At 44.1% G+C, this 60,695-nt stretch overlaps 2 protein-coding genes across 8 annotated transcripts in view; one reads left to right on the plus strand and one right to left on the minus strand.

Annotated features, from left to right (window-relative positions):
- Positions 1-7,629: 7,629 nt before the first annotated feature.
- Positions 7,630-37,756, plus strand: shisa8b (shisa family member 8b). The gene is made up of 4 exons (XM_076298793.1): positions 7,630-8,198; positions 17,059-17,177; positions 35,009-35,128; positions 37,248-37,756. Exons 1-4 carry the CDS (start codon positions 7,630-7,632, stop codon positions 37,754-37,756), a joined length of 1,317 nt encoding a protein of 438 aa, XP_076154908.1.
- A 6,548-nt stretch (positions 37,757-44,304) lies between these two features.
- The window catches only part of mrtfab (myocardin related transcription factor Ab), a 34,826-nt gene continuing 18,435 nt past the window's right edge, over positions 44,305-60,695 (minus strand). For 3 of the 7 annotated variants that reach the window (XM_076298344.1, XM_076298348.1, XM_076298343.1), the window contains 17 exons: positions 58,676-58,741; positions 54,202-54,257; positions 53,542-53,617; positions 52,456-52,491; positions 52,139-52,285; positions 51,199-51,359; positions 50,812-50,925; positions 50,054-50,307; positions 49,509-49,707; positions 49,036-49,410; positions 47,181-48,032; positions 46,825-47,031; positions 46,581-46,697; positions 46,107-46,241; positions 45,802-45,885; positions 45,377-45,437; positions 44,305-45,087 (listed from right to left, as the gene is read on the minus strand). In XM_076298344.1, the coding sequence (XP_076154459.1) occupies positions 44,438-45,087; positions 45,377-45,437; positions 45,802-45,885; positions 46,107-46,241; positions 46,581-46,697; positions 46,825-47,031; positions 47,181-48,032; positions 49,036-49,410; positions 49,509-49,707; positions 50,054-50,307; positions 50,812-50,925; positions 51,199-51,359; positions 52,139-52,285; positions 52,456-52,491; positions 53,542-53,617; positions 54,202-54,257; positions 58,676-58,741 (3,590 nt within the window). In that variant the 3' untranslated portion in view covers positions 44,305-44,437. Of the gene's footprint in view, positions 45,088-45,376; positions 45,438-45,801; positions 45,886-46,106; positions 46,242-46,580; positions 46,698-46,824; positions 47,032-47,180; positions 48,033-49,035; positions 49,411-49,508; positions 49,708-50,053; positions 50,308-50,811; positions 50,926-51,198; positions 51,360-52,138; positions 52,286-52,455; positions 52,492-53,541; positions 53,618-54,201; positions 54,258-58,675; positions 58,927-60,695 lie in introns of all 7 variants that reach the window. The other 4 variants (XM_076298346.1, XM_076298345.1, XM_076298349.1 and 1 more) reach the window with 3 other exon arrangements.

A 60,695-nucleotide genomic window follows, 5' to 3' on the forward strand; every position in this document is an offset into this window, starting at 1 on the left:
CAGAGGCCGTTCATAGACTCCAGCATCTCTTTGACGGCCGAAAGACACGCAACTCGCCTGAGTATTCCTAATTGTCAATGAAGGTATCAAGCCGCTTGAGTTATTTAGACGTCTTGACATTGGACCCCTTTTATTTTTAGCCTTTTATTCTTCTGCACACCTTGCACTCTTTCTTTTGCACGTTTGCCCTAATTATTTCCTTTTGACTGCTTCCTCTTTTCAGCACCACCCTCTCTGAATTCCCTCCATCCATAATAATAAACTCATGTAGTCTTACCTTCGATTTGAACCTCTTTTGCGGTCACTGACCCAGTGTCAGTCTTGGTGAAACGACAAGTTAAATACTCTTTCATCATTTGAAAATATAAAGCATTTTTAAACCGTTTTACAGATTGGCAGTATCACTAAAGAGATTCCGGTGCATCTCACTCATGTCTGTTTGAACATGTAGAGATGTTGCCATGAGCGGAGCCAGCAGCACTGAATTTTTAATTCTGTTTCTCCTCTCTGATCCTTACACACACACACACACACACACACACACACACACACACACACACACACACACAGTGAAAGCTGTAATTGTTCGACTGTGGATGCAAAGCAAATGGCATGCCATTGCCATTAATAGAGACGAATGGAAATAAACAACTGATGTTTTCAAGGACACACACAATGCATGGCCAGGTCACAACATGACAACATTGTCTCATTGTGATGACATAAGATTGTCATTGGATTACCTGACCTGAAAAGAGGAGAAAAAAACTGTTCATTGTTCATTTATTCATTTCTTTTTTTCAGGGAGTTTTCTGCCATACTGGGCTGGTTTGGCCCGGGGGGTGTAGCCGTCTCTTTCCGCTTCTCTCCCCTAATTAGGTGGAGGTTTACATATAGGGTGATCTTTAATGAGATCTCCCTATACCCAGCCTATCTCTCTCTCTCTCTCTCTCTTTCCCTCGCTCACTCACTCCCTCTCTTTTTCTACGCGGCCCTTCACCTCTGTGGTATCAGTCTGTGGTGATCTGTTTTTATGCTGACGACCTGCGTTAGTTGCAGTGGTGTGCAGCGGTGGGTCATGGCTGCGTCAGGACTGGGACGCCGTGAGTCACCGTGGCAGACGCTGTTGTGCATCGACACGCCGGGTGACAGATGTGGCATTTAGTTATAGACACAGAGTTTAATCAGGGTTAAACATTACGAGTGATTGACCACATCAATACTACAATGCATTAGCACTGAGCTCTCAGGCAAGAAGTGACTGGGGAGGGGAGAAAGAGAGAGGGAGCAAGAGCGAAAAGGAGAGGGAGAGAGAGAGAGAGAGAGAGAGACAGAGAGTGCTACTGAATCAACTGCTTTTCTAATGTTGAGGCAAAACATGACTTACAACGAGAATAAATTCAAGGGCTTTAAACAAATCCAATGCAATACAGGATTTTAGACATTAAAGACATCCAAATCCATTAGTATTGTACTGACAATTCCCCTTATAACAGCATTTGGCTGTAAATAGTCTGAATAACCACATGCAGAGATCTAAGTTTTAGAAATTGTAAGCTGAATTTGGTTTAAGGCATTTTCCTTAACAGGCGTAGATGGAATATTCCACAAATATATTTCTTTGATAGAAGTTTTTCTTGAAAAAAGTAAAGGGCAAAAACTGAACCACATCGGAGAGAGGGAGGTAGATGAATATTGACAGACAAGGCATGTGTCAAAATCTACTGTTTTTCCATTCAGGCCAGGTCTCCCTTTTAACCTAATAGTCAGTTTAATGGCTTTGTCTACCAACAGCAGTTCTCTCAGGCACGTGGAGGATGCCACACCAAAGGCTCTCCTATGGCAGCCAATTACCTCAGTAAATTACTTTGCTCATTGGATTTTCTCCCCCATATGATAATTTCCTCTCTTTGTTAACACTGGCATCATGCCATGTTCGCATTTACAACTTCATTAAAATGACAGGAATATCTCACTGAGAATAGGCTGCGCACACAGCGATTAATGCTTTTTACTGTTCATCTGTCAATAGCATGATGCTTTGAATTCATTGGTAACACTTTACTTGACAGTATCGACATAAGAGTGACATGACACTGTCATGAACATATGACACTGTCATGACACATGAACCCTAGCCCTAACCTCTAACTCTAATCCTAACCCTAACCCTAACTCTAACTTGTTATGACAAAAACCCAATGTCACTTAATAACAGAAGCGTTATGTCATAAACGTTTATGACTTGTTTATGACACATTCATGACAGTGTCATGAAACTCTTGTGTCGATACTGTCAAGTGAAGTGTAACCAATTAATTTTACCAGCTTACCAATCATTTTGTTTTCACCCTGAGCAAGGATAGCTCAATCAGAACACTGGGCCACAGGGACTGGTCTGAATTTGACCCTGTGCAAGAGTTAAACATTCCTCTACAGAGTACAGACATATCTTGGGTGCACTTGCATGTGAAAAACTGTCCTATCAGGCATAAACAAATTGTGCAGAAGGATCTACATTCCTTTGCACAAAATTCCCTGATTGAAGATTTTGCCATTTTGGCTTTTGATTTCACTGGGGACAGCAGAGGTATAATTTTCCACACAATCATGTCATTCCATTAACCCTTTCAAGATCTGGTCCTTGTGATGATGGTTAACAGTTGGGGTTGACTTTTTCCATTGTTGTAAGACTTATATTTGGCTGGGTATCTGGGTGTCATTTTTGTGTAGAACCATCAATAATGAGTAGTATTCATGCATGATGGAGCGATCAAATGGAAGACTGCTGAAGAATGTCCACAGAAGACGGGACAGCTAGTTGTCTTATATTCAGCTAATGAGTGTGAGGGTATGAGAGGTGAGAAAGAGACAGGGGTGAAAACCTTAATCACTGATCAGATATGTTGCTCAGTGTTGTCAAACCACAGGTTGCCTGCCTTCAGACACTTATGGTTGTTCAGGACATGAAAGACTGATCCTCTGTCCAGAGGGACCTGACCTCATTATTGACGTTCGTCATCATTTACAGGTCAAGAGTAATCTCCCACCTGACTGGCTCTGACACTGACTGCATGACAACATGCAACAAAGAGATGACCAAGACAGAAGTCTTGGTGATTCAGAATCAGACTGTCACGACATGGTTATGGTGTTGTCCAAAGCATGACATATAATACCTCATGCTAATAAATAAAGTTCATGCTTCCATTTTAGAATTACTGATTTACGAGTTTATATTCTCTCATACCATGTTGACATAATGCAACTTTTGAAAAAAAAGAAGAAAAAAAGTGGTATGTCCTTCAAAACTTCTATGATGTCCACCACATGAACTGTTCCATCCTTATGAGGTAACCATACACTCTGCGCACTGCCCAGATGATGAACTGAGCTGCTTGTGGTCCCTTTGACCCTCTTTCTTTACATAAGATCAAAGGTGAGAGTCCACTAGTTTGGCTTTTATATTTCCCACACCTCCCCTGTGTAGCATCAAAGAGTCCTCTCTTTGCTCATTAACTGATGTGCTCTAATTACACTGTTCCCCCTGATCCGTGACTTAAGGAAAGATTAATGACTGAAGCTACGCACTGCTCACATTGGGAAACGTTACTCAGCAAGGACATCAGCAGACACTCATTTCTTAGAGATCTTTGTTGTTGTTGTTGTTGGACTTGTTGACCTGTTTATTTGCTACTGCATCATTCCAACTAAATGAAAACCATGAGTGATAACTCCAAGAAGATTCTTTTAGACTGAGAAGTGTTTGTATGTTTACTCATAGTGACAGCAGCTCATGCCTTCCAAGTGCAAACAAAATGGCATTAGAACTTGAGGTGTAATGTAGAACTCTTTAAATGCATTCAACAGGATAACATTCTGAGACTGCAACCCAATAGTCATATTCATACTGCCTCATCTCCCAGCTTCCTTAGTGCTGCGGCACACTGCTCTTCCTTCAAATGGCCCCATTTAATCTCCACCCAATCCCTCCATTTAAAGCTAACCTCTACCTCACCTCTCTCTCTCTCCCATCGCATCAGGCCAAAGAGACATTCGGCTGTGTGCTGTGCATCTGCTAATACCCATCTCAATCGGAGAGAGTTGGGGCATATTTCACGCAACAGCAACTTTCTCTGAAAATATCCGAGGCGTTGTAACCGACACCGTGCATTTCCAGTGGCATAAATCAGCAATGGGCTTCTTTTTTGGAGTTAGAATGAGGGAAGGAAGTAACGGTGGAAAGGGGGGGTGGGGGATTTATGGGGCCGCATTCACATGAAAGAAGGAAATAACCCAAAGAGATGCGAACAGATCTGCACTTTCCCATTGAGAAGTTGATGCCGTGGCAATAGCTCGCCCCAGAGTGATAGATGACATAAAGAAATGAGATGGCCAGAGAAAGAAGACTATCAAATGAGAGAGAATGACAGAATGAAATAGAGAAAGAGAGAGAGGATGGACACACACACACACACAGACAATGAGATGCATGGGAGATGAGCATGAGCTTTTGACTTCCAGCCAAATAAGAGAACTCGCCCCTTTGGAAAAAAAGAGGGGTATACTGTAAGCGATCCTTATGTCAACGAATAAGAAAGCGGATTAAAAATTCAGCTGCATCTCCTCCCCATCTTCTGTTGAATACTGATTGGGGGGCACATTAGGCGTGTTCGCCGCCGGGACCTACAGGCACTTCTGCTCAGAATCTAGTTCAAGATGAACATTAATGCAAGAGGCGATTATTCAGACTTCACAACATTGCAATCTTTCAGCAAAAGCTCGTCTTTGCTCTCCTTCTTCTCTTTCTTTGTATTTTGCTCTCCCTCTCTCTGTCTCTCTCTCTCTTTTTATCTTTTGTTCTGTGTGTCTATTCTTGAGGTCCATGTTGTCTGTTCTACTCACCCTGCCTTTGGGCAGGCTGACATCACTTATGGTGTCTGTCCTGGTGTCTATTTTCTTGGCTCGCATTCTCTTACAACCCCCCACCCCACCCCACCCCACCCCCGCCCCCGCCACGCACACTCATGCAAACACACTCACACTTTTTCTGGCCTGTTCCCCATCGTCTCTTCGTCCTCTCTGTACAAAGACACAGAGGTACAAGAGTGAAATCAGACAGAGATGGGGACGACACGCACACACACACACAGACAACACACCCACACACTCGCAGACTACACACACAAACAACCCTGGCATGACTCCTGCCACCAGACTCTCTTTGCCACTTGCAGCTTTGCTACTCATCTCTGAAATCAAAGGAGGTGAGAGACAGGTATGGAGGGAATGATAAAAGCCAAATAAAGAGAGAGAGAGAGAGGGAGAGAGGGGGGAAAGAGGATGACAGAGAGGAAGAGCCAGAGAAGAGAAGAGAAGATGACGTGGTGGAGTCGAACAAAAGAGGAGTTAGAAGGGGGAACAAAGAACACTGAGGAAAGACCGGAGAGCATCAGAGGAAGGTTGGCGAGCCACCCTCCACACACAGAGGGACAGAGGAGGAGGATGTCAGCTAGCACCTGCCCTGGACTGGACTATGCTCATTCCTCATTCTCTGACAGAGAGTGGGACTGAAACCATAGGACAGAAAAAAAGAGGAAACAAAAAGAAAGGTTAATAGAAAAGGTTGTCAGAATACAGAAATGCAAGTTTTCAGCTGTTGCATCAGACAAGTAAAGTCACAGATGACACCAGAGTTGTCTAGATTCTTCCTAGATGACAAAGACCTGCCTAATATGGATCTTTTGTGTTACTAAGTGTTATGACAAGGAGATGCTATTTTGAACATTTTGAAAACAAAATCCCATTAGTATATAACCTTGATGAATGGTGCAGCTACATTTATTAAATTAATATTTTTCAATCACCAGTCTTTCATCTTAATCATATATACTCTAACATGACAACTAAATTGTACAAGGAAATGGACATTTTGTGTGCAACTCCTATAAACCTGAAGTGATAGCTCTCTCCTTGAGGATATGCAGGTAAAGAACATCACTGACTTAAAGCACAAACACTAACATAAACAGTCTTCGCGTGTGACTCCAGTCATTTGTTTACAACCCATGCCGTGCAAAATGATTACCACTGACTGGGCCTCTGACTTATCACTTTGTGCCATGACAGGTTGGAAATTTTAAGAAGCGGATTTTCAGAGCCAAAAACCCTTTGGACTTTAATCATGCCGAAACAGACTCACAAGCTGTATTTCCATACAAATGTATTTATCTTTAGGTAAGGATGGCAGCCTGTGGCAGTTTATGTGAGGGGTGAAAATGGGGAAGGAGTGACATGAAAGAGAAGCAGGACAGTGGGTCAGACACATGGAAGGGACCAGAGGGGGAATTAGAAACAGGTGAGTTAATAGAAAAGTGATGTATAGAGCTGCAATTGTAATCAGAGTACAGAGAAATCCATATGCACACACACACACACTCACAAGGATACATATGTAAACCCAACAAACACACACATGTGCTTGTCCACGCTCAGACAACTCACATACACACACACACAAAGGCTCTGAAGCATCCTTTAATAGTCGAGTAGCAATTTCCCCTCCCCTCTTCTCTCTCTCCCCCCTCTCTCACTCAACCCCCCCCCCCTCTCACTCATCCCTCTCTCTCTCTCTCCCCCTCCCGGGATGATGTGAACAGCAGCTGGATGGGAGCGCTACTACTCTCGCTTGCTCTCTTCCACTCTCTCTCTCTCTTTCTCTTTCTCTCTGTGCGATGCACTAGTGGAGCGCGGAGTGCTCCGTCAAACGAGAGGGGATTTCATTTGGATTCAGAACTGTTGCTTTTTTTTTCTCTCCGGAGCTTAACACCGGCACCCCGAGTAGCAATAACTGGATTTAAGGACCGAAGCACCTGTTTGAACCTTTACCTGACTATGACGTTCCCAGGATAATCTAGAAAAAGGAGAAAATCTAGAACAAAACTGTGGAAGTGAGGATGTTTTTCCTGGGAAAGGGACGGAACTTCAAAATAATCGCAGGAGTCCAGACTGTTGGGGGATGTACGTTCGGGTCGGTGAAGAATTCTGATGTGTACTTTAAAGGTATACAAGACCAATGTGTTTTCAGTGAGCAGTGCTGTTGAGGAGACCACGGTAAGGTAGTGGCGTTGAAGTGACAAGTTTTTCTGGGATGCTCTGACTGATACATTTTGACATGAGATGAGTCGTTCAGAAGATGCTGCCTTTCTGTTGAAACTTGCTGAAGGCTAGTTCCTTATCTCTAATTTTGGATGTTTTTGAGTGGTAAGCATCAAGGAAACTGAATTATATAAGAAACTTTTTTAAATAGTATTTTAGCTTTGCATTAGTCATCTGACATTTTCAACTATGTGAGTAATTTTCCCGCTTGGAAAATCATTCCTGGGCTGATGTCATCGTATAATTAAAACATCATCATCTTCATAAACAGCAAGAACAACAGCACCACCACAAACAGCTGGAATGAGGAAAAGACTGAGCTTCTCTGGGGAATTTTGATTTTTAGGTGAACAAAAACGCTTAAGAAAAAGCTCTCTCGCTGACAATTGTCTTTTAACCCCTTCAGGCTTCTCTTCTCTGTGGAGTGGGTTTGTAATGCGCTGTGTGTGTTTGAGGGTGAAGGGGATCAGAATGATGTCTGACTCTGTTCTGCTGCGAGTTCTCCTCATGTCACTGCTTGGGTGTCGCTCCCTGGCCCAGGAGGACGCCACCACCGACCTGGACATGACCACCGCCAATCAAACGGAGGTGACCTCCTTCACCCCGGTGACCTCTGAGTCGGCGGACGACACCCTCCTCCTGACCCTAACTACCCCGACCATGGAGGAGGAGACGGTCCCGTCGACGGGCATGCGCTGCCAAGGCTACTACGACGTGATGGGCCAGTGGGACCCGCCGTTTAACTGCACGGCGGGCGTCTTCCTCTACTGCTGCGGCACCTGCTTCTACCGCTTCTGCTGCCAGTTCCGCCAGCAGCGGCTGGACCAGACGTCCTGCTCCAATTACGACACGCCGCTCTGGGCCAACACGGGCAAGCCCGTGATCACCGTCACCGACCAGGCCGACGTGGAGCGCGACCGCACGCACATGATCGTCTACATCATCTGCGGTGTGGTGGCCATCATGGTGCTGGTGGGCATCTTCACTAAGCTGGGCCTGGAGAGGAGCCGAGGAGGGCAGAATGACCTGAGCAACAGCAGGTGAGAGGGGAGTTGGTGTGTGCCAAGCTGGGGGTGTGGTGGTGGTGGTTCTGGTGGATGAATGAGAGCAGAGTTGTAGGAAGGAGGGAACCGGTCTAAACGGGTCTGTGGATGAATGGGAGTAGGCAGGCTCTAGATGGAGGTTCTGGTCACTGGGAGTGTGAATAGTGCAGGACGATGTGGGTGGACTTTTGGAATGAGGGCTATTAGGAGAGTGGTTTTGGGGATTGCCACTTCACACATCCCCACGGCAACGAGAATTGATGTCAGCCTGGAAATTAGGCTACAGTTGTCTTTGGCTTGGCCATCTGAACTCTTGATGTTTCTCTCAGGGGAGTTCTGCTGTTTGTGATCTGAGTGTCACTTCACATGGGTCATATCGCCCCCCGGCAATGATCACTGGTGCCAATTTCCTTTGGGTTGGCTTCAACTCTTTTTCACTCTCTCAGGGGACCCCTTATTTAGAATTCAGCTGCACGTTTTTGCATCCCGGGATGACATAATAATTTTGCATCCTAGAAGATAGAGGGGTCAAGAGGGTTTTGCATTCCCTTTGGGCAAAATGTTCAAAAAAGAGCATTTTTTGTGATCATACAAACACAGTGACAATAAAACAAAAACAACCAAAAAAATAATATATGTGGGAAACCTCCTCACATCCTCTCACAGATCAAAACTCTTCTTTGGAAGTATTGCAGTAAAAACAGTGGCTTTAACGGAACTCAGTGTAAATATCTGGCTCAAGGTTACACCACCCCCAGGACATCATTACTAAGAACAAAAATATGGAACAAAGGACTCAGACTCAAACTCCTGCTTTATCCTTCCCTCTCTCCCTCCACCCCCCCTCTCTCCCCCTTACTCCTGGCTGTAGTCATCTCTCTCCCCCTCATGGTCATGGGCTCTCCTTGTTTCCTGCATCCGTCCTTCTTGTCATTTCCCCTCCTTCATCATCTCTCAGAAACTGGAGGACGGTAGGAGGAGGCTTATACGCTGCTGGCCCAGTTACTTTGAATATCAATGGATGTCTCCTCTGATAATGAACTGAGCCATTGCAATCCTTTAATCATTAACAGGTTTTGTTTGCTTTTTTCCACACAAAACTCCTTGCTTTCTCATGCCTTCCTGCATTCCTAATAGACATCCGCCTCCTTTTTCCCTCAGAATAAATATTCTGAATTCATAATTCACAAGATTAACACTTTTTTTCCGGGAGGTTAGCACCTCTCCAAAATAGAGCAGCCCTCTACTGATTAACACGTCCTAAAAGATTAACTCTTTTTTTTACAAGATTAACAGTTTTCTTCAGATTAGCGCTCAGCAAGGAGATTTCAACAAAATTTGAGATTAAGAGTCTCCCGCTAGAGCTCCACTGTTGAATGACCTCAGACCTGTCTGGTGCTGCAGTTTAACAGGCTAATCCATGAGCAGCCACAGGTTCTTCAGAGATGAGGAAGTGTTGATTTTCCATGTATGCTGGGGTCTACAGAGAAATATGTCTATTGGGTTACTAATATGTGTACAATAGGCTACAGTGACATTAAATAATTTGTGTTTTGTTAGCCACAGGCAAAACTCAATAGGTTTAACTCACTTCCTTAACGTTAGACCTTTATTTATCTAGATCAAACAGATTCATATTTGATAGTCTAATTAATGCAATGAACTGCATCCACAAATATGCCTTGAACATGTGCCAGAAAGTTGGTTTTCAGAGCCAGTGTCTACATGTGAGAGAAAGCTAAAATGTCCAAAGCAAATCATTTCAATGTTCTTTGGGGACCGTTTCATTAATTATGGACTCAATTTCCCTTTTAGCCCCTCTGCAGGCAAGACAATTTGTTTTACATTAACATAAACGTGTGTGTTTTTCTCCCCTGTCATTATAACAGTGAATCGTAATACAAAGGTTGGATGAAAATGAGAAAAAAAAACAGATACAGTAAATATGCATATAACAAAGAGCACATGTTGTCTATGGAGTCTCTGTTAATAAACAGACAATCTCTCTATCTGAAATCAAAAATGGCACCATGACCTTCACCAAATGCGCTCTGGAGTATTGGTCACATACAGTACACCCTGAAGAAATGGGCAAGCGAAGTCATGGCGGTGACATTTAGCGCCAGGGAGTGCGGCTGACATCACCACAACATCAATACGGCCTCGCGGGATGGCCATGAGGCAGCACATCGGCCTCCGCGCTCTTCTACACCTAGAGAAAGGCAGAGCGTAGCAATCTGAGCCAGGGAATGTGTAGCATGCGCCTCCCCCACGCCGTGTGTGAGCAAGCGCTGAGTGTATGGGTGGTATTCCCCGGGGACATGAGGCCTTTGAGATATCACGTTATATAACGTGGAACGCAGTTACTGAAAGGGTCTGACCCCGTGGAATCACCATGGCCTGTGAAGGAACAGATCCGTAACCATGTTATAAGGACGAGCTCGGAGCATAATATGCGGCTGGGAAGACTCTTCCCTGACACCTCACTCGTTCACTGTGTTCTGTCCATCTTTCTTTCTTCACTTCTTTCTTTTCTTCCCTGCCTCTATTTCTTTGATGAGCAACGCCTCTTAAATATTCTATCCATTGATGCTCAGGCCTCAATGTGACTTTTTCCTTTTACTTTCTGTTTTTTGAATACATCAAAAGCACATGAGTCACAGTAAACCTGCTGTATCAAGAAGAAGAAAAAAAACAACCTTAAGTGAAATTACAAGAAGTTGTCAGTGTTTCCCATTCAGTACTTTAACCACTGACAACTACTGTATCCACACCCGACCCTAGTCCCCTTATACCCTCCATGTTCCCCTTCTCTTCCTTACCCCCACTGCCCCCCCCCCTCCAAACACACACACCTTCTCCACTGGCTCCTCAGCAGTCTAACTCAACCTGACACCGAAGGCAAGTGTCTCATCTTCGCAGGGGGTCTTTTTTGTCTCTCTGATTTGGGTGACTGTCCTCTCCTGTAATCGGCTCACCCACTGCCGCGGGGTCGCGATGGGCGTCCGTTGGCCTTTCTTGCCTCCCGGCTCCCCATCTTGACCCTCTGCTCTCTGCCTCCAGGGCCCTGTTGCGCCCTGTCACGCTGATGTGAGATTTGGGAGCAATCTGTAAACAAACTGGGCATGCTGTTGCCTTCCCCCTTCATGAATGTAGGTTACATTTGCCAAAGTCCTGCGCTTCACCTTGAGCTAATATGTGCCCAGGCTGTCCAAACAGCAGAGAAAGTTGAACTAAAGTGTGTTCTGCTGGTTGCTCTGACTGTGATAGATTGAGACAGGATCATTTTAGGTGTTTTGGGGAAGGAAAGGAGAGGGATTTAAAGAGAAAAAAGCTCTGCAGTTCACTCTGTAGCAACATTTGCATTTGTATCATGGAGATAATCAGGCGTTGTGTTCCGATTAGCATATCGCTCCTGAGGTTGCACAGATAATATTAGCAGTTGTTTCAAAAAGACGGCTTGAGGATATGCCGGTTTACCTCGCCAAGGCATTTTGACGTCATCATTTTGAAAATCAAGGTCAAGGAAATTAAACAGGATTTTTAGATGAAATAAGAGTATATCTTCATGATGAATTTCTGATGGAGCATAGTGTAAGCCCAGGATAAGTGTCAAACCAAGGCTGTGAGACTAGATCCCCCCTACACAATACCAAAGTTTGATTGCCATTGGAAATTCCTGATATGACAAGAAGGACTTAAATGATCAAATGAATGATACTAGTTTCTTTTTTTTTTGCTTCCATATCTCAGATTCCCATGAATTAAAAAGCTGTCCTTTAATCCATGTCTGTGACAAAGCACCATTAATATGTGACAAAAAGATGACCAGAGTGAATGAAAGATGAAGTGATGGATGATAATTGGCACCGATTGTTCCGTTTTTACCATTTTTATATATAAGCAGAGTGGTCATTAATGTGTCAGCGGAGAAAGATGAGGGGAAGGTGAGTTGTCATCTCCTGGTGTAATTAATGCCAGCGAGTGGCGGGGAGGGGAGGGCCAGGAGCGAGCGCTTCATTGTCATGAGCCGTGCTCCACCGGCCTAATCCTACCTGACAGATGAAGCTGAGCGAAGTGAAACCGGTTCGCGCTGAAGTGGAGAGGAACGAAGTAAAAATACAGAGAGGAGCTGTGATTGAACGACCGATTGACTGATAGGAACAGAGAGAGAAAGAGAGAGGGAGAGAGGGCAAATATGAGAGAACATAAGGGGAAACACAGCAAAAGGTTAATCACAATATTAGTGAAGGGCAAAGAGGATGTCCACATTAGCCCAAGGCTAACTCTGGTGCAATGAATCAAATGGTTACATTTATGTTTTAATTGCACACTGTCCCTTTCAAATAAAATTGAAATTTGTCAGTGCATGTTGCACGTTAGAGAGTATACTTAGCTGCTCTGCTCTCATTTACTCTATCTGTGCCTTTTGCGATATCATTACTCTTTATTAGGAAGCCAGTAGAGCTCATTTAAACCCTACCCAGTGGAAAAGAGATAGTGACACTGATCCTATTCCAGAAACATTAGTATTGACAGAGAAAGCACACCAAGGGTGGTGAGCGATAAATGTCTGCTCTAGTTTCGTTTTAAATATTTTTTTTAGTTCAGTCCAGTGTGTTAATGCACACGTCAGGTTAATTGGATATGCAAAGTGATTATGAAGCGGACTTATCGGGCTCTCGGAGTTCCTTGATGAGGACAAGGGGCGAGTGTGTTTAATTAGATATCAGAGATCTGGACATGGGAGAGGGGATAATTTATTGCTATGGAGCATTAAGCGATCTGCAGCTTGCCTTTCCATAATGTGATAAGATACCGCATTCGACAAAAGGATGATAAGATCGCATTGGCCCAGAACCAGAGATGGTTGTGTTTTACATAATGCCAGAGGATGTGGGAATGGCAAGGAAAGGCCTTTGTTGGAATGTACTAGAAACTTGTCAAGGAAAGTACTGAGATGTCATATGGAATGTTTTTTGGTCACACTTTCTATGAACTAAGTATTTATAAAAAAGGCTTATAAAGCATTCATAAAGCCATAATGGTTGACATAAGCCTGCACTGCCTTAAGTAAATCATTATGAGGCATTATAAATAATACTATACTATAATACTGAATGCGGAGTTCTCTCATATTTTCTATTAAAGGTGCTCTAAGCTAACCTGACTCTCGCCAGATGAATTTCGTTCCACCTAGCTCCACTCATCCATCTGGGACCAATCCATTGGAGTGTTGCTTCAGAAGGCTGGGCCTAATCAAAAAATGCTTGCATATGATTGAATAAGCCACTTGTCCATCATCTATTGACGTGCTACTTCAACCACTCACATCGAAGCCAACCCGTGACGCTGATAACAGTCTCACAGTCGCTTCTACGCTATGTCACATATGAAACATCTAAGCGCTTAGAGCACCTTTAACATTTTTAACTGGAGATGATAACAGAGCACTCAGTAACTTCTCCTTTTGTCTAGACATTTTTAAGTATAGGGTAGCCTACTTTACTTTCAATACAGCAGACTCCTTTAAGACAACACAAGATAATATGTGGGCTACCGCTGTCCAAATAAACTTACACCCTTCCACCAATTAAAGGATACATTTGATATTCTGAAAACATAAAAAGGACTTTCTTGCACAGTTGGATCTGGTATTTCTGATGTAACTGAAGTGTCAGAATCAGCAAAATATTTAGCAACGTGAAAAGGGTGGAGAGCCTCAGGCTTGGTCTGTGTGTGTGTGTGTGTGTGTGTGAGAGAGAGAGAGAGAGAGAGAGAGAGAGAAAGAGCAAAAGAGATCAAGCTAGCATGACAGAGAAAATATGAGTTAAAGAATTACAAAGAGACAGGATAAGTGGGAGGCTGAGACAGAGCTGCACTCTGAGGGGGAGAGAGAGCGAGAGGTGGAGAATAATCAATCCTCTGAGCTGCCTTAACATTCAGTGCTAAGTCCTCGGCCAGCAGTACTCAGCAGAGAAGTTCTCACTCACTGAAGGAATCAGTCTATCGGTGTTAAACAGAACCGTTTGGCCCTCTCACTCCCAACTGGCATGGTAGCACTGCAGCCTTTGCCTCCAGGATATTATTACACAAATTTGAGGTTGTCATGAGGGACCCAGTTCTGGCATAGCCAGAGGGCTGATTTTCTGACATGCACTACACCCCATAATATTTGGGCTTTGCCCTCTCAGCGACCCACAGTTTGGCAGCTCGACATCAAATTCTGCACAGTAAGCAAAGCTAATAAGTATTTCATACATTAAAGATGATAACAATTGGTTAATTGCAGCTCAAATGCAGGTTAGATGTCTTAGAAATGACCAGCATGTTATCAACAAGGAAGACCAGTTTATCACACAACAGCGATAATTATCGTGAAAAGAGCCAATGAAATAACCATTCCTGACCACTCACGCCCATTTAACATTTTCTTGAATGACAGGCTCTGGGGTTGAGTCACACCTGCTCGCTCTCGCTCCACATCTGGAATCCCATAATCAGATTAGCTACCCACCTGGGAGCCTATCCACAGGGGATCCTGCATGGGTCTCGTTGCTCGGGCTTTACTGTAGGTCCCTATGGCAGGCGGACTCAATGAGTGAGAATTTCCTGTCCCACGGGTGAAATGGGGGGGCGGTATGACAGCATTGCCTTGGCATGGCTGCCGTGAAGAACGGGAGTATATTGTAGGCCCCTTGAGGGAGATCTAATGACACAGTAGTCTCACTTGGAATTGGCATTCCTAATGACAATTCTGCTCATTGACAGAGACAATAATAATCACATTACCCGTAGCATCAATTCAAGGCACAAAGGAAGCAATTATCAGGAAAAGAAAATACTTTTCCCCAAACAATACTCATTTAAGTGGTGTTGGTGATAAACACTCACTTCCTGTAGACTTGACTAAGCCTGCAGATGCAGAATCACACCAGCCGTAGAGATATGGGTCAAACTAGATTTTTGTGTCTTTCATTTCCCCTCTCACATGTCTCCCCTCACGTATCAACAAGGCCACCAATGTGGCTCCCAGCAAGATGATTGTGTTGCTGTATAAAAAATATCTTTCTCCACTTTCCCTGTGAAAGAAGTTCTGTTGTATTCTACACTCTTTTATCCTCAATGTAGCTGCATTGGTAGGCTCTTTGAACTGTTTTCACTCTGTCACACAAACATGTTTGATACAAGAGCTGGAGAAGATTCACATTTGTAGAGATGCTAGAGGATTCTTCAACAGAGTGATTTTGTTCAGATAAACACATATGAGGGGGATGTAAACATTAATGGAAGCTGTTATGCCCCAGGAGACCTTTCTTATTCTCAGCCTGTCCACTCAATGGTCCAGTGGTAGATACCTCCAGCTGGGCAGACGTTCCAGCTCCCACAACTCTGCCATTGGAACGTGTGATGTTGTGCAGATGTCCTAATTTGATCTAGCTGTCTCCCTTCCTCTTTGCTCGCACTCGCTGGACAAAGCTCCCACGGGTGCAGGCCACAGATAGGGAGTGATCCTTGCATCACACTGGATCTCGTCAACCTGGGTAGCTAGCCACGGCTGTGTGGCTGTGTCTGTTTGCATGTGTGTATCGGAGGTGGGGGATGGGTTTCAGCCCAGTGGGCAGAGGCAGAGGGGTCTGGCACAGGGAGAGGAGAGTGTTTCACACAGCAGTACAGTAACACACCCCGCAGGGAAGGTGAAACACACACACACACACACACACACACTCACACACACACTCACACGCAAAAGAACCCCATATGAGCTTATGATCCTGACCAGGGAAATATTAAACCTGTAGGTTATAGTGCATATTTCATGTCCCTGGCCACCCACTCTGATACTGTTACATAGTTCCAAGGGAGGTTAAAGAGCTGTACTGAATACCATTTAAATGTCTTCTTGCTCCTGTCTGCTTTAGAATATCAGCAATAGCACCAATTGACCAGAGTCACAGGAATGTGCCATTCCTCTAGCCTGGCTAACGTCATACCCTCATCTCAAATGAGACGGGGTCTGGGAACTAGGCATTCATTTTCTCGTATTTGAAACGTGGTTTACGAATGCCCAGAACTGTTTATTGGGCGCTACGAATGTCTATCAAATGCGTCTGTACAGTACGTGGCTGATAACAGCTACGGTGTGTCGTAATCGTCTTACTTCCCTCCCTCTGTTCTGTGATTGGTCCTCTAACTGAGGCGAAAATTTGTTCCATGATATCCAGGCTGCCTAGCAACGTGAATAAAATCTCGCGCGCAAGGCAGCATGGGAAAACCCAGGCTACCATTCCTCACTTAAAATAACTAATTGCATTAACAAGTTGAGTCAGTTATTTTCACACATCCACATTTTACTAATCCTTTTTTGACAAGACGTATGTGGATTTAGAGTGGAATTTACCTGTGGCAAAGTGAAAACAATCATATGAGCTCAGAAATAGAAAGAGTTCTGTTCTTTTTTCTGTTACTGTCCAATTTACACTTTATTAACTAATCCCTATGAGCTCCATTATACGGGCTTCTGCGTCAGCTCTGTCTACTTAAACAACTAAAATAGGACGAACTCCAACCAAACTGTAACATCAACATCTGTGCATAAATTGCTGAAATGCATAAATTGCCAAATCTATAGTATATAAATGGCTTGTCAATAAAATTGTCAATAAAAAGATTTTACCATGTTGTAACAGACTACAAATCCCTTGTTATTAAGCATTTGAAAAAAGTAGCCTACTGTGATGCCGTTATGCACATCCCCAAAACATGCACTGCAACCTGGCTTTGTCACTACTTCAGCAGCCCTCTTGTACTTGACCTGTGTTTAGCTAAGAAAGGTGTGTTATTTTTACTCTCCCAGGACCCTGCAGGAGCTGCTGAAGCAGCCGGGAGTGGAAGTGAATACAGTGGACAGCAACGTGAACAACAACCCCTCCCATGGGGCCAATGGCTCAGCCAGGATGCTGCGCAGCCGGAGTGGTGAGTGATAGCGACAATACATGGTTTATCCACATGCAGGAATAAACACAGGCACACGCACCCACACACACACTTACTCACACAAACACACACACACACACACACACACACACACACACACAATAAAGTTTCTCAGTCTTTTTTTCTCACACTCTCTCTCTCATGTACTGTACAAGAGCACCCATACACACACAGGGACATAGAAACTAAGTTTCTAACTGCACACAATGCGAGCGAGTGTTAGTGATTATTTTCAGTTGGATGTCCAAACTGTACACGATGCAAAGTAGTGCGTTGCAGTGCACTTTTGAGCAAAACTTTTGTCATTATTTGTTTACTATTTAATGTCCCTTCTTTTTGATGCTCACGTTGCTTGTTGAATGAGAAATATGACGCAATAGAAGGGCATTCAATGCTACGCGACAGTCACTCGCTCGGATGCAGTTAGGATACCCTGTCAGACTTAAGTTGCAGCTAATACGAATGACAACATCTTCATCTTTACATGAATAATAATGTGATATTTACACATATGAATGGCCCTCACAGAGAGCTGGTAGATGCTGCGACCAGTGGGACTATGAGTGGACACGTGCGTTTGGGGAGCGATCTTTAACACTGGGCCCGTGTGGCAGAGCCACTCTCTGTGGTAGATACTGTGTGAGAGCAGGAGAGTGTGACAAACTCTCCCTTCAGGGCCTGGATTTCCTCCCACCGCTGCTGCCCTTGTGCAGTGCGCCCACAAAACAATAAAACATTTGGCCACATGTAAGGGGTCATGCCCTTCATGTTGGACTACTTAGAGGCCACAATGCCACGTCTGGCCCCGGCTAAGAGTGTGGACGAGAGCCAGATTGGGGGGGGGGGGGGGGGGGGGAGTGGACGTGGGTTTGATTAGAGGCCATTGAGTGTGCTAAGTGCCTGATTGGATTCCTTTAAAGGGCTTTTTTGACAGTGAAAGTAGTTTCTGGAGAGAGGAGCCCACATGGTCACGCGTACAGGCCTCTTTCATGGACTCGCTGCCTGGCCTTTCACACACAGAATGAAAAGGGTGTTCTATTCAGCCACAATCTGGACACTCTGGGTCTCTGTGTATGGACTCCAATATCCATTTAAAATTACTATGAATTACTATTTCCTTTTATATCTTTTGTGATTATTAGTTAATTGTGTGTGTGTGTGTCAAGTCAAGTCAAGTCAGATTTATTTTTAAAGCGCATTTAACATGCACATAGTGCAACCCAAAGCGCTCCACAAACAAGACACATAACAACAAGACAAAAGATGCCGGATGGAGCGGCGTAGTCGCCAGCGTACCCATGACATCAAGACATACAAGACAGACAACAAAACAAATAAACAAATAAAAAAAAAGAAAATATATTTAAAAAGGGGGAAAAGTGATGTTAAAATTAGTCCAATTTCCAAACCAGCTGAAAATGTCCAAGGGCAATGATGATCCGTGAAAACTGTGCACAGAGCTGTGTCTTCACAACCGATGTAATGCCAACAAAGTTCTTTAGCAACTGACCAACCTGGTGGATTTAATGGCAGTCTGGAGATAACGTTAACGTTAGAAGCTAGGCCTTGTAGACTGCAGTCTGGAGATGACTGGAAGCACAATCCAAAGTACTGGGCGATCGTGTAGATCCGCAATTCGGTGGACTTAACAGCGACCGTTTGTTGCTCCGTGAGATTGCAGCTCTTCACCGTTAACGCTAGTCTGCAGTTGGCAAGGCAGCTCGCAGGTCAACAACAGCTCGGCGGCCACGGCAGATCTTTCGCAGAGTAGCTGTGTGTGTATATGTGTGTTTTGACAGCAACCCCTGATTAGTCTTCATAGAAGCTGCTGTATTAATTAATTAATATGCATTAATCAATTAAGTATTATGCATATAATACCCGCAAAAACACCTATGACATACAGTTCGCCATCTGTCAATAGTTATCAGACATGACAAGTTGAGACATCATCAGGGCGCCATGAATCCGCACAGATGCGCTTGCCTGATTGTGGGTGGGGAGAAACAGAGAGAGAGAGATGGAAGGAAAAAAGAGAAAGAGATGGAGAAGGAGCGAACATTCATGAGGAATGGGAGCATGACGAACAGGTCTTAATTACCATGCTGATTGGTCCCAGTTGCTGACTCACAGGGGGCGCGTGCTCATTCTGCTCATGCAGTCACACCGTGTGAAACACCTTTGTGTGTTTGAGAGGCGGGGAATGCATAGTGTTTCTGCATAACGTATGCACAACATTGCATTTATGTCTTATTTGAGTGTGTGTGTATGTGTGTGTGTGTGAGAGTTGTGCAAGCTACTGTATACAATGCCTGCGCGGGAAAACAGAAGGGATTGCTTTGATCTGAACGCCCCACTCTCATCAAAATAATGCATTACTTTTTTTGATAGCCCCTGGCCTATTGCTCCTCAGTTCAGTTCAAAAACAGTGAATGTGTCTCATTATACCAGCCTCCCCACCGGGCCTAAACCTGATTCCTTCACCTGTGCTTACACCCAGGCCTGCTTAACACATCTCACTCTTAAGCATCTAGGTTAAGAAAATGCTAACACCACCCTTTTTAATGTACCTTCGGCGCAGCCTTAGAGGAGGATTTTTATCATGAAGTGTCCTCACAAAGGAGGACAGTTTTACATTTTCATCAGGGAAAGCTGCAAAAACAGACAGAGACGGAGCACATGACTAAATGTTCAGTGAAAGAGAGGCTTATCCGTACTTTCTTGTGGCACTGAGGTCACTAAGGCCATAGCACTCAGTGATTTCGGAGCGTCCTGGCAAAGAACTTTCTGGAACGGCAGTCGGCGGGGGGATTTGAGCTGATAAGCACAGACTGCAGCGAGCTTACAAATCCCACATTCTTTTTTTCTCTCTTATGAGAGATTTAAGTTAGACTCTGTGAGTACTTTAGGGCTTTAAGCACAAGAAACTGTACATATCTTCATATTCTTTTAAAACAGTCCTGGTGTTAAGAGGAGGGATTGACTCAGTTCTTACGTGAAAGTAGATTGAGATACTCAGCTGGTTGCATGATACTCTTGTGTGCATGTAAGTGTGTGTATATGTGAGTGTGTGTGTGTTTTTGAAGTGTGCCTATACAATAAACATGTGTATTTATGTATTTGTGTATAGTGCATAAGTGCATTTTATGTGTTTGTGTGTTTTATGTCTCGGCACATTCATACACTAACAGAAAGAGTGAGTGTGTACTTGTGTGAGTGTATGTTCAGCAATTTACCTTTACATGCTCATGTATGTGCTCCTGTCCATATGTTTGTGTGTGTCTGTGTTTGTTTGCTTGTACATGTAATGTGTGTGTGTGCGTGTGTGTGTGTGCACATGCACATGTGTTGAGGAGGAGCGTACGGAGGAGCTGGCTTTCTCCAGGTGCCTCGTGTTTCGCCACACTTCAAACAACATGGAATCCACTCAGCCTTTGATCCGCCGGAGAAAGGGAACGCAGGAGGCAAGATGCCGGGAATATTAGTCCGCCATACAGCCGCACCATGGGAGACGCGGATTTACTACGCCTCACAGAGAGGCCTCTGACTGTGTGAAGGGATGTGGTGATGCATGTGTGTGTGTGTGTGTGTGTGTGTATGTATGCGCGGGGCTGTATGAGGAAGACGCAGTCCTCTGTGATCTATCCTGTGGGGGAAATGCTGTGGCTCCCTCCATGCTGATAAGCAGCCAGGATCTGACACCACATTCAGCCAGCCAGCGCTTCCTCTGTGCCTCATGCATATTCAGTTTCCATATGATCCTAGCTTGTAGCAGCTACTTAGCATCTATACGTTCATAAGCTATGATGTCCGTGCGATGTACAGAATTAGTTTATAATCCTCAGATGACTGCATTGTATGCCCTAATAAAGTTGTGGATATACGTAAAAGAGGGAAAACTGTCAGGTTGGGATTTTCTATTAGTCCGGATCCACTGCAATCTGAAGGGCTTCATGGAAGGAGCACTGTGAAGTGTGTGTGTGTGTGTGTGTGTGTGTGTGTGTGTGTGTTGGGGGGTGGGGGCCTTTTGGAACAGGACTGTACCGTATATGCATGATGAGTGGGGGAATGTCAGTGGAAAAGTTCTGAAGCACGGTATCGATTGGAGTTCAGCGTGGCTTAAGATGCAAGCGTGTGAGTTTGCCGGCGAGCAGAGACTCACACATGAGCAAGCATGGCCCATACCGTGCGAGAGAGGAATGAAGAGCTACAGAGAGAAAACAAGAGAGAGAGAGATGGAGAGAGAGGTGCAGAAAGTAAATTGGGTGGAACATTGTTATTCTTCTTAATACTCACAGGTCACCAATAATTCAAATTGTGTTTATCACCGTTTATAGGCATTCATGCCTGTGGATAAACTGTCAGCAAATGTGTCTCTGACGAGACAGGAGTTCAGAGCGGTTGACGTCCCTTTGAGTCACAGCGAGCATGCGACTACGGCTCGCCTCTTTCTCCCCGATGCATTGCCGGCTTTAGAAATGTGTTTGTATTTGGGGATTAGCTCTGGTTCCTCTCCATGCGGTCTTTGTGCTCAGGAGGAGAGATAGTATTATTTATGTGGCTGAGCGAGCGGCCGCTAGATTACTGGAGCGCTGGGGGTGGCGCCGCCGTTGTGTGCGGAGAGACGGAGTTGCTCTGTGGTGGCCTGTATGTGCGTGTGGAGCGATGGAGGGATGGATGGAGAGAAGGATGGAGGGAGGGATGGATGGATGGCAAACCTGAATGCCTTACTGCAGAGGGGGCATTTGTGAATGGAGGGGGAGACTGAGAGGATTGAACCAAAAACTGAAACATCAGATCCTCTCAGCACCAATGAGGAGAACAAAATGATCAAAAAAACCTGATTCCTTTTTTTAGCCCTGAGATTATGCTCTACCTCTCTTCCTGTCACCCTTCTTTCATTTCATTTCAACGTGCCCCCATTTTATCCTAACTCTGTTTCCATTTCCCCCAAGTGTTCCCTCTCTCCATGCCTTCTATCCCAATCTCAGTTCCTTCTTCTTCCAATACTTCCTTTCTTCCCAACCCCATCCTTCTCCCTACAGACATAAACTCTTTGTATGTATTCCCTGTGTGGTACCATAGTATGTTAGATCCTAGAAAAGTCCCCTTCTTGTGCACAATGACTAACTCATGCAGCATGTCCATTAGAGTGTGTTATTTTGGAGAAGCATGCTAAACAGGCTGTCAGGGTGAACTGTGATAGCAGGTTGGGGATTTAAGGGGCGATGGATGGCAGAGGACTAGGGATTTGTTTACAGTGGCAGTCAATGTGTAACTAAGATTATAATGTGATCTTAAGCTGTCTGTGTGTTTCTCAGGTTATGCTTTGAAAAGGAAGGCACTGAGTCTTGGCCACAGAGAGATTCATGGAGAGAGGATAATGTCAAGGCACAGTGTGTGTGTGTGTGTGTGTGTGTGTGTGTGTGTGTGTGTGTAGTCATTCATCCAGCTCAGACTGGGTGGCGTGACAGCCACACAGAAAGCCGTGCTCAGTACACACATAGACACACACAAGTGCTTTCCAACCACAGAGTCTCACTTTGCAGGTTTTTTTTCCCTTATCACTGTCCCTCCGGCTCTTTAAAGCTTGTTTTATGTGACGCTACATTCAATCACTCACTCACGTACTCACATACACACACACACACGCACACACGCAGAGATGTGTATGCACTTATGCTAAAGCTTTGTATAGTGGGACTGTCATTCCTTCCAGGGCTTTTAGCGCACACAAAGAGTCTGTGGTGGTGGGAGCAGGTGGTATTATGGGATGGAATATTTGTGGTGCCGTACAACCGTTACACAGCACATGTCCGACTTGGGTCGAGACATTCTCCACCACGTCCCTATGTCCCAAACAGGGAGCTTATTCAATCTGCTGCCAGCTGTGCTCCATGATAGTTTTAACAGTTGCATCACACTCATACATGTATTTGACATATGTATCAGGATTCCCACTCTAAGTCATGACTTACTATATAATGAATGGTACAATATACCAACCAATAATTTCAGAGCAGCTGCGTAGTGTTTATATATAATAATCTTTTACTTTTTTAGAGTGGGAGATGAATAAATGTCAAGCAAGCAGTAAAGCTAATAACCAGATATACACAAATTCTCAGTGGAAATATTTGTATAAATGTATTTTGGTAAGTACATTTTAAACTGCTACAATAAAATTCCCTGATATTCCATGACTTTGCCCCAAAAATTATAAAATTCCCTGACTTTCCATGTCTGGAATAGACTTTCCAAAATCCATGATATTCCAAAAAATCAATAAATCATGGGAACGCTCCTATGTTAATTTTGCGGTCTTTGTAGGTTACGAAAAAATGTTCACTATTTTGTATTTCTAACATTCTGAATTTGTGTGTCAATCATAACAGTAAGATGAATAGAAGCCTAAACTGGGAACTTGTAGGTATAATGGTTATTTTAAGAGGTTTGGGTTGAATATTCTACTAAGACTAATTGAACACTAATGTGCACTATTTAGAATACTTTAGTATAGCAGTAATATCAATTGGCCACAAGATCATTATGCACCCTATCATCCTTTTAATATACAGCTCTGAAAAAGTTTAAAAGACCACTGCACATTTTTCTGATGTCATCCTACGGTTGCTGAGTGACATTCAAATGAGTTGACGATCATATTCAAAATAAGAAACCACTGCAAATTTGAATATGACCGTCAACACATTTGAATATATTGGTATAGCCAAACTACTTGATAAAGAAGCTTAACCAATCACACACACACACACACACACCCACATTCAAGGAGATATCCCTGTCTGCTCTCACCATTCTCCAGGCCCAGGGCCGGTTCTCCCTATACGCACACCTGCCTGCAACAACAGCGGCTCTCGGGGAGCAGTGAGGGGTTAGGTGCCTTGCTCAAGGGCACTTCAGCCGTGCCTACTGGTCGGTAACCCTCTGGTTACAAGTCCGAAGCGCTAACCAGTAGGCCACCGCTGCCCCCCAAATTGCAGTTCTTATGCAGGAAATGTAGTATTTTGGAAACCAAAAAACTGCATTGTACTCCATAGTACTGTACTTTACTGCAGAAATGCAGTATTTTGGACATGAAATTACTAGACTACTGCACTATAACCTACTGTAGTATAACTGAACAACAGTTTGTAATTTTGCTGTTTTTTGTAATTTTGTTCATAATATGTGTATACTGTAGCAAGCATCGAAAGCAAGCAGCCCAGACCCTAAAACTGGACATTTATAACTGTGAAGGTGATTCACACACAATTATTTTTCTTTCTCCTAGTATTTTATGGGGAAAAACACTATATTCGGTAACTTCCGTAGACATCCCAAATGGGGCAGGCTGATTGTATTTGGAGCACTGGTGTCAGATGTGACTGTAAAAAAAGTGGTTACATTTTGGCCCTCAGAGTTCAGGTAGGAGGGCCCCTTAGCAGGATTTTGCTTAGGGCCCCATGGAGGTCTGAACCGGCACTGTCCAGGCCCAACAAGACTTTGCCATACAGACAGGCAGATTTGCCGCAGGCACAACTAGCTGAGGCCATTGTGTAAGATTGTTTGAGCGTGTGTCTTGGTAGAATATATCATCCAGGTCCTCTTGTTCGGAGCCTTGCACCGTGCAGTGTGTGTTGAAAGGGCCTTTACGTAATGCATCAAAAGCCGTCATTACCCTTTGGACCTCTTTAAGTGGGCTTTGACTTTTTAGATCCATTCAATAATATCTAATGAAGAAATTGATATGGTAAAATTCCCACATAATGTTCCTCTTGTTCTGCCCCTCTCTCTGTATTTTCCTCTCTCCCTCTCTTTCTTCTGCTCCTTTTGTCTGACAAGATCACACACGATTAATTTGACGCACGCGGCATCCTGATTGAACTTAGTGGAGATGAATAAAGACCCGGTCCCAGCGAGAGAGAAAGCGAGGCTGCCCTGCAAGATGCCCTCATTAGTTTCCGCTTTTAAACCTCATTAGCATTTAACGCTGGACTTCTGACGGTGCGGTAGAAGAAAGAGCAGTAAACGATTGTTAGTTCACCAACCCTGAAATGCAGCGATGTCACAGACAACACGCTAGAGGTCCACCCAGTAGGCTAGAACATAGGCTTACATAGGAACAAAACAAGATCCTGAAATTGGTTCAACATCAGACGTTGGGTGATTTTTTAAAAACTGTGCCGTGTTGTAACTTCCAATGTCAATACCGTTTGGGCCACCCAAGGGCTCCCCGCTGTTCAGGAATTTTTGCGGGCGCCCTCCTTATAACAGTAGAGTTTAGAATGGCTGCAGTCCAAGTCAGAAATAGGGCACAATGGTTTGGGCACAAATTTCCTTTTTCCGTTTACCTGAAATTGAGGTATCACCTCTAATTTTTTACAAGGACCTTAATATAAGGCTACTTTTACTGCATGTAGTATTATGACATGGAAGTTGTATTTTTCAGCTTGAAAGAGGATTTTGTAATGTTGTAATGATTTGCTGATAGGCTACGGGCTCTGTAAAGCACTGAAATTGAGTTGGATTGAATTGAATTGACATGCAGAGCTGATAAACGACTGAACAACAGGGTTTAACAGGATCTCACATTCCTGATCCTGATATATAAACTTGAACTGCTTCCTGCTGTTTTAATTCCATTATACACCATATTAGAGTCCCTTAATTGAATAGTAATTGCTCTAATTTTAGACCAAGGGTGTTCTAGTACCTATTTTGTAGGCTAAATCAATAGAAATGTAGCAGTTTTCCCTGGGTTGGTTTCATGTTGACACAGCAACATTTAGAGCGGAACAAAATGGATAGGCTAAACAAAACTCACAAAACTCACACGTCAGATTGTTGCTTTGATTTTGACAGACGTTCCAAACATAATGCACCTCCTCTAGGCGGTCTCAGAGTTTGATTGCTGTATTCACTCATACCCAAACGATCTTTGGGTAACGCTCCACATTCTGATTCAATTGCTCCAAAGCTACTGTAGATGTGAAAGCACTCATATGTTTATTGACTTCAGCTTTTTTTAACCAAAATCATAAAATACCTCTTTGAGAAATGAGCAAGTCCTGAAAAAAACCTTGTCCAAGTGATGTCCCCCTTCCATTGCACCTGACTCAAGCTGACCTCGAGAGGAAAGGCTACCCAGACAGCCCTCCCTCATGGCAGCTTAAGCGGACGTGCTAAATGAGACGTCCCTGATGGTCCTGGGAACCAACACACTAAAAACAAAGCGCCACCTCCTCTAAATGCACCGGCGAGTGCCACTGCCCTCATCATTCTGTCACCCACAGCCATAAAGGAGGAATTAGGACATTTGGGCGGGGGAGGGGCAGCGCCCATGCCCTCTGAGCTGTACTGCCGAATGTAGGGCCGACAAAACCCAGCAGCAAGTAGGCCATTTAGACAACAGAATTCCCAGATTTTAGTCATCCATCAGGTTGTTATTTTCCTTTCCCCTCTGTTTTCTTTGGTACATTAGGCTTGTGCTCCAATAAGTAGGCTGCCAATAACCATTTATGATTTTTACCAGTGCTCACCAGTGCACCACAATTCTATGACTTTCTTTCCACATAGGTTTAAAAATATTGGTATCTTGTGCTGTTGTGTATTGGGAAACAATACATATTTTGCTGCACTCTGCTTCTGTTGTGTAGGTTGCTATTGTGTAGGTTGCTACCTTTAAAGCTGTACAGAGCACTTTGACTAACTGATCACCAACACACCAAGTCTGGCTATGAGATAAAAAGCACACTTGTTCAAAAACCTGGATGTACTGATACAGCACTGTACAACACATCCGTTTGTACATGGGCAGGTCTCTCCCAACTGGTCTGCCAATATATTCAACAACAGGGACTGTGATTTCCGCTCTGGGAGCCCCACTTGTTAATGTGTGTGTGTATGTCTGTGTGTATGTGTGTGTCTGTGTGTGTATCTGTGTGTGCTGGGTCTGTCTGAGTGTGAGAGAGAGAGAGAGAGAGAGAGAGAGAGAGAGAGAGAGAGAGAGAGAAAGAGAGAAAGAGAAAGGGTGTATGTGTTTGTTGCTTTGAGCGTAGGCTTGCCTGGATGCTGGATGTCGTGGCGATATTCAGTGGTTGAGCTTCAAACGACTGCTTCGCTGCTCCTGTTTCATCACACGCGGGAGTGACAGCACCCTGAGACACATCGACCCAACCCCTCAATCCTCCAGCTAGCTCTCACCAGAACGCTAGGAAGACAGAAAGAAGGGGGAACAGACAGAGAGTAAGGACGACAGGAATGAATATAAGGTAGTAAGGATGGAAGCTGGGAGGACGGCTGGTCCAACATATAGAGGAACAAACTCTCAGTTAAGATAGACAAAGTCCCAGAGAAAGTCTGTGATAAAGAAGTCCAAGAGAGAAGGACATGACAAGAAAAGTGACAGGTGAGGAAAAGTAGTGCTTTTTTAGACTGCCTAAGGGAAGTTCTGATGAGGACCAGTGCCATACTGCCATTTAGGAGAGGTGAAGGTATCAGTGAAGCGCCAAGTGAAGCGCCTTCATCCAGACAGATTTAGAGTCCAGCCTCCTCTCAGTCTCCCTTTTAGCAGCCACTCGCTCTCCCCATGCAGCAGGGCTTCTCTAAGCTGATTAGATGAAGAAATGGCTCACATGTTCCTGCAGTGCAAATTTATGCACAGATGAGTGTGTGTGTGTGTGGGTCTAACCATCAGTGTTGGGTGTAACGCGTTACAAAAGTAATGTAATTACTGTAATATATTGCTGTTTGCGGTAACGTGGTAATGTAAGGCATTACAGAAAAAAATTGGGTCATATTTTACTCGGTACAAACTTCAGTAACGCGCGTTACAATGCATTTAACCCGAAATTAAGTGGTGTTTTGTTTTGATACATATTTGCAAACACCACGCGAGAACAACAGAGGAGAAAAAATCCGCACAAAATAGTAGAACGTTATCTCCTGATACTGGTTGAAGATGACTGTGGCTGCAGCAGACTCGCAGGCGGACTCTATTTGCGGGATGGACATAAGCCTACGCTCATTATTTTCAGCTTGTCAGAGACAAGGCTATGAAGAACATAATAGTTAGTGCACTTTGTGTGTGAAACCGAAAGATCTTTCTATGCCTCGCGAAATAGCACAAGTAAATTAATGAAACATCTAAAGTAGTGCCACGCTAATTTTTTTGATTCTTGATAAAACACAATCTATGCTGTTGTGCATCTCAGCTTTGTGCTGTGAACTTGAATTAAAGAGAATAAAGGGATAGAAATGCAGAAAAAGATTGTGTAGCCTGGCAGTGCCACCGCTCCCACCGCACGTGCATCACGCACTTTGCGTTGGGCACCAAAGGACAGAGGGGGCACCCAAATGTAACCAATGAATAGTAGCTTTACTGCAAACTGCGTTTCACTTTTCCTCAATAATGTTTACAATGTCAAAATGCACTAACACGATGTTACATGCAAGTTTGATACCTGGTATGAAGCAACATATTATTGCATACTTCCATTTCCAAAGCAATGAAGGCTGCTTAAAACAACTTAACATTGTGCATATTATTGTTAATATTGTGCTATCAATGTAACTCAAACAAATAAGGCTTGTAAACAAGAGCTGGCAAAAGGGCATTATGACAACGTAAAGATCACTGCTCTTAAAGTGACAGTGCACCATTTATAAGTAAAACAGCATTTCTTCAGAAATTAATGGTCTGTAAATAATAGGCCTTTTATTTTACTTTAGGTGTTTGAGTTATCATTTAAATGTCACTCACTCAAAGCCACTCACTTAGGGCACCGAAATGGCCAGCAGGCCACCATCCTGACATGTCTTTATTAAAGGAACCGTATGTAAAAAATGTATTTCAATTAATCATAAAATTGCCCTGATATGTCACTAGACATTAAGAAATCATGTTCATTTCAAATACTTATATCACTGACAACAGTAGTCTGGCCAGGATATTGTCATTTAAAAAGTGAAGTTGCAGCCCTCAACTGATGATGATGTTGTCTTTTTGTGTTTTGGCCTAATGCGCCACCCCCACCTATTTACTAATCACAAACTCAGTAGTGTTTCGGCATCCGGTTGCCAACACTGCCAGTCAGAGGGGAGGGGAAGGGGATACACCGCTCTACTAGCCTGACGAGCCAGACCCACATTAAAATGTAGGGTCTGGGCACTCACCGTTCGCAGTGCTCAGTCCGAGGTGCGGGATAATCGGTTGTCTTTCAAATTCCCTCTGCAGGCAATAGGACAGTGCTAAAACGAGTCCCATGCGTTTTCCCACCAGCGGAGCTAGTTGGCTAGTTCTAACTTTTGCCAACTTAAAAAAAGCTTAACTCGTGTCAAGCTGTTCACCAACAGCAAGATCCATCTTCTTTGTTTTCAAGTAGCAGGGAATTCAAGCCAAACCGCTGCAACTCTGCCATCAATCATTATGTTAAGCCCGCCTAACGATTTGATTGGCCTGATAGAAGTTTAATTTTTCCAGCTCACAAGCCAACGGAGAGTTGCTAGACTAGCCCTGGCAGCTGCCGCTAGGGTGCGTCTAGATTTCTAGGCTACCAAAGTGATTGTAGTACCAGTTTTAGCCACAATCTTACATACGGTTCCTTTAAGCTTTGATTTACAATATAGTAGGCTCTCTATTGATTTTAATGAGTAGGCCTAGGCCTTAAAGTTACAGTATTTCTATCACAATTGAATCACAAAAATCTGACTATGATTGTTCCTTGTATTGCATCATGAGCACTGCGCCTATTAGTCAGGAGGAAATGTAGTTGAACCCCTTAAAAAAAATTGTATTTGAGGTTTTTGCATTTTTGGCATCCTTAGGGCATGTAGTCAACATTTCTTGATGATAACATCAAATTTAGGCGGTGGCAAATTTTTTATTGGCATATTTCCAAAATGGCCGCCGCTGGAGACGCTGAAAACCAAAAAAATCATATTTCATAGTCTAATAGATCAATTTTGATGGTTTTGATATCAAACTATAGGTTTTCTGGGGTGGTTAGTTCATTTATGAGGTAACTGAAAAGGCCAGAGGTCAAATAAAGGTCATTTCAAGGTCAGAGTTACATTCTTAAGGTCAGCGGCAAGGTCATTTTGAGTAAAAATCCGATAAATTACCATATGTTAGATAATTACCATTTTATTTTAGATGACAGAGGACTATATCTCAACTTAAAAGATTCTTGACTCACTATCACTGGGATGGAGGCAAATTATTGATGGGTAATGGGCTCCTGTTCTGTCAAAACTTCCACCAGCACCAGAGGCTGTTGTGGAGCTTGTGAAGTGCTGTTGTCTTACCAGCCAATGCAGTAGAAGGTGTTCTTGCAAGAGTAACAACTTACCATTCACACAACTTTGCAGGTGTGAAGGCTCTGAGGAGATGTGCACCAATATTAAAAAGATAGTGAGAGTGAGGATAAATACTTGAGTGACAATGACAATGTTTTGTTGAATTCTTCATTCCATTTTTTTCTCCAAATTTCTTGGCAAATGATACAATACATCTTTTGAAAATAGTCTGTATCTCACTTGTCTACCTTATTAGGGTATATTTATCAAAAAAGTTGACCACTTTAAGCCTTTATATTATTTTTCTGCATATTGTCCGCCATCTTGAATTTTGGCACTGAAAATGAAGAAAAAATATGGAAACAGGTTGTTTTGTATTCAGTGGGGTCCTAGCAGGAAAAAAATCACCAGTTGCAAAAATCTATATGAACCGTTCCTAAAATTACACGATTCCCTTCACTAGTAGCACCTGTGACAGTAATACACTTTTTTAGACAGGCAACATGGATCTGTACATACAGTACATAGGCCTGTCCTATTGCCTCAATAAAGGTAATCAGTTTTTTTTTTTTTTATCAAACTCATGGTCTCATTTTTCAGCTTTTCTGTATCAAATGTTGTTTGTTGTAGACGTTGTTATTCTAAGTTAGCTTACAAGTGATTCTTTGCATGAAACTTGCATGAGTGTGCATCAGTACGTATACATGAGTATGCATGGGTGTAAGTGTGCAAACTCATGGATATGTGTGTGTGGTTGTGTGTGTATACCGTACCGGAGAATGTTTGGGGAGATTTATGGAGTTTTTAACTGGTAACAGTGATTTTGATGATTTCCTATGATAATTTGTATTATTATAACTTCATATCTGTAAAATGTTGATTAAACTTTCACAACAGAGTCTAGGTATGGGGATGGTGATGCATTTGCAGTACTTGCAACAACGGATACCAGCTACCCGACAGGGACACCCATTCTTGTGTGCACACTTGCCACACGAGCAGGGATCTGGTAAACCTTCAGGTTTTGATATTACAATCTCAGGGACTAATAAACTCCCTTTTCTTACAAAACCATAAGCATCTGCACTTAAGATCAAGGTGGTGTGTCTGTAAATGGTGTTTGGACCCAAAGCTGCTGTTGAATAGGCTCTTTGTATATGTTTTCTTGCATTAGTTGAGGTGCAAGCGGCCCTCTCAAAGTCCATCTTAAGGGCATTACTATTGAACGCAGCAATGCGCAGGTCGTCAAATGTCTCCATGTCCGTTGATGGTTTGAGACATTTGACCAAGAATGTTTTTTGCCATTTGTGTTGCACTCTGTTAGCTGTGGACAGTTGACATTGAGAACCAGAAAAGAGTTGTCTGGTTTGTGGACAGTGTTCAGAGCTGCAAGTTTGGTTAAAATTTTGCTGATTGTATCACACCCAGTCAGCACATGTGGTGCTGGGAGACAATGTGTGAGCGCTATGCAGATATCATGAAGTGGTAATATTGATCTTTTCACTCCTGAGTTGCAGATGAGCCAGAACAATTGTTATGTGGTATAATAGGCACACAAAGACGTATGTATGGGGATATCTATAAAGGGGGAAAAAAGTCCCATTCACCTGTAGTGTGATAATAGTGTCATCTGTTGTGGTCATTTTCAGGACTTTCGTCCCGGGTAGAGATTTTGGCACACATCCCATGTTGTTCAGTGGGGTCATATTAGTCTATAACAGTTGAGATATTCTCCGCTAAATTAAGTGCATACAAATCTTACCCACCTCTACTATAATGGCTTTTTATTGGATTTTGGACCCAAATTGACCATCACCCTGACAATTAAAATATGAACCTAACCTCTGACCTTTTCAGTTACCTCATAAATTAACTAACCACCCCAGAAAACCTAGTTTGATATCAAAACCATCAAAATTGATCTATTAGACCCTGAAATATCATTTTTTTTGGTTTTTTCAGCGTCTCCAGCGGCGGCCATTTTGGAAATATGCCAATAAAAAATTTGCCACCGCCTAAATTTGATGTTATCATCAAGAAATGTTGACTACATGCCCTAAGGATGCCAAAAATGCAAAAACCTCAAATACTATTTTTTTTAAGGGGTTCAACTAGTTTTTGCAAGTTTTCCCCCTGACTATATTGCATTCTACTGTTGTTAGCCTTAAGCCTAGCTCAGTCATTATGCTATACCACATCTCCCTCCATTGGAAGAACAAGCTGCATTAAGCATAATAAACTGCATTTAGAATGGCAAATCCATATTTCTAGATATTTTGGTGAAAGTAACTTAAAAGTAATGCAATAGTAGTGTAATGCCTTACAATTCAGAGACAGTAATATTATAATGTAACAAATGACTTTGAAATGACAGTACATTACGATTTTGAAGTAACTTGCCCAACACTGCTAACCATGGTGAGAAATAAATTACTCTTACTGCCACACAGATCTGGCATTTCAGGAAATTAGGTGATGAAAGCCTAGAAGTTTGCTTGAGGCAAAATCATTTCAGTGGGTCGGATATTTCTTGATGCTACATGTAGTACAGTTCCCCATTTTGTGATTCACTGAAGAATACTGCAGAAACTGAACTGTAGATAGGCCTATACGCATCACATAATCAAATACAGTGTCGTCAAGGTTGATGTGGTTAATGGGTTCAGTTCAGTAGATAACACTCACCTAAGAAGATAGCTATGCAGTAGGCTACAAGCTGAAGAGGAGATGGGGAGTGTGTGGTGGTGGGTTGGGTTTGCCCACCACTAACCCGTGCAAATATATTAGCCTAACCAGCTTTTTTTTTATCTGTAAAGCTTAGGCTACTTCTTGATTCTTCTTGTTCGCATATTTGACATGTTTCATACTTTCTACCAGTCTCCATTCCAATTGCAACTGTGCATTTCGGTCGTTGCTTTTACCTTTTACCAAAAGCGGTAGGCCTGTGCTGCATGCCAGTCTACATAGGCTACAATCCACCTGCTGTCTGGTAGCCTGTACCTCCAAAAAAAACTTGAGCTGCCGTCAGATTCAGTTCCTTCCGAGGACACGAGTAGCCTTTTGAGTATCAACAACACTCAGTAACAGTTTATGTGATGTGAAATCATCAATCACTATATTTCTTCCCTAACAATTTGATAACAGCTAGTTCTTGTGCATTCAACTAGCGCGTGCTTGTGACTGGAAGCAGGGCAGTGCAGACACGCTCCGCTCCCCGACTTGGGTTTTGGGTTGCCAGGTTTTATGACAAAAGGGTTGAAATAAGTGAGTGATTTATATGTGTACTGTAGGATGTATTTCATACACAATCTGGCAACCTGAGAAATGTCAGACAAATAGACAAAACTAATGGATCGTGATTTTAATAAAGTTTGATGGTCATGCAAATTAGGGGAGTTATCTACCCTGGGAATCCTCACGAGAGCACAATTTGAATTTGCTCAGTGAGTTACTCTGGCAATGAGTATGATGCTCATTAGCTATGCCCATGAAACAGAGCTGCACCAATCCTTGAAGTCCAGAATCAGTCAGTAAACATTGGTCATAGGCTAGTGTTATCCAATTGCGTCGAAGTCCGGAATCAATCAGTAAACATTGGTTGTAGTGTTATCCAATTGCGTGCAGTGATATTTTCAAATGCATGCCTGGTGTCGCCCTTTGAGTTGGGCCATTTTCATTACTTGAGGCCAGACCCTTAAAGGAATATTCCACCAATTGGGGAATTACGCTCATTTTCCACCTCCCCTTGAGTTAAAAAATTAATTTTTTAACCCCTTTAATCTTTCTAGATTACCGGGTCTGGATTTCCAGGAGTTATCCGGGAGAAATAATAAAACGGGAGGGCCTCAGGAGATGACCTTGAAATACGGAAGAAAGCCAGGGAAAATGTTGGCACTTGGCAGATATGATGGGCAGCTCCATCCTGATGTTAGGGTTCGGGGACTGAGTACAGTTTTGTATGGCCACCCATGGCCCTTGTTATGATTTTGGAAGAGATTACTGTGTGGAACTGCATGAGCACAGCTAGACACCAGCTTGCAGGATACTGAAATAACTTTAATCATATCTTAGGAGACTCAAGTGTGAGGTTGATTACAATTTCAAAGTGAATAGGCCTGCAGGACACTAGTGAATATGACTACCGCCCTGACTACCACCACCACAAATCTGAGTATTCTCCGTGTAGTAAAGTGAACCCTCATCTGCCCGCACTGGCACTATTCTGCCATAGTTTGGGTCCAATTTTAAGAATGCCAGTCGATGCCTGTGTAGTTAACCCTGGCTACTGAGAACAGAGGTATTCTATTACAAAAACAGTATTAACCAAATATGCTCTTTCTTGCACAAATTATCAATGTTTCCTTGTTTCCTTTTTCTTTGTTGTTGGTTGTGGTTTTAACAATGTATAACTATTGTAATAAAGAGTTTGTAAAATTCAAGTTCTCTCTCTATCTCCCTTTCTCTCTCTCTCCAATCCCATAACCTCTGTCTTTGGTCCCTGTCTCTCACAGAGCAACACCACCTTAACAGCTCTGCGTATACTCCGTTTGGACACACCATGGGCCTCCCACATCACCAGAGCAACCTCAGCATGCCCGGCCTCAACAAGTACACCTCCCTGAAGGCAGTGGGTAAGACCACCCTCCTGTTTACACACACATACACACACACACGCACACACACACACACACACACACACACACACACGCACACACACACACACACACACACACACACACACACACACACACACGCACACACACACACACACACACACACACACACGCACACGCACTTAAATCATAAATCATCATATTCATAAGATCATCTCAAGGGCATCTTTTTAATGCAATTTTATGCTGTATATATTATGTATTATCAACAATGCTGAAAGAATTAGCAGTAGGATAAGGTGGACATGGTAGATGAATAACTGTGTTGTTTGTCTGTGAAGTCAGCATTGTCTGTGCCATGTCTGGAGCCACTAAGCAGGAGAGGCATATGGTTATACAAATGCCCCAAGCAAGGAAGCACAGAAGACTGTCATCTGCAGCACAGAGCCAAGCCATGGAATTTGCACTGTGCCAGACCTTGCTGACGCTAATTCAGACTGACAATGTAACCTTTCCAGCAAGCTCAAGGTTCCTGAACCTTCATCAAATCCAGTCTCCCCTCGCGGCGTTCAGCGTTTAATGAATGAAAGAGGACTGTCTGATAATACCCGATATAGGAGCTCTGAGGCTTTTATAGAAAGAGACAACAGTAGGACACCAGTTGAATGTGGCCAGGGGCCATCTTGTCCTTGTTTTACAGCATGTGACATACATTGTTGGGGAACCTAAATTAGTTGATTCATTCATTCACCTTCATTTTAACCTATTTGTCTGGAGAATTTTTGGTGGTGAAAGAGTCTCTCCTACAAATTGAGCCTGAAACAGTGATACATAGACCCCCTCTGTGTGTGTGTGTGTGTGTCTCTCTCTCTCTCTCTCTCTCTCGCTCTCTCTCTCTCTCACACACACACACACACACACATAGCCTGTCTGAGTCATCAAGCAAGGCAGGAAGACATCACAATGAGTTACTTAATAACATGAAAATGAGAGAAGCTTTACGTAAAATACAGAACAAAGCAAGGTAACTTTATGTGTGTGTGTGTGTGTGTGTGTGTGTGTGTGTGTGTGTGTGTGTGTGTTAGAGAGAGAGAGAGAGGGGGAGAGAGAGGGGGAGAGGCAGTATAAAATAGAGAGAGAGAGAGAGTGTATGTGTGTGTGTGTGTGTGTGTGTGTGTGTGTGTGTGTGTGTGTGTGTGTGTGTGTATGTGTGTGTGTGTGTGTGTGTGTGTGAAAGCTTCTGGTTAGGCTGAAGGCATTGGTTGTCATTGTGCAAAAAGTCTCTCTTTCCCTCCATTAATCGTAGGGGACTCGGCGGTCTTATGTATAATGCCTTCCTCCACACACTCTGTTCATCCACAGTGGTTCAACAGGGACCCTCCTCAGCCCAGGATAACTGGATGGATCTTTCTCTCTCTCTCTCTCTCTCTCTCTCTCTCTCTCTCTCTCTCCCTTCTTTCCATGAACAAAGCACCTCCAAATTCACTCTTGGCTGTTTTAATATCTCCGCTAAATTTGGACGAGGGGGACCGAGAGTTATGATGTGTCTTACAGCGAAACCAATCAGCCGTGCTTACATTCAGGCTGTCGCTGAAGGAGGAAGAGAAAGAAAAAGCCCAAATAAATGGGCTGTTGGTTTTAAAAGATGAAACTAGTCTTAAGTATGTGATTAAGCTTTAAATGGATGAATTAAGGAAATGAAAAATATTGAAAATTGACTCTTTATTTATGGGGTGGTTTTTCTGCTGACTATTTTGGAGAATTTTAGAACACTTCATGTTGTCTCAGGACCTGCAGGCACATGTAGTCATTTATGTGTCACTTTCATGCAAGCTGACATACGGGCCAAAACAAGCCTAAAAATAGCCAGTTGTGCTCCTTGAAACAGGACATGAACATAAACAAGATACATTCATCATCTCTCTCTCTCTCTCCTTTTATTCACCTCACGTACCAGTCATCTTTGTTCCTTCTCTTCTCTTCTTTAGATGGATAGGTAGATAGATAGAAAGATAGATACTTTATTCATTCTGAGGTAAATGTTGGTATCCAGTAGCTCATGCAACACATACAGAACAAGGGAACACACATTCTGTGTTATCCACTCATCTCTTCTCTTCTCTTCTCTTCTCTGCAGCTGACACTGCCAACCGCAGCTACTACAAAAGCTACCCGCTCATGGACTTCGCGCAGTACCAGACGCAGCCCATAGCCTTCCAGCCCATCCCCATGCACTTCAAGGACAAGTCCTACCTCCACCGTGTGCCCCCGGGCCACCACCACGACTTCCACGCCCCGCTCTCCATTGCCATCCCCCCGCCCCACCTGGAGCGGGCACGCATGCCCAAGACCACCACCCACCCCCTGCTGGCCAGCTCGGCCTTCCGGGCATGGGACTCGTCGGGCCGGGGCCACGTGCACCGGCAGACCTCGCACCCGGGCCACCCGTCATACCCGGCACACTCGGCGCACCCGGCGCAGTCGGCGCGCCGGCAGACCTACGCCAGCAGGAGGCAGTACAGCATAGAGGCCTTGCACGAGCTCTTCCCCCATTCGGTCAGCTACGGGAGCCACCTGTCCCACCACCAGTACCAACCCAAGTACAAGGGCTACACCACCAACAGCAAGACAGAGGTCACCGTCTGAGAAGAGTGGAGGAGAGTGAGCGTGTGGACGGGAGTGGACACTGTGGAGAAGTTGTTGGAGTCAACAGAGTAAGCTCTTCAGTGGAACTCAACGGCAGTTACAAAATGGATGAGCATATAACAAGGGACTTGCTTTTCGCTTGTTTCGCCCTCTTGGCTGTCCTGTCCACTGTGCGTCATTCCCCTTAAGGACATTTCTTTCTTTTCCCTCGAGCTCTCCCTCCATCTCTCTCTCCCTCCATCTCTCGCTCTGCACCAACAGGCACTGCACCCTCCTCCCTCTTCACAGTGGTGAGGTGCGTTTTCAGGTCGTCTGGCACCACGTTAAGCAGTTTCCCCCCGGGGGCCACACTAACTGAATGAGCATGACGCCACCATCACATCAGCTTCAATCAGACCCAACACACTCACATTTGGTGATGGCCTCCCCCCGAAAAAAGAAGATAATTAATTTAAAAATACTCTTGTCTTTTATTCACTGTCTGGAGAAAGAGAGTGAGGTGGCGTTGGTAATCTTCTCAAGACTGTCTGCTCATATCCAAGTGGTCTCTGAGTGAGGCTGCTGCTGGTCTGTGAGCAAGGCATTGAGGACCTGTTTTGTCCCTTTTGGAGCAGTGGTCCTTTGGAACAGAAATGTCTGTGGATCTATGTATTTATTTATTTATTCATTCATTCATTTATATTTATTTATATTTATTTATTTGTTTGTTATTTTGTTTGTTTATTGTGAGGAACTGTCAATGAAAGGGGTGTCAGGAAGGCCACTGAACATCTGAATAGGAGGTGTTTCTTCCAGGAGGACATGTGCACTAACATGACTGGGACAGTGCAGCAGACTCAGTGGGAAATACAACTGAGCAAAAGCAGAGCTCACAAAGAATCATCATTCACCATGAATCATCAGAGACAACTGGACACTACTGACCATCAACCCCTGTTTTTATGTACTGTCTTGGGCATGTCATCAAGAAAGCAACTGTAATGTCTTCCTAGTCAGAGTATTTGGTATGTTTCGTGTAAGCACAGGGCTGTGCACCTGAAAGCATGTGGTGTTTCAATCTCCTGTCTTGCAAACTTTCACATGTTACTGAGGCAGGCAAGCTAGGACTGCAGGCTAAACATCACTACTTACCTAAAAAGTTTAGTAAGCCACAAAGCTAGGAGCTTATAACTTCCTTGTCTGAGTTGGCCATAGACTGTATAAATAAAGTGTTGGCAAATCAGTGTTGGCAATATTGAACTGCAGGATAAAGATAAAAGTAGAGCATAAAGGTGTAGGTTCAATACCTGGCTTCCACTGTTGTGCCCTTGAGCAAGGCACTTAACCCTGAGTTGCTCCGGGGATAATTTCCCTTGTAATATTATATAAGTGACATATGTAAGTTGCTTTGGATAAAAGTGTCTACTAAATGAATGCATGGAGGGGACTCTGGAAGAATGCTGCAAGGATATTGGTTCAGCTCACCCAGCCTGGGAACATGGATATGGGAAATGAGTGACAAAGATAGCAGTCGTGGCTTTTAGTTTTCTTCACAGCACAGCTGACTTGGGTCTGGTCACATTCAGTCATTGCATCCTAAGTGCTGGAGCAGTAGATAGGTGGAACCATCCAAAGCAAGTTTACTGTATACTCTTAACTGTATTTTAATTTGATGAACATGAGAACAGAATGAAAGTGCAAGCTTTTATGAATCTTACTGCAGTTATTGGTATTACCTTTATAAATCTGTTCATCAGTACTCTTAATGGTATTTAAGTCTAATTGTCAGCAACAGAATAAGTTTATGAAGCACCTATCAAGACAAATAGGCATTGTGAAGTCGTCTTGATGGGAAGTGATTAAACTTGTGTAATTGAATTTACATTTTATAATTCACACATTTCTGTCCCTCTCTAAGCTCACTGCCTTCAGACAGGGGCACCGCCTCAGAGAGCCCCCCTAATAATACTATATATTATTGGGGTGGCCCAGAATTATTGTCTGTCATAGGGCCCAAATTAGCAGCGCCCCTGCCTTCAGATATCCACAATGCACTTCCGATGCAGGGTTATAAACTTTAGCACAGACTCTCCAATCTTTAACACTGTTTTAATAATGAGTTGTGATGTGTCACAATACATCTTTGGGTGGATTGCTTTGTTTCATATACACAGATTCTGACCACAACCCATTTCAAGGAGAAAGGGAAATCCTGTTGTGTGGTATAGACATGCATGCTGATCACCATGTCTTTCAACTCCGTTTGATCACCAGCCTGAGGAAAGACTCAAAGGCTCCAGCATCTTATAACCATAACCATGTCTTTTTGGGTATTCCATACTGACTGCATATGCATTAGTTATCCAGCGTGTCTTGCACAGGCCTGTTTTTATAAGACAGACAACGAGATATCATCAATGTGTTTCAAAGACAAAGGCAATACTACCATTTTATTTTGTCAGGGTGATATAGTCTCTCTGTAGATGTTTTCACATCAGCATAGAAACCTACAGAATTAAAGCGGTACATTCAAGACAGCTGAATTGCAGGTTATTGGAGTTAAGTTAAAGCCAACACCTCTGTGTGCAATAATATAGTGTAATGTGAAAGATCATTACAGAAGGCACAGCTTGTACATGTAGCACAGTGTTCAACTGGCGATAAGTTCAGTTTGAGATGCCAAAAGGGTTTGTGATTAGTTGTATGCAGTTCAGTAGTTTAGAGAGAAAAGCACATGTTTGGAGTCGTGGCCTGCTTTCACAGAGTTTAGTTTCTTTACCTGAACTGCTCTGATATATCTGATATATATATTTTGATATGTTGCTCTTTCAAGGGTGTATGTACCTTTTCCAGTGCTTCTTTTTCCTGGAGACTGTGCATATTTCTCACCCAAAGACAACCCACTGTAACTGTTGTGGTTTTCAATGTCTTGACTACTCTCAAAGGACATGTTATATTTATCCTTGTAATGATAATGTGAATTTCAGTGTTCAACTTCCCAACACATTTGTCACAATAGACCACAAGCTAAGAAACCTGGAATGAACCTCAAAATATTTACAGTATGCATATACGGTAGCAGATGAGCTGTTTGTCTACAAATGACAGTCTCTTCCTTATGCGATGATGCTGAATCATGTTCAAAGAAGGGCTTTTGAAACAAATTAATTTTACACTTTTATGTTATTATTATAAACTGCAATCAGCTTGAGGTGAAATGATTGTTTAGGTGACATCATAGCATGTGAAGTGAATGTTCGATCGATACGGGGACAAGGAGTGGATGCTGTCCTTACGTTTCGCTTGCTATGACTAAGTGATTATAGGTGCTGAAGGGGGGTATTTAAAAATAAAAACTGGTTTTATTTGTGTAATTTGGACTCGTGACGGGGCAAAAAAGCAATACGAGCACAAAGACCAGTGTCCAGTTCACTGACTATGAAACAACCATGTTGAGCTTTCTATAAAGATGTTTGTTCCTTTTTATTCAGTCGTCATCCTGGCGCCTGTGGCAGTGTCATGTAAATACAGTATTTGCACAGTTTAATAGAATGCTTGATGATTCCGTAAAATTTGAGAGCATAATTGTGCTTGTCTCTGTATAACCAAAAGCAATCCGTGCGTGAAAAAAATATTTAAATATGTTGAGCAAAAAATAAACTTCCTGTTACTATATACCTTGTTTGTATATTGGACAAAGTTGTTGTAAATCTGTTTCTAGAAACTCTTTTGAGAATTAAAAAATGCATATTTTACGAACCCTTTTCTCTATTGTTGGTCTAAATATTATCCAGTTAATCACTATTTACTCAATTATCAGCTGTCAAGTTAAGAAAGACTAATTGAAGAGCTATTTTCCAAAATGCTACATTTCCATTTTTCGAAAACATTAATAAGTCATGTTATTTAATTGTGTATTTCAGGTAATATCAATAAAAGTGCAGTTTTGGTGTTTTGATTGAGTAAAGATAAATCAAATAACAATAACCCAATTAAATTTCTACTGAAAGTAATTGGAAAACAAAATTAAAAAAATAACATACAAAAATGCATTACAATGCTGGATATAGCATTTTGGAGAAGAGCTCTTCAATTATTGCTGGGTTTCCTCCTGCACAGTTTATGTTCCCTGACAGTGTCAGCAATGTATTCTTTGTATATGTGATGGTCTAGGACAAGGATACAGCAGAGCTGGAGTCAGGATGTGTAAACCAGGAAGATGGAGAGTGAAGGTAGTGTACTTTACAGGAGTATTTTCCAAGACGTCAGCTCCCCCTGGTGGCCAGCCCTGACTGATCATATCATAGGTCAAGACATCACTTGCATATTGTAAATTGTTTACGTGGATTAAAGCCTGGATATTTTTAGCTAGGTCAACCATGTTTTACTCAGTACATCACACTGCTCATGCAAATAATTATGTTGAAGAGTCATGGCTATTTTGCAAGTATGTGAAATGTTAACCTTCACTACCAGTGAAAACATCCCCCACCCCCCAAAAGTACTCCCTGGCTTGTGTTCCCTTTAGGCTACAAACCCACTCTGGTAAACTCAATTAAGTTCCCAGCATTACATTACAAATACATCAGCACTGAAAAGGTAGGCTGGGCATGGCGTTTCCATCAGTGAGAACACACACACACACACACACGGACACGGACACAGACACACACACAGACACACAACTCTTGACCTTGTAGGTCGAGTAAGATCTGTTCAATTATGTATAGCACCAGTAGAACAGAACACAAAGCCACTAAACCAAACTGAAAGAGGCAGCATGGGGCCAGAAATGTGGAAATAAACAGGAAGTGAACTTATTACAGTTAACTGACACTTCATGACTTCAAGACACCATTCTGTATCGGCTCTGTTGTCTTTCTCCGCTTGGATGGAGTAACATGGAGTACAATTTCCCCATTTATAATTTGCAATAAAATTGCACAGAAAACAGATGTCCCTTTGCAATAAATCAAAAAGGTACTGCTGACAGCAACATGAGCCTACACAGCCCTGATTATTTAACTGTAAAACAATTATACATCAAATGCATGAACAAACACATACACACAGTCAAGACACACGCACACACACACACACACAAATCACCGCCCATTTCATATTTGGTCATTTTTTATTTTTTTTTAATTCTTTTTAAAAAATTACAAGGTTCAAATATTTTTGACCTGGAAGCCCAGCTCAAATCTCCACCTGCTAAAACTATACAATCAAGGGGAGAAGAAAGAAAAAGCCCAACTTATAATATATACCCCAAATAATAGCAATGCATAGTGATCTGATGAACATCACCAAACCAAATTCCCAGGAGGCTGTGTGTATTTGAAAGCCCCGTCCCGATACAAGGGTACCAGTTCAGGTAGTCTTAAGTGCAAAGTTGGAAGAACTGATACACTGAGAGATTCCACCAACATTATAGTCAATGACAAAGAGATAGAAAGAGATAGAAATATAGAGGAAGAAGGGAAGGAAGGAAGGAAGAAATAAAGAAAGAAAGAAAGATTGGAAGAAAGAGAAACAGAGAAAGGATAAACTCAGTGCTAATACACAAGAACAAGGGCACAGCAGTACAACAGTGACAGAAGCCCAACTTGGACCCAGCGCATGAGTGACAGGGCAACCTCGGTTACCATGGTGATATTTAAAATATAATTGTAGAATGTACACAACCTCAAAACTGTAAAACACCGGCTGACTGTTTTTATGTCCAGTACTGTGATGCCTTACACTGTAAGGCACATCTGACCTGACCAATTACCAGCAATAAAAAGGGAAAATAGCTGACGGTGATGACCCCTGTCTTTTATGGAGAAGCCATGCAGCGCTGACCATGAGATTTCATTTACTGGGACCAGGCGGACATGTTCTTTATGTCCAACTACACAACTGCAGGCTACCAGGCTCAGTTGCAGTGTTCAGCAATTTAACCAAGAAAGGTAGCTAGATGACAACAACTATTGGTGTGTTGATGTCTGGAAAATCAGCATAGATGGTATAGATTTTGCTATTTTTAAAAAAAACACACACTATGCTCATTGAAAAGTGACACTGCCTTTGGTATTACATTTGTGAAATTTCCTCTCTTCTTTGCCAATTCATCTTAGATCTGCCGCAGCAGCCTAACTCCTACCACAGATATGTTGAAACTACTCACAGGGTTTTCTGCCTGACAGAAAGCCTACGCATGGCTAGAGTGTACTGCTTTCTGAGCACTGCAATGTGAGGAGTAGCTTAGGGTGGAGAGACGAGAGAGGAGGGACCGTGGGACTGTCTTTGGAGTCTTTGGATACAGGTGGTGCAGCAGGTGGGGTGGAGCCGTGGGAGTGGAGGAGAAATACTCAGTGCTTATGCCATCAGTGGAACGGACGCCAGGGAGAAGGAGAGGGTCTCCTCGATTGGGTTTTCTTTCTTTTTTCTTTTTTTTCTTTTTTTTGCATCTGCAGCCGATTTCCAGCAGGGGCTTTCACAGCATATGTGCACAGTTTGTGGATGTGTGTTTAACGTCTGCTTGCTTGCGAGTACACGTCTCAACACTGGCGTCGCGTCGCGTCCCCCCCCCCCCCCCCCCCCTACAGCGATGGGTTTCGTGTCCGCGTCCATGTCCTGGCTGCACTGGCGCCAGCCAGCGGGTGAAGACCACACACACAAGCGCGCTCACGGGCGGGGGAGGGGGGAGGGGGGGGGCTACAAACAGGAGTCCCAGTGCAGCTGCAGGTCTGAGCTGTCCAAAAAGTCTGCCGAGAAGACACTAGGGGGCGTCTGCGAGCCGAGCGGCGCCAAGATGGTGGCGCTCTCACTGCCCCCGCCGACCCCGACGCCACTGCTGCTCCCCGTCCCGTCTCCGCTCCCTCCGATGCTGCCGCTCCCCACGCCGCCCCCTCCCCCACCCATGGATATGTCCAGCCAGTCCATGCCGTCCAGGGTGGGGTCCCCGAAGTCTAGGCCGGCGGGGTGCGGCGCGAAGCCCATGTCGCTGGTGTCCATGGGCGAGGGCGGGTGGTCCAGGATGCTGGGCGTGCTTAGCATCTGGCTGTGCAGCTCGTCGATGAGCGTCAGCGGACCGTCCGCGTCGTCGTCGTCGTCGGCCACGCCCAGCAGCGGCGTGCCCGTGGTGCTCTCCAGGAAGTCCTCCAGCCGCCCGCTCCGCAGGGCATGCTGGGAAGAGGAGGAGAGGGAGGAGGTGGAGGAGAGGGAGGAGGAGATGGAGGACGGCTCTGGAGGAGGTGTTGGGGGGGAGAGGCGGAGGGGGGAGGAGGGAGGGGAGGGGGTGGGCGGGTTGGAGTGCAGCTCAGAGAGGGACGGGTCTGGATTGGCTTTGAAATTGGAGGAGATTTCTGGTTTGGGATCAAAGAGAAGAGAGTACGAGTACCATGATGAGAACATACATACACAGTACAACATTTACATAAAACACTTTACTAAATGTATATTATTACATAAACTACACTAAAAAAGTACAGTATGTATACTGTACTAAACATGTGGTAAGGACTACTTGTAGCCTCTCCATTCACTGATAATTGAAGAACTAATATACTGGTACTTTCTGAACTGTCTTGGTGGATCAGAACTAGATGTCTTTGGCACACATATATATTCTGGGAGAAAAAAAAAAAAACTTACCTCCACTCTTGATGAGGATGTCAAACAAGTCGTCAATATGCTGACTGCTTGAACCATTCTCCTGTGGTCAAATATAAACAAATCATTCCATGAGAACAAACACTCTTGTGTATGCAGATAACAGTGACAATGGTCATACAGTCCATACCGGTGTGGTATCGATTAGAACACACTATCGGTCATCATAAAGGCATAAAACTGCACCATAACATCTGATATATCTGATAAAGACTTCCAAACAAAACACTTGCTCTTCTGACTAATAACTATCAGGAAAAACCTTGACCTGGTTAGAGGCATTGCCATAAGTAAACAGAGAGACAATAGACACAGGAAGAAAGGGATGAGATGAAAAGAGAACAGACAGATAGACAGACAGACAGACAGACACAGAGACAGACAACGGGTCAGATGACGGGTCGTACTTTTTGTGAAGTGGAGTGAGATGTCTGTTTAGGAGAGGGAGGGGTGAACAAGGTGTGTCGGTCAAAGGTCGGACACACCTCCAGCTGTAGGAAGAGGAGGAAGAGAACCGATGAAGTGAGAAAGAATGGAGGAGTTTGAACTACTGAATGTCAATGAAAAGGGGAACACACAGAGTTGAGATACGAGAAGAATATGGATGCAGGAAATGGAAATGGTCTGAATATAGTGAAGTGAATAAGAAGAAGTGTTAAATTCAGACAGGATGACTCATTATATGGGGGTTTTGAGAGTTTCGCCGCCCTACCTTGATTGGTGGAGGCGAGATGGTCTGATCCAATGAGGAGTCCTTGGTGAAGAAGAAAGGCTGGAGATTGGGTGGCGCAGTGACGGGCACGCTGGGCTCCTGCACGCCATTGGTCTGTAGATGGAGGGCGGTCCTCTGAGGAAGAGGAAACAGACAGGCATCATGACCCTTGACCAAAACACACTAAGAGGACCAACTCACAAGACTATACAAGACTAAATCTCATTTAAAGGAGAATTATGGCGATTTTTCACTCTGGGGGCATCAACACGGGGGCTCATGAACATGCCCCCAGAGTGTAGCACTGGAACTGCCTGGTAGCTAGCTGTTGGCTGCAGCAACTCAAACCAGGAAAAACTGATTGTTTTAGCTTTAGTCGTACCAACAGTACTCGGTGACCCCGAGATCTGTGTGAAAAATCGCTGGAATTCTCCTTTAATAGCTTTTCTTAGTGTATGAATGTGAACAACAAACCTTTTTCACAGGCTGTTTAACAGGAGTTTTCTGTTCTGTCGGTTTTGACTGGTTGTTACCGGAGACCATCTGTACAGGTGATTGGCTGGGGAGCTTGACAGGAGTTGACTGTAACCTCTGATTAAAAACAAACACGTTCAGCATTACCCATTCATTAGTCTAGACCATATTACTCAAGTTAACACTGTGAAATCTATCTAGGGCACCGTTTTGGGAAGGTCCGCTGTGAGAAACCGGTCTGTACCTGCAGAGTGATGCGGCCGTTGGTCTTGCTCTGTGGTGAAATGGGCAGCTGGCCGTCTGTGCTGCTGTTGGTCAGTGTGATCAGATAGTGGTTACCATTGCCGTCCGTCACCAACGTAGGGGCGGGATGTGCCTTGAGGAGGTCCAATGAGATTGAGGGTGTTGTGACCGGTGTACTGGGTTGCTGGGTAACAAACACTTGAGGGGCCTATAACAAAAGTGCCAATACAAATTATTACACTAGAATAAGAAAACTACACAGAATAGAGAGTGAATGAATGGCAATAATCAGTGTCATGGGGAGAAGTTGGCAGTATTCAATCTCTATTTAATGAGGTACTGGAGAGTCTGACTGACCTGCTGTGGTTTGGGAGGCTCCTGCTTTTTTTGCTGCCTCTGCTGCTGCTTCTGAGGCCTCAGCTGCTTCCTCTGATGCTGCTGATGCTGTTGTTGTTGTTGTTGTTGTTGCTGTTGTAGTAGTTGTTGTTGTTGTTGTTGCTGTTGTTGTTGCTGTTGCTGCTGCGCCTGTCTCTGCTGTATGATCAGCTGCTGCAGTTTCTGCTGCTGCTGCTGCAGGTCTATCCTCTGCAGCTCCACGTGCTGCTGCTGCTGCTGCTGCTGCTGCTGCTGCTGGGCCTGCAGCCGCTGGATCTGCTGGAGCTTGAGCAGCGTCTGCTGGGAGCACGGCATCTGCACCTTCCTCTGCTCCGCCTGCTGCTGCTGCTGCTGCTGTAGCAGAGTCTGCTGCGTCTCCATCGCCACCACAGGAGCGCTCGCTGTGGTCACCGCTGTGGTCGTCAGCGCCATCTTCTCGTCCTCGGCCTCCTCCTTCACCCTGGCGGCCATGCCGTTGAGCTGGACGGCGTTGAGGAGGAGGTGGGTCTCGGCGGCGGTGGCGGCGAGGACGACGTTGGGGATGTCCGCGGCGGAGGCGCTGCTGCCGTTGCGCTTGCCCTGCTCCAGCTGCGAGCGCAACGTCTCCACCAGCTGCTGCTTCTGGCGCAGCATGCGCGTCAGCTCCTCGATCTGCTTGTCCTTCTCCTGCAGCATCTGGTCCTTGTTCTGACCGGCGGTGGCGACGGCGTTGGGGGGCTGGGGCCGGGAGAGGCAGCTGGAGAGTTGGCCGAGGCCCCGCGGCTCCTCTTTTACCACAGCCTCCAGGGGCTCCGGGGACGGGTGCAAGGTGAGCTGAGTGAGAGGGGAGCTCACCTAGACAGGAGAGAGGGGGGGAGGGAGGGAGAGGGAGAGAGAGAGAGGGGGGGGGAGGGGGTGAGAGAGTTCATGAAAAAAATGCCCTCCAACAAGTTGCCTCTGTGCTCTCTGCCTCATCTCTAATGTGGGGAGCAAATTGCCCCTGTCCCCGACACTGCATTTAGTCATTTGTTAGCTATTTGATAATGTTAACTTGCTTGTCTTGTAAAGCTTAATGTGAAGAAGGGTCCTCTTATTTTTCCAGAATAGCTTTGTAAAACCCTATCCAGGGAATCAGTCAGGATTGGGTTCCCTCTGTTGTCACGTTATTCTGGAACGTCAACTGGCGCACTGCCCATCTAAACCAGAAATACTTAGGCACTACTAATTTAGCTCGTTATGCAAAATTAACCACTGCTTATTTGGCTAGTGATGCGTCTTGTAACACTTGAAAAACGGCTGAAGAAGATTTTTGCCAAAGTAGGTCTTGAAAAAGTGAAATATGCCAGGGAAGTCCGTGGGGTTCTTGCAGAATATGAGGCATGGATGGGGCTGCACTCCGGATAAACATCTTCACGATTTCTTTATTCGTTATGAAGGCCGAATAAACGGGGGCACAAATGTGAGCATACCATTTTGAAATGCTTTGAGACTGCAAATCTGCAGAAAATCAGTCAGCAATGGGTTCCATCGGTTGTCACAGCGGCTTGTTTTCAATCGTCATTCTGGAATGTCAACTGCCGCACTGACATTCTAGACCGGAAATACTTATGCCATGGTGTTTACTGGTTATTTCACTCGTGGCACGTCTTGTAACACATGAAAAATACCTAAAGGAAGTTGCCAAAGTGGGTCTTTCAAAATGAAAATATGCCAGGGAACTCTGTGGGGTTCTTGCAGAATATGAGGCAGAGGCAGAAGGAAATGGTCTAATTCAGGGAGGTGAATGGGAGTGCATGGGACAAATTCTTTAATTCGTTATGAAGACCAACTAACTAAAGTGGTAAAAATGTGAGCATACCATTTCACCAAACACGTCGCCATTACAGCTGGTCTCGTCTGGGCTCATTCCAGCCAATGACCGGTCAGAGGGGGCGGGAGACACAGGAGGGGAGGAGCTTGTGCTGCTGAAGCGCATCACGTGGGGCATGGTGGACATCTGAGTGACATGGCCGTTGACAACTGGGATGGTTCCCATTTTCACTGGGGCTTCCTTGGACTGTGCGACAACAGGCGCGAGGCCATTCGTTTGCCCCTGAGGCTGGGAAGCTTTCTGAGCAGTTGCCATGGCACCACCGTTCTGCTCCTGGTAGTTCTTCAGCCTCTCGATCAGGTCGTTTTTGGTGCCCGAGACAGTCAAACCCCTCAGTTTGAGCTCCTGCTTGAGTTCAGCAACCTGGAGTTACAATCACAATCATAAAACAAAGTTTAACACCAGGACCACTGACTTTAACACTGTATGCGTTTGTACCGTTCTTTCAAACATCAGCTTACTTTGAACTCGTCCAGGTTTGCCGGCAGGGTGCTTGGCTTGGCGTCGCCAGACGGGGGCTGACTGTGTCGGTTGGACCCGGTGTGGCTGGAGGGGGTGGAGGAGGAGGTGGGGGTTGGCACGGCACGGGATGGGGAGGGCCCAGGGTTGGCTGGGGGAGGGGGAGCAGGCGGAGGCTGCTGCTGCTGCTCAGTAGGGGGTCTGGAGAGAGGAAATGGCTGCAGTGAGAACAGACTTCCTCCGAACATAACCGTGCAACCCCAGCACGCTGACAAAGAGCAGGGCCTAGAGCTCCCTCTAGTGCCTTCACTTGGAACTGCAACTGTAGAACTTCTACTCAGTGTCACATCATCTCGCTCTGTCTTTATTTGACTGACTCTCCAATAAAAAAAAAAATCTTCACAACCAATGATAAAACTCGGGCTCATCGCGCTTACACATGTACGTACAGACGCGCACACACGCGCACACATACACACCCACACATACACCCACACCCACACATACACCCCCACACACACATACACCCCCACACACACACACTCACTTGGGCGGCGCGGGCAGGATGGTGTGGTAGTTGTAGTGCTGCTGCTGCTGGCTGATGATCTGCAGCTGCAGGAAGAGCTGCTGTTGCTGGAGCAGCTTGGCGTAGGACGAGTCCATCTGGGGCGGCGGCTCGCGATCCGCCTTCTGGTCCGGCGGGATGTACTGGTGGTACTTGAGCTTCTTCACCTTGGGCTTGCTGTCCTTGGGCTTCTTGGGCCGCTGGGACGGCCGGTCCGAGCTGGACTTAGACGACGACTGTGTGGAGGAAGAACAGAAAGGGAAGGAAGAGGAAGAGAAAGGGAAGGAAGAGGAATGTTACATGAAGAAGAGAAACAAGACACAAGCACTAGGATGCATGAGGTTTCTTCTTCTTCTTTTTTTTTTTTTTAAAAGATGAGAAGAATTCGGTATGTCCATATGTAAGAAAAAAAGACGAGGAGAGGACCGAGAGGATAAAGAACCTGTTCAGAGCCCATCAGACCTCTTGAGCACATACTAGGGTGCTACACATAGAATAATCCATCATGGTACTCAGTACAGCACATGCCTCAACCAAGCTCACTGTATTTATAACAAAACCTCCATCAAGGATGTTATGTCTTCGCACGTGTCTGTTTATTTGGTGGTTTCACTGGCTTGCTTGTTCATTTGTTTGTTTGTAAGCAGAATTACACCACAACTACTGGCCTGATTTTCCTGAAACTTAAACAAAAACCCAGGAGTCATTAAGGTGCAAGTGTTTAGAGGACGAGAGCCCACCTTCATCTGTCCCGTGGCCGGACGCGGTGTGGTGACTGTCAAGGCCCCATTGGTCAGCGGCTGTGGAGGAGGAACGTCCGTGCCGTTCAGCTGCAAGGGGACTTGGGGAAGGAACTGCACAGGAGACAAACGAAAAGGAACGAGGAATATTCAGAAATGAAGAGGAACATTAATCTGTGCACAACACTTTATAGTTCCACTTTTCATTTGGCCAGCACTTCATCTCGATCATTCTACCCGTTTAGTCATCACCACCACTCTGTTTACATTTACCACTCTTTATTTATTATCACACTCTGTTTATCCTAGTGAAGCTAAGTCCCTGATTATGTATGAAGTGGTGTAAAAGGTTAATTAATCAGTTCATTGCAATGGGTACAAGGGTACCTGAGGGGGAGATGGGTTGCCATTCAGATTAAGCACATCAGGCGGCGAGTGCTGCTGACTGGAGCTGAGGGGAGAGTCGTGATTGGCTGGCTGATCAGGCGAGAGCGCATCACTGCTGTCCTCGTCCAATGAGGAGCTGTCGCCCTTTGGTGACTCCGTACCTGAAGGAGTAATTGAAAAGTGAACACTCCCGTCGACTTCATCCAGCCAACAACAGAAGACTTCAACAGAAGACTTCAACAGCCGACTTCAACAGCAGTTGTTTTTCACTTGTTGGGCACCAGACTTCCGCCAGTATTATGTGGTTCTTTAAATAAACATTTCAGTGGAGCAAAACAAACAGATGGTGGCACAATACAAAATTCTAATCAATGAACAACAAAAGGCTCATGGTTGACAACACCCAACCGCTTCTGTCGCAACATGAGCTCACTGCAACATTGACCATAGCATGTGGCAACACCAGGGCTCAAATGGCATCAATCAGTATGTAAACACCCAGGAGGTACACGCGAGTGTTACTGTGAGGTTGGTTTCAACACAACGCCTCGGGCAGCAGTTTTGCACAAGATGTGTTGCCATTGGCACATCAATGGCACATCTTGATCTATGTGGGCATTTGAGTGAAAGACCCAGAGATAGAGAGACTAAACCTGATCGAACTTCCTAAAACTTAGATTTTTAGATTTAATAATCACCATGACACATACACATAGCAGAACATTTCTGAATACATGGGGATACATGTTTCAATCCTTTAGGTCTTTCATCCTAATGCACCATATCCCTGCATTGCATAATGAAAATATTGAACAAGGTTGTTATGTACATACTGTAAATGAAACAGGTGCTAGGGCAACTCCAGCTAATATGTGGTCATGTGGTGTTTGCTTGTGTGTAACAATGGGTGTCAGGGTGTCCACTATAGGTAGAGTTGTACCAATGATTGTGTGCACGGGCAGGATGTTCTTGTGGATGAGCTCAATGGGGCCTGGTCGGTGAGAAAGCTTATCGTTGAGGTCATCAGCCAGACGAGCTCTTTTCAGCTTCATCTGCTTGGCCTGCAGAGAGGGCTCGGCCGATGTCTCTGTACACACAGACACACACACACACCCAAAAACAAACAAACAAACACGAACACAAATAAATGCAATGAGCCAGACACATACAGCACTGGGAAATGAAACAACATTGGTTAAACAAAAAAACAATACAGCTATATGCTTGCTAAGTTGAATGCATCAGTTCTAAATTTACCTTCCTGGTGTAGTTCTTGTCTAGTCTTGGGGAGTACTTAAAACAGAAAACACAGCTATTACCAGTGGCCATTTTGATAAATGCTACAAAAGCAAATTTGGTAGAGGTCACAACAGTCAGTGTGAAACACGCAACACTGCAGTGAAGCAGACATGGTGCACTATGAGAACTGGTCACGTACATGACCAAAGGAAACAAGCAGAAATAGAAATAAACAGAAATAACCAAACACAAATTGAACGTTTTTAGAGATTGTTGGTGTTTAATTAGTGGCCCACTGTAAGTGTTTTGATTAAAGATGTAAACTCATAAGCAAGCGTATGAGATTATGGGCAAGGTTGCAGCAGGTTAACATGATGGTAAATCCCTGGTATAGCTTGTCGTTTTCAAGTACTCCTTTTTTGTTTTTCAAGTATTGGTGCGTCTTGTAATCAGTTGTAAAAAAAAACACTTGCAATGATTGTTGTTTTATAACCTTTAACGTGAATGGAAATCCAATCCAGACCACTTGAATGAAAGCCTTTGTGTGTAATGGTGTGTTCTGGAGTGAAGGATGAAATGTGGTTTCCAAATTAAAGAATAAAAGAGTCACTACAGTACAACAATGGCCTTTATTGTGTGCGTCCTGCCCTAATGTGGTTTGCAAAAGGTGACGGAGGCTGTGGTTAGCAGAGCTGTTTACATGCTTGCTGTCACCAAAAGGGTGAAAGTCATTCTCATCCTGACACTACATGCTTTTTAATGTCTTTATGTTAAACCACAACTGCTCACTGTATGAAAATATTTTGCTGGTGTAACATTTTCACTTTGTAAAACTGTTGGCTTGAAAACTTTACTTCACCTGAACCGTCATGTGATAGATATTCACTGTTCCTTTAGAGGCCAATGGGATGCGAAACAGTCCTAACAATCAAGATGCTAGTGCATCTATCTATTTATCTATACCAACTACATTTAGAGGCATTATTTTTGGTAAAGCTACAAATGTAGTACCGTGCGTTTATTTAGATCACCACAACCATAAAGAGTCGTGCACACGGTCTCGTTTTCAAACACGACGGTGTCAGAGCAGCGCTTCCTACTCACCTTCCAGTATGTGCATTCTCACTAGCTCCGACCTCTCAGGACGGCTCCGGATCTTCCTCTTCAGATAATCCTCCGTCTGAGGGAGACCGAGAAGTCGGTTACATGGAAGACTTGGTAACACAAAAAGACCCAAAGTGCGGGGAATGTGTGTGTGTGTGCTCTATGATTCTGGGGAACTTAGTCTAAGCCGACAACACCCCTTTTGAACTAGTTAAGCTAAAGGAACTGAAAGCTCCTGTAGAGAACATGCTAAACAGAACCATGTGCATTTGCTGATAGACAGCCGTCAAATCAGTATGAAGAGTGTGCAGTCTTTCCAGACGTGATGACAAAAAACAATTACAGAAGGCTGTGAATTACAGAAGGTTGAACCATTGTTTGTAAAGTATATTAAAGAGAAGTAAAAAAAAAAAGGAAAAAGAAGAATACAATAGTCAAGGAAAACAATAATACAATAAAAATAAAATACTGAAGAGAGATTAAGTCATTTCGAAAAAGCCTCAGGTTAAATGTAAGCGCTTTACACAAGGCAAGAAAAAGACAATCAGCTAAGAAGATCAGTCTGTAACAGATTCAACATCAGCTCATACCACTATTGTCTGGGGTACGGGGCTGTACTCAGTAACTTGTTGATCACTGAGTTGGATGGTGCTAACTCACCCGTGCCCGCTCCAGACTTCTCCTCTGCTCGTGGAAAGCGGCCGGGCTCTTCAGTGCTGTGAGGGCAGAGAGAGAGACCAGAGGTGAGGACGGTCGAACGCGCTGTCGCATTGTTGCTTGCTATTTGATGCAACACATTCTCAAAGCAGAACTGGTAATCCTGTGAAAATGTCACTCTGGTTATTATCAAGCAAGCTGTAAAAAAAGCCCTAACATCCCCTATCAGTACACAAGAACATGAGCACATGAGGTGAAGGCCATTCTGTGGCTTGCAACAGTGGTTTCAAAAATGTGTGACAATTTGCACCATTATAGATGAGTATAGTCTGTCTCATAGAGATGTCCTGTCTCATAGAGATGTGTTTCACAGGAACCATGTTCTCAATTCACTGCTCTTTTCTCAGGTAGATGAGGTCAGTGAAGCGCACATTGCCATTTTCTGTCAACTGCCCAGGCACACCAGCGTTGAAATTTTTAACAGCCAGACATAAAAAATGAATTTTATTGAGCAGCTCCGACAAAAATAGAACTGAATCGTAATCTACACGACTGCAGCGAAAGGGTTCATCGGTGGTGTGCAGGGTTGCATTGAAATAAATGGAATCAAAGTAATTGAATATTGAAAATGGGGTGCGTCGCACTCATGCCGGCGCCGAAGTGTGGGGAGTCTTAAAGGAGAAATCCAGTGATTTTCTTGAGGTCACCAAGTACTGTCGAAAAAAACCCCGAAAACAATCGGTTTTACCTAGCTCGAGTTGCTAGTTCCAACAGCTAAAGTAGCCAGGCAGCTACAGCGCTACACTCTGGAGGCATGAACATGGCGGCTCACAGACTCGAGCTAGGTAAAACTGATTTTTTTTTCTCTCGTACCGACAGTACTTGGTGACCCGAGATATGTGTGAAGATCCATATGAAAATAAATAAATAAATAAATAAATAAAAATGATTGATTTCTCCTTTAAGACTCTGCACCATCCCTCTCCACACTTATCGTTTAGAACTAAAACGTTCCTCAGTTGTTCGATGTTCTGCGGCTGCAGATGTGGAGGGGACTGAGGCGGAGAGCATGATGGTTGAACCTGATGTAAGAGCTCCTGATTGAGCAAGAGCGGGTGATGAAACCTCCAGAGCGACAGAGGCTGGGCTGGGCTGGGCAAGGCCAGTGAAGATCAAGACTCTCAGCGTCCAGGGGTCTGTTGCGTGTGCAGGGAATGGCGGAGGGTGGTGCAGGCTATGACGCAACTCAGAGACTCTTGTCATAGCTCTGCCAGTGATCTTTTACAGTCTCTAGACTATGCAGTGTATCAATTTACTTTAAACATCTGGCATAGCTCTGGGGCCTCCATCTCTCTCTGATGAAAACACTGGCAAAAGTCAGCGCTGTCGTGCTGGGGCACCCGTGGGGTTGCTGAAGCCCGAGGTTGGCATACGTGGATCAATGCCCAAATCTCGGGGCACCGTTCCCTAATCTCTTTTAATAGCGCGGTGGGTCAGTAAGGAACATGTGACACCAGAAACGGAGCCTTCACCTGTTCTCACCTCCCGGTCCCCCTGCCAACTCCTCCAATGTCCCTCTGGGGCCGCGTGCAGACCACACAGGCTCTCAGAACTCAGTCACAACAAAACACTTTAAATGTGTGTGTGAATTTAATGGGTGAGCCCGTGCATCGGTTTTCTTTTACAGATTGATGCACTCTACTCATCCATTGAGGGTTATGTTGTGCAGACGCCCAGTCGTCACTTAGGTCCGCTTCTGAGGACCCCAAGCGAAAATGGGACTTTGTTTAAACTTCTGCCTGAGTAGAGAGGTATACAAATGGGATTCAGATCGGATGTTTTAATTAATGAGAAAATCGCCATCCTATGATGGTTGAATCCTGTATTCTCATGAATTATTATATTGCGGAATGAGAAGTAATCTTATTCAGAGGTTAGGCTGATAACCACTGACTGCTGATCTGGGCTTGCATGACCACGCAGTTCCAATGTGTTTCCTGCTGCTGCGGAGCAGCTGGTCATATGTGCTCATATCAGCATCGCGTTTTTGCACAATGTTCTTGCGGCATTAACAGTTTTTGTTGAAACAGCTGGGCCATTGCTTCCTGTGTCAAGGGACACATACCCTAAAATGAGCCCAAAATGCTGAATGGACCGGTCACCGACATGGCTCGGTTTGGCTATGTATTCGCCTCGGGTCTGTCCCAGAATAGGGGTGTAAGAAAATATTGATAAAATCGGATATCGCAATATTTTATTCGGCAATACTTCTACAAATACTATCGATATTCAAAAACATAATATTGATTGTTTTATGAATAGTTTACATGCAAGTACTTTATTTTGCTATTGACATAGGCAGACTGCACTGCACTGTACCGTATACTGAATTGTTTGTCTAAAGCAGACTTTTTGTACTTACATTTTATGTGTGATGTCTTCTTTATAATCAGTTTTTCTAAAATTATTATCACAATATATCACCTTTCGCACAGTATTGAAATATATCGCAATATGGGGCGTGCCACGACGAAATGAGTTCAGTTTGACAAAAAATGGGTTTATTGGATATTCATAATCCACAGACCTTAGGGTTTAAAACAAGGGGTCATTTGTTCAGTTCCGTTTGGTCAACCCTATTATTGGCCAAAGTGTGAAGAAAACAAGTTTTGAGAAAATCAGCTTTAAAGTTTGTGAAGTGTAAATGAGCATATTATGTATATTTCCTCTCAACCAATCACCACAAGACAATGCATCCTGATAAAGTTCCCTTTGCCTTTAGAATTAAAATAGACCCAGTGCTGTCAATCACTGTTGTCCGTTCTCCAAAGAAATCCGTAGCCAAAGATTGAATTGCTTCAGAATCTCTATGGTTTAATCCGAAAAGATCTGAACTACACAGCACAGCTTCTAAATGCTCCATTCACGCAGGTGGTAAAAGTCGTGAGGCATTCGTATAACTTGTGAGGTAGCCTATAATGTTCGATCAACTTCTGAAGACGACAAGGACAAAATGCTAATTTTTTTTAAAATAATGCTTAATGCATAGCCTAATGTTTTTGTTTTTAAATAGGTTGCCAACTCCAAAACAAATTGAATCGGACCAATCAGGTGCAATCTCCGTGAGGAATCTGGTCAGCAACAACTGTTTAGGTGGCTGTTTCTTCTCCTAAATCTCTTGGCTAAAATAGAAAATTGCTTCAGAATAATTACGAGTGGATAGCCTATTTATGATGACTTCTTGAAGAGGCCAATAGACCAAAGAAAACAGAAACTTTCCTGTTCTCACGTACAGGAATGAGGAAGAAAAACGTCAACTTTTTTATCCAATTTTTAATGTGCAGCCTACAATTTTGGCCTTCAAAATCATATTTCTAGGTCGGTTTACAGTAAGATATGTCAATGAGTGACAGATAAGAGGTTAAGGAATGTGTTTGTGGTGAAATTAGAAAATACATATTTTAGTCATTTTTCGACCCTGTCTTCATTCAAATCGTTATATATCTCGAAATGGATTTTCGCGACACTGGACTCATTTCGGTGTGGCATGCCCCATATATTGAAGCGTAACCAATGTATTGTGATATGTATCGTATCGCCAGGTCCCAGAACCAGGGCCTTTTGAATTAGGGCTCCTGTGGTTGAGAGACAGTGCAGCACTGTGCTATCATTTTCACAGGGCCTTCCTCCTTTTCACACAGAGTGTCAACAGAGTACAGCACTTGGACAGAATGTCTCCTCATTTTGGCAGAAGTGAGCAAAAAAAAGGAAGTGGAAACAGAGGGGGAAGCTGACCTACCTGATAAAAGACCATGGCTGTTTTAATCTGAGGCAGCCTTGTTATATTAAGAGGCAGTATATTTCTCTTCTGTGCATTTGCAACACCCACTATTTAACCTCAAGTAAGTGTTGCAAGACTGCACAAAAAATGTATGCATGGTCATAACATCTTAAAATAAGTCTGCAACTTCTTTAAATTTGTCACATACATTGGCCTGTCATCAATATAATGATTGTGCAGTACTCTAGAATTACTACAGTGAGGCTTTCTAAATGAAGTGATGTCTAAAAGTTATAGCCTCAGTGATACATATATGACATAGAATTACACACACATAAATGAGCTGCTATGTGCTATAAGAGATCATTTACATTAATAATAGCCACTGCATGCAAACTGAGACTCATTCAACAGGCAATAACTACAAGGTCGAAGTATGACCTAGTACGCATACTGTATTTGCATGCAACTTCCTTTGCCTCCTTTACATAAGTCAACATCTGAAAGTTATCCTTGCACATCTAGGAATAAAACCAGAATATCTTAAATGACGTTGTTGTCTGGTGCTGGCCAACAGGAGTTTTGGCCTGGTCATCACGGCGCCTGTTTGTTTTGGCGTGTGACTCACCCTAACAGAGGCAGAGGCAAGGGAGGGAAAGAAAACTATGTTAGGTGGAGACAGGCGGGGAGACTTACGAGGCATGATCCCTTGGCTGACCAGCTCCTCTCGTGTGCGTCGCTGCTGCAGTTTGAGCTGTAGCACTGCATGTGGAGAGAGGGCGAGACAGAGAGAGAGAGAGAGAGAGAGAGAGAAAAAAGAGAGAAAGTGTCGGTCAAATGGAGTGTAGAAGAAAAGTACAGTGTAGTGGTGATGATGATGATCTCTCTGTCTCTCCAGTCTCCGCTGTTCTTAGCAGGCAATTCCCATTGATGTATCCTAAGTGTTTCTAAAAAGAGTGGTAAAAAGCAGAAGATTGATAGCAACCACCCTCTCTCTCACTCTTTCTCTCTCTCTCTCTTTCTCCTTCCACTCTACTCAGAACTGAAGCAAGAGGTAAAGGGGAAGCGGTCGGGGTGTGAAGGGGGTGGCGTTACACACTTCCTGATTCTTCTTCACTGCTGTTTTCAGAAAAGAACACGACCGAACAGACCTAGCATGACGGCACGTGGGCGGACTCACCACTTGACAACTACATGGGCATGGACAACTGCCTGAACAACAACAAGCTGGCCATCAGAGTATATGGTCACTGTGGTATTGGGCCTGGCGACAGGGCATGAAAGGTCATGCCTGTGTTAAGACCTCTATGCAAATGCAACTGCAGATGAGCATGATGGTGAAGTCAGCATTTAAATGCTCCTGTTAACCCTTTCCATTCTACTGATTATTCTCTTCATAGAAGTGACCAACTTCAAGTAAAAAGGACGGCCAGTTCCCAGCATGGAAAAGGAGGACAATTAATTTATGGGGGCGTAGATGAGTCATTTTGTTCAATATTCAATTACTCGGTGACAGTTTAATACATTCTAGGCATCAAGATGTGTTCATGTGCTCAGTAGTATCCATAGCAACAAGCACTGTTGAAGTGGAAACTTCTAGATATGGAAAAACAGTCAGTCGAGTCCACAATCTATGCAGTCTAGTGTTATGTGCATTCCTCTTTTCTAATTCCATCTATTCTCCTCTCCAAAATACTGGACAACACATGCACTCTGTACTTAACTGACCACTATAAAAACAGTCTGACTCACAAACACAAACTCGTCTTGGCAATGAGTGTCCAGATGATCAGGGAGTAATTAACCAAACAAGCCGGCCAGACAGGCCACTCCACTCATTTGGCCTCTTAACGTTACTCGGCTTCTGCCAGGCTGATCGGAGCCGACAGCCGCCTGCCCACCGGGACATTGGAAGGGCCAGCACACACCTGTTGGTGCCGACCCCCATGACATCACCTCCAACACAGACCGCTGAAGCATACCCGCCAGTCACCTTCAACAGGGGACTCAGGGAAAACCAATCCCCACATTATGGAGTAATTACTTAGCAGCCTTTCCTGGCACCCACCAATACAAATACACACACATACACACACACACACACACTTTCTAACATGGCTCACGTGCTGAGATCACATAGCAGGGCCTTTGCCACTGGGGAATACCCAACCCCACCTGGCACAACCCGAAACTGGTGAAAGAGAGATCTATTCTCAGGAGCAAAAACCTTGAACGCTCAACGCTTTCCTCTCCTTTCCTTCTATCTGCCCCATCTTGGTTGTTAACGGTCACGAACGCCGGGCTGTTTTGTCGTCCTCCCGCTGCCCGGTGTCATGTCACATTCTCATCATTCATTCTCTGCTTTCTGTTTTACTGCTGAACCTCTACGACCCAACCCCCCCACCCACCCACCACCACCCAATACACAGACTATTTCAGGCCCCCACCACAGCAGTGAGGAAAGACAAGCTCTCTCACACCTATTTGTGAAGCTGGGCCCTATTACTGTAAATCAAACAGACACTTTGATATGCTCCCGTTGCCCAAAGCAGCAACAGAACAGCAAGTAAGAGCAACAGAGAGAGAGAGAGAGAGAGAGAGAGAGAGAGAGACAGAGTAGGAGAGAGTATGAAAGAGAAGTGGAGGAGAGAGTATGAAAAAGAAGTGGAGGAGAGAAGAAAAATAGAGGTGGATGATGCTGTCCTAGTTGCACTAG

The sequence above is a fragment of the Alosa pseudoharengus genome, unplaced genomic scaffold (genome assembly GCF_046254945.1).
Source record: "Alosa pseudoharengus isolate Yale_2024_CS ecotype anadromous, Long Island Sound unplaced genomic scaffold, YU_APseudo_1.1 YU_APseudo_1.1_scf_21, whole genome shotgun sequence".
Taxonomy (NCBI): Eukaryota; Metazoa; Chordata; class Actinopteri; order Clupeiformes; family Clupeidae; genus Alosa; species Alosa pseudoharengus.

Excerpts from the sequence above, each read along its gene's own strand:
- shisa8b (XM_076298793.1), top strand. The coding sequence starts at position 7,630 with ATGATGTCTGACTCTGTTCTGCTGCGAGTTCTCCTCATGTCACTGCTT. Across the intron at positions 17,178-35,008 it reads GATGCTGCGCAGCCGGAGTG|AGCAACACCACCTTAACAGC; the intron begins GTGAGTGATAGC and ends TGTCTCTCACAG. Across the intron at positions 35,129-37,247 it reads CACCTCCCTGAAGGCAGTGG|CTGACACTGCCAACCGCAGC; the intron begins GTAAGACCACCC and ends TCTTCTCTGCAG.